The following is a 72,089-nucleotide window of genomic DNA, read 5'->3' on the forward strand; positions in this document are numbered from 1 at the left end:
AGAGACTATTTGCTCAAGCTATGAAGTTTAACCTCTGCCGTGCTTCTGTGCAGCAGACAGCAGCGGCATTTGTGCTCACAACAGAAAACGAGCTCTAAGCAGTGATGGTTTTTTTCTGGATGCTGCTCAGATACCCCCGAGATAGGCGCAAACCAGAATTTCTTCACAGCCCGACAGTTTATGCCGAGATGTTGAATGTCTCCACGAAGTCTTCGGCGTTGTTATTCCAGTTTCTCATTAATTGTGTAGACCAAATGCTGTCTGCTCACAGAAAGTTACGAGCAGTGTAGGGCTTTGCAGCAAGAACCAACAGACTTCAGCCCAGTGGATTAAGCGAAAGCAATTGGAAGCTGAGCCAGTGTTACCTGTTTCTTAAAGATCTCTCATTTTCTAGGGTTTCTCACTAAGTCCTGGTCAGCAAGCGCCTGGCATGCCAGGAGCGCACACCAAATGCAATACGAAAGACCCTGAGCCCTGTCCCCGTGCCAGCTGGTGACTCAATGGATGTGCAAAGCACAGGACCACAGCCCCGCTCATGTGCTGGGCACCCCGAGTGCTGGTGTGACTCACAGCACACGCAGTGAGAGACATGCAACTACTCTGCAACCTGCCAGTTTGCCAATCCAAGAATGAAAGGGGACGAATTAAATATATATCCCACCCAAGCTGCTACCAGTTCTATTTTGCCAGGCTGTTATTCATAAAAACAATCTCTGGTGCCAGCTCTGGTTCCCAGCCAGGGCTGCAAACTAATGAAATTGCCTTTTATACCGAGCATGCGAACAAGCCTCCTCCTCTGACGGCAGGAGTGGGCCAGACTCCTCACTGTCATCCTTCTGGGGGTGGTGGTAGCCGGGTCCTTATGGACTTGACAGCAAATGGGACGCTGAATTGAGGGCAGAGCTAAAATTGCTGGAGCAGCTCTGAATCCTTTCCAAAGAGGAGACTGCAACAATGAGGTTCGCGAGGGAGCCAGCATCTCCCCCAATGCCCTGCAGCCATTCAGCTGGCCTGGAGGGATGGAAGAACAGGGGAGAAGCAGGGAATTAGCTAAGTGTTTAGAAAAGGAGTTCTTAGGAAAAAGGCAACCATCGCCATCCTTGGAGAATAACAACCTCTGCCACTGCTCAAAGGCATTCAGGTCTGTTTTATTCTCAGTGGGTTTTCTCCAGCTCTCAGCCCCACTGCCTTCTCAGCAGCACCACCCGGTGCATCGAGCAATATGCCTTATGTTAACATGAGTGTTAACAAGTGAATGAGTGCAGGGTGAAGGCTCTACTACCCCCCGTGATATCCCTTCATATTAGCATGTACAGGGAAGTAGAGAGTGCTCCAGAAGGCATGAGGAATCAGAGTAACAAACCCAATAGTTCACACCAGTCACTCCCTATATCCAGTAACCTCCCTCCCTGCTAGCAGCAGGCAGAGATTTAAAGAGAAGAGAGGAGAGGGTTGCTGGGCCACCTGGGGCTGGTGCTCTCCCAGTGCATTACTGATGTTCCCGGTTACATGGTGTAGAAGTGGCTGCACAGCTGCCTGCCCGCAGGGTGGCTGCAGCTGGCCCTGCTTCCAGAGCCCATCTGCCACCTACGCAGCCTGCCGAACCCCCTCCTACATCTTAGCCATAACCCTAATACATCACAGCTGTCCCAAGCCCAGAGACCAGGCAGGTACCTACAAAAAGCAGAGATTTTCCTGGAACAGAGAGGAAAATCCTCCCACGGCATGATCGTGAGAGCTGAGGCACTTCAGTCCTATTGCAGATTACTATCCGCAAGTCAGCTGCTTAAAAATGATGTGCTAAGGCTAATTTTGAAGGACTGTGTCCTTTACTGGATCAAAACTGCAACCTGCCTGTGCTTCAGTTTCCCACTGTAGAGAAAGGAAATTACAGCCCTTAGTGCTGGGAGGATAAGTACGTTAAACCTGAGAGGTGTTCATCTACCACAGCGATGGGACTAACAGAGGGGCGAAACAGCAGAAGGGAAGCAGGGACCGATGCTGATGTGACTGAGATGCAGCCAATCATCAGAGTCAGGCACTGCATCCTCCCCCCAGCCCGACGATCTCGGAGCCACACGCAATTAAACTCGATGCAGAGCTGCGCAGCACACCCAGCTTGCTTCTTCCACTCAGCCTCCTTCTTTTCCCTTTACAAAGATGCTGTCAGCCTTTTTTTCCACCAAACATGGCCCTCTTGTGTTCACAAGAGAAATCTAGAGAAACCAGTCACAATTGCTCTTGAATATGAGAGGGTTATTAGAAAAGTGGCTTTTCCACACCCTAAACTCCATTCACATGGCTCTGAGAGCCACAAGCAGCATCCTACAGGCATCTGCCCCAAATCCTACAAGAGCGGCCTGAACATCAACTGGAGCATCATAAAGATTTCTGCCTTCCCTCCCACGCCCACCTCCCTCCGGTTTGGAGACAAAGACTCCTCAGAGGTTCGCAGATCTAAACATGCAGTGCTTGGAAGAAATAAAACCCAAGCGCTATTATCTGAAGGGTGGAGAGGAAGACCAGCAATAAAGAATACAGATCAGTCTGGTGTCACTCTGTGTGTATATACATGTGTATGTGTGGCCACACGCACACGCAGAGGGAGTCTGCAACACGGCTCAGATGTACAGAAATGAAACCAGCAGTCGTTTATATTAGGGCTTCCACAGAGACCAAGGTTTGAAAGAATTAAGGTGGAATGATTATGTACGTTCTGAAAGGCTGGAGATAAAAATAACCTTGCTAAGCACTGCATGGACTAATTAGACGATGATGCTTGACTTCAAGCTCTCCTTGGTGATACAGTCAACCTGGGCTTGCCTGCATGTTACCGGTCCCTGCTAACGTGCAACGGAGAACGAAGCACCTGAAACAACAGCAGTGATCCAGAGCCCCGATGCCCATTTCCCTGGAAGGCTGTTATGCTTTTCAAAGGATTGCCACCCGCTACCACTCTGCTAGCTCAAGCAGAAGCGATGTGTGCTCCGGCCCTTCCGCTGTCGGACCTGCTGTCACCAACATCCAGGCAAAACCCTCTGGGTCACAACAGTGGGCTTTTGCTGGGGTTTTGGAAAAGTAAAAAAGAAATAGAAAGGTAAGGAGGAGCCCAATGATGAGCACTGGTGGATTTCCACCAGCCATGGCAAGGAAAGACTGCCCCAGAGGTAGCAAAATTCACCAAAACCAGCCCCAAAAATGTCTCCCCGATTGCAGCACATGCTCTCCAGCCTCAAACAAGGCTGGCTGACCTCCCACCGTCTTCAGGAGCTCCAGGGGGTACCAGGGAATGTCACACGCAGGGCAGGGAGAGGGACGGGGTGGACATGGTTAATTTGCTCCTTACTAGCCGCTAATGAGAAATGCCCTGACATTGATCGGGCACTGCTTTCATACCCAGGTACAAACAAGAAAACCAAATACAACGAAAGGGAATACCTAAGCCAAAGAAAGAATGGGAGGATCTCTGACAGCATCTCCCACCCTGTGTTATGATAGAACAATTGCTCAGTCTTGGCCAAACATTTAATCCCTTAGAGACTGGGTGGGTTTTTTCCTACTTATTGTAAAAAAATGCAGTTTGTGTGGCAGGTCAGCAAAAACTGCTCATGCACTTGGGTCAAAATGGCGGTATGGGAAAATTCCTCTTTTGAAGAAGCCAGAACAAAATCTTTGCAATACTTCACTTTAAAAAAAAAGGCATTTTGTTTAGAACAGCAATAACAGGGTAAATGCATCCAAGAAAGCACAGAAAGTTTTGCTTTCGTGTGGAACAAATACAACTCTTTGAGGCCAATTACTTCTATTTTGGCAAGGGATAATGGAAAAAACTTTGTTTCAGGTGGCCTCCCCCCAAATACATCACACTCCAGTTTTCTTCAGTTAAAGCCATGAAACAAATTAGAAATTTCTCACTCAGCTGTAGTCCTTAGCCAGAAGAGCAATTTCCGTGCTGCCCTCAGCCCAGCTGTCTCACAGTCTGGCTATCTAACAAGCCACAGTGACTCCCAATATATTTTTCCTAAAGCAAGTTCCTAATGATGATTATGAAAACCTCCTTATGGTTTCCCAGCTGATGCAAAAGTAACATACAGTAACAGGCCACGATTCACACACGAACATTTCTAAAAGCAGCCTCTGATTTTTGGGGCTGTGTGTGGGTCCCTTCTGAATGACTCCCCATCGGCTTCAGGGACTAGGAACGCAATTCACCACCAAATCCCCTGCTTCACACCTGACCACCGCTTCAACGCGCTCACCAAGCAAGCGCTGACACCTTCTGTGTCACCAACTCTGCCTCGTTTACTTTCTGATGGCTCTCACCCAAGGACGAAGCCGAAAAAAAAAAAAATCCCCTTTTCTCTTCAGCTTCTGAAGCCTGACAGACAGTGGCAAGTGATAGTAATGATGAAGGGCTGCAGATCCACTGTAGTTTCAGAAAGGGGGAAAACAACTAAAGAACAGTTCTGATTCACAAGACGGCTCCTCCAGGAGCTCTTCAGGCATGATGGAGATTTCTGCCTCTGCATCCCACCGTAAGAGCTCAGGAAGTAAATTATTAGAGGAACATTTCCCCCCTTGCACAGAATAATTCCCTGCAACCTCACCTCTCTGTCTGAAAAACTGCAGCGTCTCCTTCACAAGTGTCTTTAATACGGAGGCCAGCTACTCTTCTTGGCAATGGTAATGTAAGTCTGGTGTACCACCATTGATTTCTGAGTGTGACTCGTGCTTTCCTTGGGTGCAAATGATAAGAGACTCAAGCATCTATTTCTGCTTCCCACGGTACCCCCCTACAAAAGATCAATCCTGCCTGAGTAAAACAGAGAGCTGCAAGGGCTTGAATTTAATTCAGGCAGACAGCGTGCTCCTCTCTGCAAGCCGTGCCAGGGCTCTGGCATCTGCAAAGGTTCCATGTGACGCAGTAAACCTGAGTCAGGCCCACAAAGACACGATCGATGAGGGCAGGAATTGGGAGGCAGGACATGTCTGGCAGACAACACGGGCCTAGAGTGTCCTGTGCTGCTCTCGTGTCAGCACGAGGTGGAGGGGACGTGATGTGGTTTGACGTGAGCAGCAACAATACAGCTTTCCTCCTTCCAAAACAGCAAGTTTCCAACTCATCATCTGTTCTCAAAACAGCCAATGAATTGCCAAATAGATTTATTTTTAGCCTGGTCTCCTATCAAACCAGGTTTAGGTGATCAGCGTATGTGCACACTCACGTGTGTGCATCTATATCCTTTCCCTTCTTCCTTATCCCCCTGCAATTTTGAACTCACTGGCCAATCCAAGTCTAATCTGACAGAGGCAGAGGTCTCAAAGAGGCTAAACCCGAAGAGATATGGCAAAAATACATATCTGATCAGGGTTGGCAGACATTACAATGGAGAGAAAATCTGAAGTGTCAGCTCAACCCTTACTACACACCCAGATGCTACCCCAGAGGAGACTGAGCCAGAGAGTGCCTTGCAAGCAGGCTCTCCCTGAGGCGCACGCGGGCAAGACACTTCAAGCTCTGCTTCGGATTTCCCTCCCGAGTTGCCTCCCCCCAGCACCCTGCTGTCTTCAGAGCTGCCTTCAGCTCCCCCAGAGCTGCCAGGGTAAACTGCTCATCAGGTGAGCCAATTATGGCCCCGCTGGTCTCAAAAAGGCATCTTTAACCTTGGGAGAACTACGCCACGTGCCGGTGTCTCTTTCGAAGATCCAGCGACACCTAACATGAACATGCCCGTTTATTGATGTACCTGAGTTTGGCTTGACTTGTACCAACACATGAGCCTTAGGTCAGAAGTCTGCAGTAGAATTAGGACTGAGTTTCCAGCCGCTCTCTCCTAAATCCAGGCCTCAGCCTCACCTTGTCATCATCTTTTCACCCCCAACGGTGCCTCCGATCTATGGGCAGAGGCAGCCCCCCCGTGCCAGGCGCTGTACAAACACAACCATCGCAGGCTGCCCCGACTTGCTCACCATCGACTCAGACTTCAGCAGGTATTTGCCTGACCCTCCCCACTATGCCAGGACTTGGCCTTTTCTCAGCAATTATCTCCTGCAAGGGGAAAAGCAGCTCGGTGTTCAGCTGTCAGTACACGTGAAGGAGTCCTGACCCCCCCTCCTTCCTTCCCACTCCGGGAAGATCAGCACCAGCTGCTGCAGGTGTTGCCAGGGCTCCTGGGGAAAGAGTACAACAAAAATCCTCTGTTGAAGGTCACCAGACACAAAGCACCATGCGGAAGAGCGGGCAGAGCACACCAAAGATTAATGGCACTTCAAGGTTTAGATCTGTCTGTGCTGGGAGGGTCTGTGGAGAGAGCCAATAAAGGCTAATATGATTTTACATACAAATGAATTATTTCAAGGAACGAAATGCCCCGAACAAGCCTGTACGTGGCCATGCTCCTGTCCTGAGGAGCAGGGGGAGGTATTCCCCACTGATTTGCAGAGAGTGTAATTAAAGAAGAGAAATCACATTTTTCGCAGGCTGAGCCTGTGGGGTTTTGCAGTCCTTTGCTCAGGCAATAATGCCAATGTCAAGAGCGTGACTGGGGCAGCGCGGCCCCTGGGTGCAGAGCAGGGCTGGGTGGCGCAGGCTCTCACCCTTGCTCTGACACTGGAGGCTGTGTGGCCTTGGAGAATTTATGCCTCCTCTCAGTGCCCCTTTTAAAACAAGGATACCGACACTGTCTTCCTTTGTAAAATGCCCTCAGAGCTAGCGAAGAGGAATGCTGCATCACAGAGAGTTATTGCTCCATCTAATTCCTTCCCCTGCCCTCCTCAAGGTAATATCTGAGCATCTTCTAGACCTGCACAAAGCGACATGACTCATCTCTGTCATATGCGACTCCTCTATGATCCCCAAAGGGAAAATTAGATATGTGGTGGCATGTTTTGTTTTGGCAGGGCTGTTTCATGTCTGGGCTCTGTTTCTGGACGAAGGGCTCCCTGTGCGTGTTGCTTTTTTTAGCCAGCTACAGCGCTCTGTGTCTACGAGAGAGAAGTGAGGGTGATAAGCTGCTTGGAAACCAGGCAACAGGCAGCCGTTTCACAGTTTGGGGTCATTCAGACCTGACATTTAGAGGCAAAATATGCTTGGAGGAGGCAGTTTCACCGACCCCAGTGGCACCTGGCTAGGGAAGGCTGGGTTAGGGCTGGGCCTCAGTCCTCTGAAATGCTCCTGGACTCTTTATTTCCACCTAATGTCTTAACTCCTGGCCCCCTCCTGAGATCCAGGAGAGGGAAGAAATAGGCGTTGAAAGCTCTCCTTTCCTTTGCTCCCACTCCCAACTGAGGCACTGACCTCTCTCCCTCGCAGATGGGCACGTGCCCATGCCACCAGCCACACAGTTCCTCCAGCCACCCAAAGGACAGTGGTCCTGGCAGTGCTGCCCTGTGGTCCTCTGCTAGATGAGGGCAGGTAGGGCAAGCCAGGAAACCACCTCCTGCTGAAGGCTTCATCGTTAACGCACCGGGCTTGAGAACACACGTGATTCCTCCTGGTCACGCAGCAGGAGCATTGCTGAGCAGCAGAACTTTGATCTCTTTAAGCCTCCAAGGCAGGAGAAGGTGGGCATGGTCCTCCCCCCGCATCACCGCATGCAGCTGCTTTCCTCCAGAACCAGCTGTGGAAGGAAGCTCAGACGTGGATTCACAAGCCATAGCTGGTGTCTGGAGCACGGTCAGCCCCGTGCCTCCTGTGCTTGCTGTTAGCAGAGCTGCAGGAGAAACGGGGAACACAGGGTATTTTCTGCAAAAAATGCTTGGGACTTTTAAATTGTTTTTCCAAAGAAATAAATTTTTTCTTTTCTTTTTCAAAAGCACTTTTGCAAAAAGTACCATGAAAGGAGAAGTTTTTCATTTCAGGAACATTTGATTTTAGGACCTTTCTGAAATCCCCAAACAAAAGCTGAGTGCTCTGGACACAACTTTTCAATACTTTGAAATGAGAATTCCCCCCAACCTTCATTCTCACTGTCATAAAAGATCTATTTCATGGCCCATTTGGAAAATTCCTTCAGATTCCAAACAAAACCCACATTTCTACCACCTCGCTATTCCCTCTCCTCAGCACAGGCTGTGCTGAGACCTCCTTGTTTTCCTCCTAGGCACCTACTTGGCCAGCATCAGGCATGGATGGAGCCTGCAGTGCAACAGTTAACGTGGTAATACTCGAAGGATTTTGTTTAGAGTTTTATAGCATTACATACCAGGCTTATTGGATTTAAATAGCTTAAATTAACTGGGTTATTTAATGGATTGTCCAGATTAGGGAGGAATCTGCAAAGGCTGTTACTTCAAGAAGAGCAGCTGCATTGGAAGAAAAGATCTCCAAGTAACATTAATATCCTGGAGGCTCACAAGTCCTGACAGGCCACTCCTGTCCTTTATTGACATTCTCTCATACGCATTTAGCCAGGTTTGTGTTTAGTTTAATAATCTCCTGAAAGTTTAATTGTTGCTTTATTCATCCATGACCTTTCCTTCTCATCTGGAGACATATTATTGCTAATCTACAAATTTCAAGAACCAGATTTATTTGCAAAACCAATTATTCTGCTATGCAAATCTCCTCTCTTCCTGCAGCCTGCTTGAACAGGGCTTTTTTACAGCCGCCATAAGATATAGACACTATTCAAATATTTAAATGTAAAATTTATCTATATTTCTTTTCAAGCATGCCCAGGTTCTACATGGTGCAAAGTTAATTAAAATCTTTAGAATCAAAAGCAGGTTTCCTGACCTTGATCCAGACCTGACAGACTTTAACCTCCGAAGTCCTCACTTAACCACAGGGGAACTGGAACTACCAGCAAAGCGGAAATCACTTCACTATCGGTAAACTTCTAATGGAGAAACACGTCCTCTCCATTAGTGTCAGACATGACAACACCAGTTCAGTCCCAGAGACACAGACACAGGTTTCCTGAGCTGTCTGCAGACGCCTGACCTGAAGGAGGTGCAGAAAAATGCTCTGAACGAGAGTCTTTGCTAGAAATCTTTACCCCAAAACATTCTCGATGGCACTTTCCCCATGCGTCCCCAGAGCGATGCCTCCCCTCAGCTTCAGGATTTATAATCCTGCTGGCACGGGGTGGGAGACAGAACACTTAATTTCAATGTGGGGCTGCTCTGAGCCTCTGCAGGCCCAGGGCCTCAAGCCCTCTTCCCAAATAATCAGAGACCACAGCACTTAACGTTAACTTTAGCTGTCCCCTGCCTAATTTCCCCACCTCTGGCAATGGCAGGATCAGCACCTGTTTGTGTTAACTCCGGTTTCAAAGCAGTGAAGTGCCTCCTGCCCAAAAGCACAGCCAGTGTCCTATGACTATGGAGCATCATTACCACAATTACAGGCAACCAAGAAATCAACATTTTATACTAAGCCTCATGTCAGCGAACAGCATTATCAGGGAAGCTTGCACAATTAAACCATAATTCAGTGGATGGATGTTAAGTACTTTACAGATGAGCAAATTAAGAAAGCATTAGCCATAGGATTCGAGGGAGAGGCAATGTGGGTGCCCGCCAGGGAACACAGACGTTCTGCTTGTGCTCCCAGCACTTACCCTGGCACTGTGCCTGCTCGCCCAGCAGCCCCTGGCTCCTCTGCAGCCCACCTCCTGGCTACAGGGGGCTCTGGACCCCCCCAGCACCGGGGGCCCCAGGGCAGCCAGAGCCCATGGCTCAGCTGTCACCAGGTGGCTGCAGAGAAGCCAGGATCCACTGGTCCTCTCCTGGATAATTTTAAAGATGTGGAGAAGGAAGCAGAAACTAAGACGGGGAGATTTTGAGTCAGAGGCACTGTAGATAATGCAGGACTGTGTTTGCTGAGAAAGAGAGTCTTTATTCTTGCCCCAACATGTGAAATGCTTGCAGTCCTAGGCCTGGAAAAAAACCCAACCAAAGCAGTACAAGCTACAGATGCATCCCATGGGGACAGAAAAGTACCCCAGACTGCCAGGAGATGCCATGGTTCACTCAGCCACATACCCACTTGGACCTGACTGAGAAACAACCACTCCTGAATGTTTTGCTTCAAGTTGGTAAGACAGAAACAGTTCCATATCTCGCCAATAAATCACCACCATCAGACTGATAGACAGGGAACAACTCCAGTAGTCTTTCATTGAAATGGAATCACTTGCACACATTAAAAAAAGACTGGACATATGTGTTGTTGGAACAGCCATCTCCTGCTCCACGTACTGAAGCAGAGGAAGGAAGGAGGATGAGGATGGTTCGTTTCCTTGAGATGTAATGGAGCGAGAGCTCTGCTTTAGGCATGCAACTGCAAATAAGTCTTGCGCGCTTGTGTCCCCTTTTCCCTGGATACCTGAAGAGCTCAGAGGTGGGAACTGGTCATCTCCCAGCCCACAATGCCAGTGAAGTCAAGCACACCACTGGCTTCAGTAAGCTCTGGCTCAAGCTTTATATATTTCAGATATGGGTGGCTTTAAGCTGTTTTCCACAGTCTGCAGATTGTTTCTCTTGCTCAAATAATTTAGCTTTAACCTGAGGCTGTGGGCTCAATCCTTGCTGTCAAAACCCAGTGTGTAGCTTTGCATGCAGCTCCTGAGGGTATGGGGGAATACAGCATGAATCTCTCTGACTCCTTCAAAGTCTAGCAGAGCTGCTTTATGTGTGTAGAAATTGACATAAATAAAAATAAATCTGACAGGCTTTAGTCTATGTGTCTCCAGTATATCCTTTTCTGCACTGGATTTACCTGAGTTGGTTTATATCTACCAGCTTCAATAGGGATGTGTTTACAGTGAGACAGACCCCAATAAATACGAGCAGGGATAAGGGTTCACTCTCACAAATACATCCAAGCAAAGCAACCTCTAACATGCAGCCTGTGGGCACGGGTGGAAGTAGTGACCCATCAGAAATCCCCGGCTGGGTCTCCCGGTGGCCCCCAGCCCCTTTCTGTGGCTGCGCCGCCAGGGTGCACACATGATCTAGCTGGGGTACTTCAACCCCAGGCGCACAGCAAACCAGGCTGCTTTAATTACCGCTGCAAATGTAAGTTACAATGCAAATTGCTTTGTTTTCACTGCTATTTTAGCTTGAGTTAAGAACTACTTTTTGTTCTTCTTAGTAGAGGCAAACAAGACTCATAAAACACTGTAATAGTGTCCAATTACACTTGGAGCTGGAAACCTTAAAGGTTCCAGCGAGAAAAGAGGCCACGTTCCCCTGCTGCTGCATGTACCGTGTCGTGGGCATAAATGAAATGTGAATTACACCACTTTTACCAGCGTAAATGATTACAGAGGAGCTGCAATCCAAGGTGAAGCTGAGCCTTTAGTCGGTTTATTTTAAGCTCAGACACCATTAAATATGACAGAAACATGAAAGAAACTTCCCCTCAGTGACATCTGGATGAAAATGTGACTGATTTTCTGCTGCCCTGCAGCTGGACTCTGGCACCTGGACTGGGCTGGCCACAGGCTCTCAGTGCTGGGATAAATGTCTCCACAAAGGGCACGACAGCGTTTGCAATAACGGGCCGCCGTCAGTTTGCCAGAGTTGTTTGATATTTTTAGCTTTTCATCACAAACGGACTCTCATCTTGTCTTACAAAGCTGCTAGTGAGGCAGAACTCCACTGAAACCCAACTTCTAATCTAAGTGCATGTCTAATCCATTAACACCGAACCCACTGAAAAGCAGTGGGTAGCATCACGCTGGTCTAATGCATATTCAGCCAAGCTCAAGGCAATAAGAGAACCGGGGTGTGGTTACACTCGATGAAACCTTCAGTGGCAATTTCAGCCGATTGCGTCACCGTTCTCCTCTTCATTCCTGCCCTCGTGCTATCCTGCACGGCCCCTGCACCGTGCTGACACAACCAGGTATGTGGACAGGCTCAGAGACAGGCTGGGAAAGTGGATCAGCTTAAAGGAAAAGTGAACTTCTTTTTGCTGGGTTGACGTTCAGCCAGGTCGGTTCCACAATCCGCTTTACACGCAGCCACGTCAGCGCAGCGCACAATGTGTGCCCTTGGGGATGAGATGGATCGGTAAGAAGCAGGGACACCCTAAGTCTGTTCCTGTCATCACGGACTTTGTTGCATGATGCCACGTGCTCCAGACCCGTCTTTCCAAAATAGGTGTCAGCCTCATTGCTTCCCAAAGCCGCAATGAGCAACAGCAGCCTTTTAACTGACATCAGCGCTCAGCTCCTCTGCCAAAATCTTGGGACACAAGATCCTTTGTCTCCAGATTACACTCATCTTTTCCACTTCTCCTTCAAATAAGATGAATCTTATAATTTGTCACATAAGTGGTGGTTTCCAAACATCATTTACCCAATGGAGGCTGGGAGGGGGATGCTATTCTTCAGGTCAATTTGTGAGTCATTTGGCTTGCCAGTCAACCAAGTTTCACTCACTTGGAGACAATATATCTGAGCTATAAACCTTAACCTCGAAACATAACTCACCAAATTTAGTGAGTAGCCTGTCATCACTGAGAGCAATGATCCTTAACCCCTTATCTAGCTCTGGGGAATCATTATCTGCAGTTGTTAATTTAAGCTTGTTTTAAGTAATAAAAAAGTCTTTCTTTCTGCTAAAAATGTGTCACTAATTCTACTACTGCTTCATTATTCAGTTTCATACTAAGAATTATTATTTTTATTGATTTCTCATCAAATTGACGTTCAAATAAATACCAAACATACTAGCCAATTAGCATAGTTACTGGCCAACTTTCCAAGCGTTTTCACTAGCGAGGCAAGGGCTGCAGAAGCCTCTGAAAACAAAGAAGCAGAGTTTAATCCACCCCGTTGAGCTGTGCACATATGAGCTGTCATCCCGGCCAGCGCAGAGGGTACCAGGCAGGGAATGCCAGGCCACATGGGACACAGGTACGACCCTGGGATGGAGCGTGGCATTGCCCTCACCTCCTCTGTAGTCATCTTCCTCCTTTTGGCACAGTCTCTCAAGCTTCATCCTTCAAAGCCACTTTGTTTTGCGCTGATCTATGTACATTTATGTACAAAATAAAAACTATCAGATGCAACGGTGCAGGGCCTAGCAGGTTTTAAACTCCTATTCAGGCATCCATTTCTCACTGACACGCAGTGAAGGCTGGGGGCAGGTCCTCACACTAAGCAATATCAGCCAGGAAGGGGCTCCAAAAGTGCAACAACTCGTAGGTAACAGTAATATTCCCTCGCAGCTGTGGGCTCCAGTAGGATGAGAACAGTCAGGCTGAGGGCTGGAGATCAGTCACTAATATTTAGAGTAGAAAAAGAAAAGTCCCAGAAAACAACAAAAGCAAGCCGACCAGGTGGAGAATACAATCATCCACAAACTTCTAAGCCTAGCACAATGACCACAAAACCCTCAAGCAATCCATCTGTCAGCTGGGAAGATGTAATTCAGACAGTGAATGGAGTCACACTAGTGGACAGCTCTATGGGAACCAATTTACTTGAAGAAGGAAGAGAGTTTAATCAGTCAGGGTTCAAAAGGCATGTAACTCATGTCAGAGGAGAGCAAAACTGATTGTACACTCATCACAGGTGAACAAAAGATCAGGGAAGACAAAACAATTACAAGCAGATAATGAAATGGATAGTCAGTAGCACAGACAGAGCCTCTAAAGGAGTAAATCCAAGCTAACCATGTTTGTAACAGCAAGGAGAGCAGGAGGAAGGAGAACCAGGGGCTGCTAAGTGGGCAGCAGGACTGGCCTCCATCTCCCCACATGCTGGAGTCCTCGGTCCCCTCTGAGAGAGGGGATGGCCCAGATCCAACACTCCCCTGAAGATGGTGTGGTTTGGGAGCCAGTGCCTCTCCAACACCTCCTTTGTGGCTTGTGCCACAACCACCAAAATGTGGAGGAAATGAACCCATTTCCAATTCCTCAGTTCAAAATCACCAGCACCAGCAGTTTTAGGATGGCTGCTCCTGCCCTTCCTGCTCTGCTGGAGACCTGAGACTTGCTTTGCGGGGATATGAACTACTGTTCACTAAAACATCAGCTCTTAAGAAATAATTGCCCCAGGGAGCCCTGAGACACAGTCATGGGGAGAGGCGGATTAGAGGAATCAGTCTCATTTTCCAGTGGAACAGCTGGGAATGTGCAGCTCACTGTGGGCGACTATGTCTCAGCTGAGACAGGTTACGAGCGGCTGATGGAAAGGAATGTCTCAAACTGCTCCATTGCCTGCAACTGCCCAGCTACTCCACGGGCTGAGACACAGACATCCAGCAGGATGTTTGCTCTGCTCTTCCAGCACTTCGTGGAGCAGGGAAAAAGAGAGATGGCTTTTCTGTCCTCCCTTTTACCAGTGGGGCTGACGATGCCAACACAAGGAGGGTGGTCTCCAACCCCACATGGTACTTGGGATCCCGGAGCCAGCGGCTGCAGGGGCTGTGCAAAGCCCCGAGCGGCCCAGGCTGAGCAGGAGGGCATCAGCTGCACGCTCTCACATGAAGTGCGAGACTCTGCAGCTCTCCGCGGGGTTGCGGAGAACCAGGCACTAACTCCCCTGCTGCTGCTTTGCTGTGCCCCATCGCAAGCGGGAGGACGTCAGCGGCAGCTCGAGGGGCCTCTGGGATGGGGGCCTGTGTGAGCAAAGTGCTTGCGGAGAGCAGGAGATAATTATCTCCTTGGAAGCAACCGGGCTCGTTTCTTAGAGAACAATGCTTATCTTTCCATCTCGCCTGATGATCCCTTATCATTACCCAATCCTCCTGGGCTTTGCAGACATTAGCTAATCTTGTGATAAGAGATTAAGAGAAAAGCCAAGACACGTTCCCAGCCATTAATGGCAATTCCCCCAAAGCCTGGGTGTGTGACGCAGAGGCCTGAAGATGCCTTACAGGCCTTGCTCTGTTTGAAAGATGCAGGCAGAAACCTGATTATTCCCGACTGACCTGCTGGGTACTTAGTCATGGTCGTTCAAGTTGTCTTAAGATGAGAAAAATATTATCATTAGGAGGAGCTGTGCTAGAGCGGTATAGCAATGTTATCTAGTGCTTTGATAATGCCTGTAGAGAGGTAAGCGTGCCAGAGGGTAAAGCAGCATTCTGGTAACGTTTCTTGCATGCAAAGCGGAGCCATCTCTAACGGGAAGGTCAGACTCTTACTATAGGTTGGGATAAACCACACGGCAACTGGTACGTTTTTAACTGCTACTCCTCAATAAAATAGCAGCAGTTAAGTGCATGCATCACTGAAAACAGAAAGGAAATGCAAAGCTGCCCCAAGTGTGAATGCTTTGAGAAGGGGAAGGGAGGAGGGGGATTTCTGGTTTAATTTGCAGAGGGTGTGAAAAAAGGGGTAGAGAGGGAAAGTCAAACACAACCATGTGTGTCTTGTGGGGAGGCAGAGACACAGACCAAGCTTCTGAGTTGTGTTTATGTACAAAAGGTTTGGAGCTGTTGTTTTAGGCTGTGGCATTTCTCCCCTGCTCTACAAACCTTACATCCATGTAAGGAAAACTGCCTCAAGGATTCTTGACTTCAGCACCAGTTTTCCTCCCAACAAGAGCAGTCTACAGTATCTCCTACTGTGGTCAAGAAGCCAGAGCATCGAGCTGCAAAATGTAGAACTCCGCACCCCAGGAGGTCACCCGACTCTTTTGGGGGAGGATGGGGACCAAGTTTCACGGCATCGCTGCCTGTCTTGGGAACCACCTTTGGGAAACTGCTCTACGTCCAGAGCTTGTTGTGCTACATCAGCATAAATACAGGACCCTAACACCAGCTGCAGTTTCCAATACTTTCAGTGCCACGCACTCTTTTCTGCACACAAACAGCGTGTTCCATTAGCCCAAATTACTTTTGTTTTCAAAGGAAGACATACCAGAGAAGAAAGAACAAAAATAACATCTCTTGCCCAGGACAACACAACGTATGCGTTTTCTAGCTCACTTTCCGCAATGCCAACAGTTTCTGAAGACAAAAATATCCCAGAAATGGTCTATGGTGCACAGAGCAACATTCGATACGAGGACCACAAACCAGATGACGCCTTTGCTGCAGAATCAGAGGGCATTAGGGAGAGCGCCTTTCTGAGACACATCCTGCTCCACTGACTGCAAAAATAGCAAAGAAAACCTCTCTCCTAGAACACATTTCATTCTGCATTAAACGTTATGGTTTCTGAGAGCTGCTCCTGTGCAAAACCAACACTGTTACTTATGAAACAATGCATCAAACCCACAGATGGGAATTGGCTCTCCTGGCAGCGCAGCAAAAAAAAAAAAAACCCAACCCCAAACCCACATCTCTCTCTCTTTTTTCCCCTCCTGTAACAAATGGCCTCTTTCCCCAGTCATCTGCGTAACATTTAAAGATTAATGTCTTATGTGGCACGACACAGAGTCGTTTGCTCCCTTTTAAGAAAGCTTAAAGCTCTTTAGAGACCGGGTTCTACTTTCCGAGTTATCTGTCTACAGAGCAAACACACTTCAGATGTTCAGCCAGTTTCTTTAAAGAACAGGTTAGCTAAATGAAGGGTTACTGACTGTGATCTTAATGGACTTTGCCTAGTTTCTGATTGGCTTTCATCTATTTTATTGTCTGTTCTTTAAATTTGCAAATGACTTGGACTGTGAACAGAGCCTTGGATTGAAAGAGAATTTGCAGGCAGCGAGGAGAGCTGTGCTGTTTAATGGACAAGGAACTGGCCTGGGACTCGGGAAGCCTGATGTGCACCGTAGCTCTGCCACTCCCCAATCCACCGCCTGTCACTTCTCTAGCTGTATGGCATCTATAAAATGAGGGTAAAAATATAGTTCCCAGGAACCCCACATACCAAATTGCTCTTGATAGGTGGCATCAACCTTTTGCAGTAACCAACTCCAAGCATCCACTTGCTCCCTGGTCTCCAAAACACTATTCACCCCCCATGACACAGGACATCTGTACTCTGGGAGTTTGTAGCTCTCACCTTTGTTGACAAGGAAAGCCTAAACAAGTAGTTCAGGTTAACATTTTTAACTTTCAGCTCACTTCTGATTACCTTCAGCACCTGACGTTCTTTGGTCTCCCTTGTCTTGCTGAGATGGTGTGCAGCTGCCAATAACATTGGTAGAACACCTGTAGGAGTCCTAAATATTTCCCAGAAGTAACTTTTGTTAAGTATTATCCTGATTATTCTATCAGAATGACAGGATGGGCAGAACAACAAAGTGTCAGGCCACACGTTGCCTGTTACAGTCACTCTCTGGAGACCTGTGGTGAAGCAGAGCAAATGTACCAGGAAATTCCTTGGAGACTTTTAGATGTTAAACAAGAAAGAAAAATAATGGAGGAGGCTGCCAGACTCCAGTTGGTTTTAAATGGAACAGTCTGATTGCTTCAAAACCTTTTTCTGGTTGGAGCTGGTATTTTCCCTTCCACAGGATGTTTTGAAATTTATACCTTTGTTTTGAAAGAGACCACAGCTCTCCCCCTTGGGATTCCCCACAGAGCAGAGGCTCCTGCGGCAGACTGAGGCCTTCTGCCAGCCCTGCCTGAGCCGGGGAGCTCTCCTGAGCAAGGGAAGCTGGCAGGGGACGTTTTCCAATCCTTTCAAGACCTTTGTAGGCTGCCAGAGTGAAGCAGAGGGGCCTTGGTGTAATGGAAACCCTGTCCCTAGAGAGGAAGTGTGAACAGAATCCTGCCCTGTCTTGAGGCCCTGGACTTTTTTGCGGGAAAAGGTAACTTACTCTGTTTGTACAGTTACAGAAATGGCTTAGCAAAAGAATAAAATGAAAGCAAAGGCACTTCCCCTCACAGCTCCCTCTTTGTCTTGCGAGTCTTATTTGCTGACACAGACAAGTTTTGCTGATGTTAGCACTACAAACCGTGCTGCAGCTCCTGGAGGGGGAGAAGGGGTCTGTCTGTGTTTTATGGGGACAGGGACACGCTGGGGATGAGCCCAGCAGAGCCCCTGGCCCACACAGCAGACCAGAACCTCCCTGGTTTGATTCTCACTTACCCAACGTCGTGCCTCAATCTAATTCCACTGATTTCAGAGGGGTCTCTCCCGATTAACATCAACAGAGCCTAACAGCCTGGCCCTTCTCCTACCACAGCTTTGACACTTACTACAGCAGAGGCAGGATCAGGCCCTGAAAAAAAGAGCAGAATTAGGCTGAGGCTCTGTCTAGATGAAGGCTGCAGGATTTGGCCTTTTTGACAGCACTTGGGCCAGTGGTGTAGCTGCCTTTTTTTTTTTTTTTACTGCCTCTTTCCAGCTGGGAGAGTAACACTTTGGCGAGTCAATGATAAAATGGTTTAATGTAATAAACATGAATCTGTCAGACTCAAGTGCCCTAAAATATTCCAGGCTGCAAATGCAGGACCAACAGTGAGCTTGTTGATACAGCCTCAAGCCAGAACTAATCAGACATAGACACCATTTGCTTTCAATAGAAATTATATTCAAGAGGGCTGCTTCCTGCTTGCAGGGAAAGATGGGAGGCAAAATAGAGTGATGTGGCACGCTGAAAGCAAAGAGTTCTCTCCCGTCAGGCTAAACATCAAGGGGTTTCAATGTCTTGCAGGGAAAGAGGCTCGCCATTTGACTAGAGACCCTGCTGACTCAGCTCACAGCTGAAGATCTTCCCGGGAAGCAAAAACATACAAATAAATAAAATAGACCTTTTTGTGCGCAGGGTAACAGGGAACGAAAACAGAATCAGCAGCCAACAGGCTGGGGCTGTAAAACTGCACATGTTGGTGCTGCATCAGGACAAGAAAACAGTCCTTTACCTCCTTGATCTGGCACAGAGATAACATTAATTAGCCTTTCAAGTGGCCCTTTGATGCCTAGGAAAGCCAATGTCACTCGCTTCTGGAGTCTCTGCAGGCAGACTCAGAAAAGAACTGGCAGGAATTCAGTGCAGATGCTTTCCAACCTCTGTTATGCTGGGTGTAAATCCAGCCCAGCTCTGCTGACAGGAGAGGAGCTGTGATTTACATCAGTGAAAATGAGAGCAAAATTCATTGGAATTAGCCCTCTGAGATAATTTGATCTGATCATTAGGGATGGGTAATTAGAAGCACTTGAGCCTGTAGCCACACATATACACACACAAAGAACCATCCCCCAGTTAAGCAGAAGTCTGTCTAACTTTAGCTCACTGTTTTCACAGTTTTTCACAGTATTTTCCAGTTCTACTTTGCTGGGCTCGTTCCAGGACTGCCCCCCCCCCCCCCCAGCAACGCACACATTACGGCACATTTCCTTTGAGACTTGTAGGTCCTGGGAGTATTAAACCCCAAGACCTGTTCTTCTGAGATCAGCAGCTCTGCTTTGCAAATTCAAGGACTTCAGAAAACTTGGAGCGGATCCAGGTTCAAGGGAACTTAACATAGATGTGACAAGGGCTCCCTGGTGCTACAGTAATAAATAATAATTAATAATAATTAATCACTTAATGACGAGGTTCCCTGATCAGTCATGATCACAATTTCATGGCTGATATCACCATGCTTTGAGACAGATATGGCAGGCTTGACCTTTCCTCCTCACCAGCTTTATGCTGTTATAATTTTGTTAAGCCAAACCCTCAGGTTGTGTAAATCAGCACAGCTAGAGTGACTTCTGATTTATGCCACTACAGGAAGGGAATCACATCCTCTACATATTTTACCAGCCTAACAACCTAACACATAGCAAGGCAGAGAGTTAAATACAGAATAGGACTCTCTTTTCCTTAAACTGCTGTCTCTCCCGTGCAGAAAGGAAAATAAAATCAGCTTCCAGGCTTCTAGGTACGATTGCTTCAGGGTCAGGAAGGGGAAGCTCATTCTGTCCCCCCTCCCATGCAGTTGGTATTCTCCTCCTTCGACATATCACATGGCAGCTGAATTAGTACTATGCTGCCTAATTACATTTGATCACCTCTGAAACATCAGATTTCACCCAGTAAAAGAAGGACTACGTATTTGTAGCTGCAACCCAAATCCTACCCGACTTTCTGGAGGAAAAAGAATAGGAGAGAAACACTCCTCCCACCCCCAATAGATCTTTTAATATTCCTTTCTTCCTCCTCCTGTGGATCTTTTCACTTTTCCAGAGGCTGCAGAAGACTGCCTCCCTGATTGAAGCGAACTCCCTCTTAAGGCTTTATCTCTTCAACAGACTTGCGATGTTCCGGCCCAGTGCTCTGCTGTGTGGGCACCCTCCCCACTCCTGATGTTCTTATTATCCTCATTGTCATCGGCCTGAGTCATTTTGTGCCCCTTTTGTTATGCTCCCTAGGACGGCCTGTGATAAAGACACTTCTAGCATTGTCATTGCTTTTGCAAAGTTCTTTTTATATTTTCTACAGCCAAACAATAATCTAAGGAGCCATACTGGAGGTAACGTATCAGAAAATGCCTGCTTTATTATCAGTACAATATGGGCCTGTAATCTGATAATGATATAAATCTGCCCCTTTGCTTTGGCTCTTATCATTTAGTGGGAGCGAAGGAGCACATTCGTTTGTTAATAATTTTATAATTGGTGCTATCTGCCGAGACCCATCAAAGGAATCGTGCGCAACAACCGCTTTCAGTACAAACCATCTCCCTGATAAAATGGGCTTTATGGCATTTAAATGTTCCTGTTATTGTCTGCAGTGCAAGGGTGCCTTCAGGGCGCACAGCCCACCTATAGCACCTGCAGCTCAGCGCTAACCCCCACCTTGGCGTGCTCCCCCAGCTCCCAGCCTACACACGGGCCCCTGTGCTGTTACCAGGGGAGCTGGTGGCTTTTGCAGTCCCTTCTGTTCTGGTGTAACTAGACATCCCAATATTTTGACAACGCAAGGATATGTCTCTTCACACTTGTGTCTCCATGCAGCTCCCAGCCCGACTCACCTGAGGCATCTCCTCTCTCGCTCCGCCATCTGCTTGTGAGCAGAGAGAAAGCAGAGACAGCTGGATCCGCACAGGGTGTGAAGGGAAGCACACGCCAAAGGGTTTGTTTCCCTCAGCAATGAAAACACTAAGGATGTGTCTACACTGACAGTCAAGTAGGAGCCAAGTCTGTTCTTAATCCAGGCCCACACTGTTCACACCGGGGCTTAGCCCCATCGCTGAGCTCTGTGGAGGTGGGATGCAGCTGAGTTCATCACCCCGGTGCCAATGCAAATGCAGTGGATTAGCCCTGAGCCGCTACAGCCCAGTCCACCAAGTACTGGCCTACGCTTGGCAGCTCTTCCCCACAGCATGGGCACTTTGGCTGTGGCTATAAACATAGGAAAGCAAAACAAACAGGCCACAGATTGGTCTTTCGCCTGAGGGTAAATAGCATGGTTTGGCTAGTTGCCATATAGCTGAACTCTTCCTCTTTCTCCCCAAAAGCCCTCATCATGGCCGCAGCCAGAGCGCCTATTGGGATGAGTCCCTATACCCTGCCAATGTGTGATCTGGGACGGTGATATTTGGACTAGCCAAAACTATGCCAGTGAGTGAGCTAGCAATGGAAATACTCTGGGCAAGCGAAGACACGGGGCACCCTGCACTGGCCACAGCCAGGCCGCTCACCAAGTCCCCAGGTCTCTGGAGCCATCTCAGCTGCAGGGTGGACACTCTCCTATTAGCACGCTCCAGCAGCATGACACATGGTGGCAAACCTGCTGCAAATATCCCTAATGCAAACAAGTTCTAATAAGCTGTTGCTCTTGTAGTGCTGTTTGCATTAAGGCACAGAGAGCAGGCATTTTAACAATTAGGTGTTTGTTTAAAATATCAGCTAACATAACAGTAACCAGAGCCTAATGAGAGCTGCTCCTGTCTTGGGCTGCCCTTGGCGAGGCAGGGGCCATCCTGCCTCCCTCCTCCAGGTCTTGCACCCAGTGCAGCACACCTCTGCAAACCATTCCCTGCCCCGATGGAAGCAATGGGAACGGCCAGTAAAGCAAAAACTAGGAAAAGAACAAGCATAATAAAAGAGAAAGCCGAGGCTGATGCATTCACTTGACTCCAGACATAAGCACTGAAGAAAAACAGCCAAACTCATCAAATAAATGAGAAGTATAAACCCTGCATCAGCCACGCAACCGTAGCACCCGAATAGCAGCACACGGCACAGTTCTGCAGCAGAGCTTGCTTTGCTTAAGGGTAGGAAATGGTGGCAGAGAGAGATGTGTTTTGGAGCATCGTACTGCTATTTAAGACATTATCATTTCACCTAAAGTCTGACTGCAAGTCCTGCCCACCCCACTGTTTCACTGACATTTATGAACCCAGAAGTTGTCACTGTGACCAAATGACTAAGCAGCACTTAAAAAACCCATCATCCTCCCACGCTATGACTTCTCTTTACCAAGCAGAAGAACTGAGGCAAGCAGAAATCAGGGATAATCCTTTTAAAAGGGGTTACCAACATCAGGCACCTGGATTTCTGCAAGGTCCCTTCTCAAAACGACTCCCCTTCACCTCCCAAAAGAGGAATGGCACAAGGCAGCTGCAGAGCTGAGGGCAGGATGCACCAATCTTTGACAACATGTGCTTTTTCAGACCTATTTTAGGGCAAGATCTGATGATGTGCTGTGGAAGATTTGCAGGAATTTTCTGGTGCTTTCCAAGAATTCCTGGTCTAGCAGCTCTCAAGGATTTCCCAGCTGGGAATCTTCCTAGCACCTTCTCTGAATTTTCTAGCGTTTTATATGAATTTCTTGATCAAGAAAGGTTCCATGCCCAGGATTTCCTGGAAAGCTCTGGAACCCCACAGTTCAGCAGCCTGTCATTAAAATGATTTGGACAGAAGCTGAGAGAAAAAGTTATCACAGGCTCCCCCACTGCCGCTACCTTCCCAACACTCCGGTGTGTTTATGCATCCATCACCCAGGAATTTAAAAAAAAAAAATAACAAAACTGATTAAATTTAAATTTGACCTTATCACATCTGGATGGGTCTATTAAGGCATCAATCAAAGGGAGAGAAAAAAAATTCAATCTTTAATAACCCTTAACAACAGCTCTGTATCTACCACCTGTGCTTGCATGGATGGCAGCATGAAGGGAAAGGAGCAAAAAAAACCCACAAGCTTCGCCTGCCAGATGCGAAGTGGCTGCCAGTGTCTGGAGGGGCCGTGAGGCCACCTCGTGCTGTCCTCGGTTGGGGCTGGCTTGGGACCTGCCACACAGTGCATGGCTCCAGGCCAGGTCTGCCCCAGGCACAGAGATGCCCCCGACCCTGCTCTGCTCCTTGGGAATGTGCATGAGGCTGGGATATCTGAGGGTGCCAGTCCTTCCCTGGAGTTCTCTGCCCTGTCCCCACCACCCCTAGGTGAAATAGGGAGGGAAACTCTGGTCCATCTGTACTAGAAAGCCCCAAGCAAGCCTTGTGCCACAGAAACCAGAGCCCGGGAGCCATTTGGGCCCGTATGGCTCTTCATCTCCCTCCTCCACCTTTACATCCCTCAGCCCTGTCAGGGGACTCAGGTTTTTTATTTTTATATCCCAGAATAAGCACTGGTTTGACATGAGCAATGATGATCGTTTGATCTAGCAAGGGTGAGAGACTAATTAAAACCCAGAGCTTTATGATTTCATTCGGCTCCTGCAAGATCTGGCTGTCTAGGTTTATTTATGTGAGTTTTTAGTGTCTTATGCAAATTCTAGCGCTTGTGAAAGGCCCTGGCTTCCCCAGCACGGAGAGGAAAGTACTCTCTTTATTCACAGGGCTGTCACAAGCAGCAGAGGGTCTGGCCCAAGCTCTGGAGGGATTCCTGAGGATTCAACAGCGCTGTTTAAGGTGCTGTTGTTTTGACATCAATTTCCATCCACATCAATGCACTGGGGCTACACAGAGAGACCAAACGAGGGCCCTGGAACTTGCTTGTATTTAGCCAAAGCAGCTGAAAAAGCTATTGCTCCCACCTGCAGGGTCTCGAAGCTGTTTGCCAGGAACCCTCAAAGCCCTCATCACAACGTGATGCCCTGCATGGGAGTCACAGAGCTGTGCCTGCACCAGAGGTTTCCACTGGCTTTACTGCATCAATCAAAAGCCTGATTGAAATTAAAACTAAGGCCCAGATTTTGTAATTTCATCTGCTTTCTCAGTGATGTGACAAAAATGGGAGATAACAACAATACCTGGAAAGAAGCAGAGAGGCTGCGCACAAGGGAGCAGCCTTTGGAGCAGAGAGGGTCCTTTCAGCCTGTGTCAGTAATGCACCAGGCTCTCCCAAGGGTGCAGACCAAACTGAGCTGGATTCCCTCACCTTCAAACCATTGTACTTGGCTTTGGTGTCTGAAGGGACAGCCCCAACTCCCGGCCTTAGCTACCCTGGTGTTGCAGAGAGCTTGGTCATGTATTAGGAGCCTTCTTGCGTCTGTGTGGCCCTGAATGCACCCGCCGTGCCCTGCCATGCTTGTTGGCCAGAACAAAGCACCTGCAGGGGACAGGCAGCCTCTTGCCAGGGACATCTCCCCTTTCTGAATGCAGACCCAAGAGCAGGGAATTCCTTAACAATTAAATAGGGACTTGCCATGAATCAGTCATTCTGCACCTCCTGGAGCGGAGCCCAAATGTGCGGACAACGGCTCCCCTCCCAGCGCTGGAGTCAAAAGCTGGGCCCTGCCCACCAAACCTCCCTATAAATGTCCAAGACAAATGGAGAAGCAGAAATAACCCACAAGCTCCAAGCACCACCTAATCAATTACTCCCAACTGTTTCCTTTCTTTAAAAATAGACACAATATTTCCTCTCCTCCCTACTTCCCAGGGCAGTTCAGAGGATTAATTAATATTGGATACACGTTTGGGTCTGACACACTTTATAAACAGTTAGTATTAATCAGATTGGAATTGATCAGCTCTGGCGTAGCACAGCCCTTGTCAGACACTCTCACATCTCAGTGCTGATTGCCGATGCTGTGATACATGACTGCACTGCGTCTCAGCCCAGGACCGACCATCAGGACAGCCTACCGCTGCCTCTTAGCCCACTATAGCATTTCCCTACCCCTCCACGCCATGGGGTATGCACAAACCCGTGAGAAGTGCATCCCTGAGATTGTCCAACCTAAGCAGAAAAAAGGGAGGGCAGAGGATTTTCATGAAATATCCCGTGTGAGGCAGCAGTGAATGTCTGTGCCACCAGCCTTGTGTCCTCCATGCCAATCTTTGTCCAGCTTTGCCTTCTCACTATTGTCTGCTTCCCATCTGTATCAGAGTCTGCAGCCTGCCCTTTGCCTTTCTTTTTCTGCACTATGCTTAAACCCTGGGATCAAGAAACAGGAATACTGGATGGATCACAAATAAATCTGGAGATTGCAGTCAAGCGCTGGCCAGAGCAGACCCCTCTCTCAGCTGAGAGAAGTGTTGTCCTGTTGCTCACCTCCTGCATTTTGCTGTTTGACACATGGTGTCACTCAGCCTTCAACTCAGATGTCGATAAAAGCTGCTTTTCTGACTGCGAAGTCTCTGCTAAACATAGTTTTAGGGATTAGAGAAGCTGTTCACCAGGGCCTGCGTGTCTTGTTTACCCCTTGGGTGATGTAACACAACAGGCTCCTCTGAGCGGCAGCTCTACAACAGTTTCGCATTTTGAGGATACGCTGAAGAATCCCCCATCTGGGACGCGGGAGCACGATGATCTCCTGTGCCACACGTGTGAGCAGTGAGCACTCCAAGGCACAGCTCATCTGTCATCACATCAAGCAGTTCACAACAGGGCTCTGAATCATGGCTCCCTCCGCAATCAAGGGGGGCAGGATCAGCCCCTGTGAGGGCAAATGAACGCGCCCTAAGGTCAGTGTTCAGTGTGGAAGGACACTCACTGACTGCTCTCCACCAGCGCTGGAGGGACCTCGATGGGATGCCTTGCTTGCAGAGGACTGATGCCATTTTGCCCTGTGTGCTGACAAGGGTCAGGTAAAAATGTCTTTGCCAGGCAGTTCTGTTGTGCAGTTCATCTCGCAACAAGCTAGTAACAGGAAAAAGTAAAACCGTGTGAGGTGCCAGACTGGTGAGGTAGGAACTGGGACCTATTTACCCCACTTTCCCCTGCAATAAGACAGAACAAGCTGACTTTCCCCAGCTATAGATAGACCAAGGCATGTCCTATATCCTGCCTGCAGAGCCAAGTGATGCTGGCTCAGCATTAGCCTGGCCATCCTCCAAAATTGGATTTCCAATTAATAGCATCGACTCATCACGAAGAAGAGGCAGCTCAGGTCTTAGTTGAAGGTCAAGGAACTTCAGGCAGCACAGGGCAGATTTACACACCACCTAAGTTCCCAAATCACCTGCGGCACACAAGGGAGAGGCCAGGCCCAATGCGTGAGCCTCTTGTCCAGCAAGGGTGACCGGAGGCTTTAGATGAGCTCAAGGTGGCTGATCCTAAACCCAGCAGCACTGCAGAAACTGGGAGAGGGAGAAAGAGACAGAGAGCTTTTCCCCCACGCTGGCAGCCACTGGGATGGAAGGGCGTTGTCCCCCTCAGCCAACAAAAGCACATACCACTTGGATTGTAGGTGAAAAGAGCCCTGGTAGCATTTGGATAAGCTTAAGGAGACTCAGCTCACACCAAACCTTCCCTCCCTCCACGCTGAAGGGCTAAGACCACCCAGATGTCCTCCAGCCATTCCCCATATGGGATGGGGCCCTTGGAAACAGCACCTTATAGCCACCGTTTGCCTTTTGAAGCATTTCCCATTCTCCTGCTTGGGCAAAGGTTCAAGATTTGAGGTTGGAGGGGGAAAGGGGGAGGAGAAAATATTTTATTTATAACTGCACATTCATTTGATTAAGAACTCTTTCTGAAAGATTTGCCTGAAACAATATGAAGGGAAGGGGTGGGGCAGCGGGGGAGAGAAATCATGCACTACCGTTTAATCCAAGCAGCACTGCAGAGGGTTGGGAAATGGCTGGCACTCTCCACCCAGCCCCTTCTGAAGCAGCTGAGCAGAGCTCGCTTCTGACTAGAAGAGACAGCAGTTCCTGGAAGATGCTTGCTTTCCACACAACCTTGGAGTAAGTAGTCTCTGTTCTGGACAGATGGGATCCCTTAAATACCAGTTTCATTCCAGGGATGGAGGAAGGTTAAATTCCCAATGAAAGGAGCAAAAATACATCTACTGAGACTCACCGGACCACCTCCTCCTCTCCCCAAGGGTGCTCCAGCGTGGCAGGACAGTATAATCACCTTATCACTATTTTCCCATCATATAAATTCACACATAAAAAAAAATCAATTAACTATCAGTGTTTTTGATTATAAATCAACTATTTACATAATTAATTACTATATCTTTAATAAATGGTATGCAGGAGAGGAAGCTGGCAAAATATAGCCATTCTTTTGGCATCATCAATTATTTGGAAGGGAAGGCAATTACACTAAATCTTTCTTCCACCTAGCTCTCTTGTCAAGGGAAATATCTCCCCCCTCCTTCATCCGATTCAGAGCCTGGAACTGGGCCTCCAACATCACATTACTAAACTGCTTAAGCAGCATTTTAAATAACAAAAAGGGATATCATTTAATTTTTTTTGAAACATGAAAATCAATAAGCTGTCCTTCAGCTTCCCTGAGTGATTGGCCAGTGCTGCCTCTCTCAGAGCTAATTTAATTTTCAACCTTATTCAGAGCAACCAAGGCTTCAAAAAATAATCAGGCTGATCTTATGGGCCCATCTGGGACTGCATCGAGGAATTCCTTTCATTGGATTACGTATCCTGTCCTTTTTGAAAGGAGATGCATTCCTGTCATTATTTGGAGACAGACCCTGATCAATAATCCTTGCTGATAGTTATGGCTGCACTATGGGTTACAGTTCCTTGCATGTACGTGTACAGTGACATGGAAACCAGCTACTGGATGGGGCGTCCATTGACTTGGACTGCATGGGTGAGGATCTCTCCAAGGGTGGATGTCCAAAAAGTGCCAACAGATGCTTTCTACCTGGAAACTCCTGACCCCCAGGTGCATGGGAGGGGAGACTTCACAATGCTGAGCACCTTTTATCAAGGGCAAGAGTCCAGCCTAGGAGCCTCGCTGAGTAAACATCTTGCAAGCAAGGAAGGTTGGCCCTGGGTGGGAAAGAAAGAAGGGCAGCTGGGAGGTAGGACTGCGTCCTACTCTGTTGAAGGCTCTGTAGGCAATTTCCAGGCTGGAAAATGCCTTCTCCTTAATGTAGCTGTGTAGCTGAACTCACCAACTGCTGCCCATCTGCAAAGAGATTCAGCTGCGTGACTCCACCAGCAGAGGGGACTGCCTGAGTGCTCCCTAACACCAGAAAGCTCACGTCACCTCGCTCAGCATGGCAGCAAAGGCACGGACAGACACCCGGGCCAGCCTCCTTTGCTTTTGAGGGCAGTCCTGCCACAGCCGATAGTCTCTTCCCTATAAAACTAGTCTAGGTCATCTTTCCTCTATAGACTGCTCTCACGTTTTCTGAGCTGGTAATTGCATCTCCTCCCTATGTCTGTAAAGCACCTAGCACAGCTCTAAATGCCACTGTATTATCAAAGATTAATCCTCCCTCATGAAAAACCCAATGAACAAGGGAAAACACAAAAATCCTCCACTCTCCACAGCCACTAGATTTTAAGAGCAAAACAGGAATTCAGAGCAAGTGTCCCCCCAGCCAAGCAGCCTATCTCCAAGAGCGGCCAGCAGAGGATGCTTAGAGGAAGAATAAGAAACAAGCACAGCATAAATTTATACCTTCCCAGCTCCCAGCAATCAGTGAAATGAAGGCTTTCTGAGCCAGCCCTTGCATCTGGACAATCTTTTCTAATAGTTACACTCCAGGAATTTTTCCGATGCAGGACTAGCACCTGCATGTCCTTCCTTCTGTTTGAGGAGGACTGCATCTCCCTACCCCAGGACTGATGTGACACTAATGGGGGCTACACCAGTTATCAGAGCAGGGTAGGCAGAAAACAGGTCATTTCTTCACAGCAGCTTATAAGATACAGTGGGAAATGATCACTCATTAGAGGTTTCACAGGAAAATGAAACGAGTATAAATCTGCTCTGGAAATCTTGACGTCAGCTACAACATTAGGTCATACAGCACAGAGGGAGATCCCTATTCAATTCACTGAGATTAGAGACTCATTCATCAGAATCCTACTAGTTTCATCTCATTACAGTCATCCACCCCAGAGCATAAAAGATGCTGTAGCCATTAACTGGATGACTAGCACTGCCCCATTTTACAGATAAACTGGGATAGAAGAGGAAGTTACGGTGACCTCCCCAAGGGCAGATGCTGAGAACAGAAAAGCGGTGGCCCACTTCCTAGTTGCTTTATCCACACGAGAGATTTCTCCCTCGATACACATGCCTGTGTGTTTTCAAAAGAGTGTGCGTTTACACGGAGCCCAGTCATAACAGAGCAAATTTGAACATCCACTGAACCACCATAAACAACACTCGGTTTGAAACATTTTCTCCATCTTTCAAGATTATTGCAGCATCTGTTGATCACATTAAGTTGTAAGTGTGCTGTCTCCATGGAGACTGCAGAGTCTCCCTGGGTTTCCAGTTACTGTATGTGGTTTCAACTGAAAGCAGAGTCACCCAATGAGTCAATCTCTATTCCGTGTAATGAAAGGAAAGGATGTCACTGGGCTGATTGTCAGATATGTTGGATAATGAAGCTAGATTTATCATTACGCTTTCTTAAAGAGACATTGGTATGGAAGCGACACCTCAAATGGGGATTTGTGTAAGGTTTTGTTAAAAGACAGTCCTTAAAAGCAGTAGGCATCCTTCTTCCTTGAAGAGATCTCCATTCATCCATAGGGGAAACTCTCCCCATGAATTAGCACAATAACCATGAAATAACCAGAAGCTATCTTGTGAAACAAGCAGCCACAGATAAAAGCCATTCTTCAAGGGGAAAGACCACAGTTAAAACTGCTTTTGCTTTTAATCAGCTTGGGGGCCCCTTACAAGAAAGGTAAGGAAAATATTTTTTGTAATGGATCAGGGCTGAATTCAAGAGCATTCAGCCAGCATGCAAAGTGACAACAGTAATGAGGAAGCTCAGTTAATTTGGCTTGCAGACTTCATTCTGTCAAATGATTGGAAGCCCTGGAATTCTGTGTTTTAACTGTGCATTTGCTTTTAGTTCTTGTAAAGGGAAAAAAACATCATAACATCCGAATTCGAATCCTACAGGAGGCAAATTAAACACCAAAGCAAGTAATGACGAGAAATGAACCACCTCTTATTGCAGATGCATTATAAATGAAAAAAAAAAAAAAAACCAAAAAATCTCTTTTTCCTGTTCTCCCAAGCTAAGAAGGCAACAGAAAGCTGACCAGTCTTCACATCCTTTACACAGAGAGACTTGATTCAAGAGGCTTTCCTGCAGGGACAGGGTAATCTGAACTGATGAAAGAGGAATACTGTGTGCAGGATTCTGGTTCCTCCCTGTAATCATGTTTCCAGCCAGCTCATCATCATTTTTCCCTCCTTCTCTCCATTCTGTACACCCCTTTCTCTGCACCCTCCACCTGCAGCTGCTGCATGAACTGGCCAGTTCTCCTCTTGGAGTCACCTCTCCCTGAGTAGTAGCACAGCCGAGAAACCCACGCTCCAAGAGCACTCCCACTCCTTCCACGTGACGGCTGCAGCACTGTCATGCTTGGTGGTGTTGCACAGAGAGGTTGCAGAGGGCAGGAGCTGCTTGGGAGCAACAGCGAGGGCACCTGCTCACTCACAATACCACCTAGGAAAAATTCACCTCTGTACCCTAATGCTTGTGGAGAAAGCAAGCAAGCTCTGTATCCTCATCTGAAGCCACACAACGCACCATTCTCGTTTCCATCCCTCCATATGGTTGCAGCAGGCCACCTGGCTTGATCTTCCCCTTTCCAGAGACTGGGCTGCTCCTCACTCCACCAGTTTTCAAGGCAGGGAAACTGAGGCACAGAGGTGCTGCATAACCTTGATCAGTGCAAACAGATGTGACACTACTCTGCATCTTTTATTCTCATTTACAACAGAACACAGCAGCTGCGCGATTCATCAGGCTGAGACACCCTGCCCTTGAACTGGTGTGAATGACTGACAAGGGCTAATCTGGAGCCACGCTCTCAGCCATACCAGTATTCCATGCCTTCCCTCTTAATTACACCCATCTCTTTCCAAAACAAAACCACAGCAAAACACTCAACAGCATCGCTTGCCGGAGGATGAGGGGCCCTTTAAGGGGTACTGAGCTTCACTGTGGTTACAGGCTCTGCACAGGCAGACCAAACCCCTGAGATGATTGAGTGTGGCATCCCAAAAGGAGGGGAGGGAACACAAATAAACAAACTGCTCTGCTCTAAATGAAAGAGTTGCTGGATTTAATGTGACAGGGCCTGGGATGCTTCATTTGACACAGACTGGCAGCAGTCTGGTGATTGGCAAGCACTCGGAATAATGGCTCTCTGGACTGTCATAACATCGCAAGATCATCTGCAGAGCAGCCTAGCCAGCCTCAAGCAAAGTGTGGGACCTGCTGGGTTGTGGTTAAAAATGAAATAAGCTCAGTGGCTCAGGACTCTCCATTGTCAGAACCTGGAAGGAGGCAACCTGCAGGGTCCACATCACACATACCTGGCTGAGCTCTTGAACGCTGTCTGAGTATTCGTATCTCTGGAAAGAGCAGCTCCCAGGCCATTCAGAACTGCAGACTTGTTACTTCTTGTGTTTATCCATGAATGGAAAACCTTGAAGGGGGCAAGAAGGAGAAAAGTTTAACTGAACTGCCCTCAGCAGTATGCTGCAGAGAACTGACGCCTTTTGCCCTTTCGGCCTGCAGCCATGTATTCGCAGCCCTGCAATGCAGCATCATTCTTACTCCAGGACCAGGTACCACCAGCTGAGCTAATCTCCAGCCTGGTGCCCAGCTGCACAGGAGGGTCCTGGAGGAAGGTGGAGGCTACAATACTGTGCACAGAGCCAGTTCCAGGCTTCTCAATGCCAGAGGAAGGATTTGACCTTATTTTTAGGACAGGAGCAAGAGAAAGGAGCTGAGGGAGTTCCCAAACATGGGCTTGCTTGGGCACTACTGCCACTGGCAAAAGCCTCAAACCCACCATCAGCTGCGTGTTTCCTTTCCACAAGAGGAGAGCAGGAGCACGGCAAAGACAAATCTTCCCCCAAATCCCACTATAGCATCCCTATTCAAACCTAGTGACACCCCAATGATCTTATAAGACTTGGAGGCAGGCCAGTGATCTTCCCTGGGAATAGCAGACTTGCCTTCTTCTAAAGCACTCCACTATCAGAGGGCTCCAAATAGCTGTAGTTACTATAAAAAAATGCCACCCTTACAAAGTTATGCAGTATAGCGCAATACTGAAGCTGTTATGGCTAGGCTGCTAGGCTTCAAATGGGGTGTGCAAACACACGTTCAGATAGCTGTGTCCATTGCTGAAGCTAACACGTAGCTAACACTCTTCACTGCCTGTGTGCAAAACACCATGCCTTCCCCCCCTGAATTACACTGCATTTGCTGAGCTCAGTTCAGGGTGGGGAGGATGATGTTGGCACTGTTTTGAGCCTGGGTACAGCCCCTGCTACGGTCCCAGAGCTGCAGCTCCTCTGGGGCATTACTTTCCCCCTTGCTCTTGGCTGTGACAGCAGAGCAGCTGTTTGGGTAGGAAAGCACTTGTGTCTGAGCAGTGGTGTGGTTCAGTTGTTGCCCAAGCTGTATTTATGGTTTTCAAGGCTCTAAGCTGGCAGTGCCTGCCTGAACAGGCTGGTTTAGAAAGCTGTGTCTCGTTCCAGAACCATATTCAGTTTGCAGTGGTGGAAGAGGATATTTCAAAACAAGCCAGGCACTGGCTTCCTTCTAGGTTAATCCATGCGGCTCCTGCCTTGTGTGTTTTGGAATATTAACAATCCCCACAGCAGCAATGCAGTGCAGCAGCTGCGAATCCTTCCTGCTAACCACTATCTAACAAGAAAGAAAATAATCAGGCCCTTTTGCATTCTGGTAACCTATGGCTACACCAGCCCCGCACCTTGCTGAAATTAAAAGGAAAAAAAAAAAAAAAGGTGCTGAGGGCCAACGTATCCAGAAGATGACCCAATGGGCTGTTTCCTTTCTCTGCAAGATGCCATCATGTCCTCTGACCAAAGTCTTCCAAGTCAATGGGTGTTAAGGGTACTAGGAAAAACAGTGGCTCCCCTTACTTAAAGATAAATAATTTTTTTTTTTTTTTAAAGGGCAGCTGGTGAAACCTACAACCCCAGTTGCTAAAATCAGCATCATCTGTTATTTCCCATACCGGCGCAAAATGTTCCATTTTATCTGAGCTAAAAACAGCTTTTCTCTGCTGGAAACATGCAAATATCATTCCTTCATAAAGAAGCCACCAGATGGGAACTTAATAACTGTAGACTCTAATTCGCATTGCCTGGAGTTGCAAAAAACACCAAACTTTGAAAATTCTTGTTTATACCCTGCTTATTCAATGGTTTAAATATGTTTCCATGCACAGGCATCTGGCCCACAGCCAAGCCGTGTTAACACTAAGGCTGTTTCTCCATGCAGGACACAAGCTGAAATGATGGGTGCTGCTTTTGGCTCTCCTTGGTTCTTTCTGCAAAAGGGAGATTTACATGGCATAATTGCTCTGAAGGTGAGCTGGTGGGAGTACATCAGCTCTGCGAAAGCTGCCCTTTTTCTGTGCTTGTTATTTTACTCACTGTTCACTTTTTTAATATAAAGTCCGTTCCCCCCACATCAAAATGTCTGTGAAGTGAAGCAGACATTTTTCTGCTCTTGCAAAAGTATGTGGGAGAGAAAATTTTATTGGAGTTTTATGGATGCCTAAATGGCTCTGCTGTAGGAGGAAAAGAAAAAGAGCGCAGGAAGGAGATGGACAGCAAAACACAAAGCAAGAGTGATATCCCTCTGTGCTCTAAAACTCAACCAGGGAAATACAGAACCCAGAAACAGCAAAAGAAATAAATTCTTCATGGATCCATTTATAACCAGAACAAGTGTTTGCAGTGCAGGGAATAAAAGCAGGCACTGACAGGCCAGCTTTCACATGTTAACTCTAACCATCCTCCGGCACTCTTACAGAGCATTTTGGTGCAGGCTGGGCCTGGCTTTCTGTGCAAGCAGCTTTCAACAGCTTCCTGCAAGGCCTGACTTAACTTCCTCCCCGGTGCTTCCCAACTGAAGCCTCCTCTTTGCCCCACTGCGTCCTTTGGGCAGGGACAATCTCCTGCATGCTCATACACGATTCAGTGCAGACCCCCACAGAGGGGCATGATGGACTTTGGCTGTGAAGAACATAGGTCACCGTGTTTAACCGAGGCAAGAAGTTTCCTCCCGCCAGGACTCCCCTGCTTTCACAGAGCGTGCGCTAATGTCCATACTGCTGCCAGCACCTATACTACACCGGCAAGTCCATGTCAGGATCTCGGCCTGGCACCGCCATCTCCTGTTTAGGTATCTGCTGTCTCCTAGCTCCCGGGGGGTCCTGATTTGTACCTCCAGGAGCAAATTCAATCATTATAATTTGTAACAGTAGCTTTTGCTAGGTGAAAGTGAGCGAAGATGTGGAATGTTTGAGATCCACCTTACAGGAATAGTATCTACATTTAGCTGAAACACTTATTTCTCCTCCTTGTTGCCTTTGCAGGGTTCCATCACAGCCAGAAGGGCTGAACATGTTCTTGTTCACACATTCACTTCTGCTCACCACACTGTTTACACTGACAACTAGGACAACCCCCAGTTGTCACTTATTCAGCTCATTACATCAGGGTGACCCCAGTATCCACACTAACAGCACAAAGTCTACTGTCTTTGCATTCTGCATTACATGTCTGTGACCAGATCAAGTTCCTGTAATGGACAGGATTGGTTTAACATGTGCAGGAACCTCTTGGATTCAGTCAACACCCAGGTTATAGCCTCCCTGTTTTAAGTATGAATTATAGTCTTTATCTAAAAGGCTCTCATGGTATGGGTGTATCCGTTAATTGAGTACATTAATATGAAAGGCTGTTGTTGAAGACTGCCCACTAGCAAGAGCTGGGAAAGTACAGAAGAGCCTTCCAGTTCATATCCAGATCCAGCCCAGGCTGGTAATAATCAAGAGGTAAACAAGACTCTGATCTCATCCCATTTCCTAAGGGGAAGCTGGCCACGCAGCAGAGCTGCCACCATTGCTACTTGCTGTCCACACAGAAAGACCAGCTGGGCAGGGCAGTGAGCTCCCCTCCCGCCCAGGAAAGCAGGGGGCTCCGGGGGCAATGCAACATGCCAACACTGGTACTGGCATTAACTGCCCGTTGCACCGTTAAACAGGGATGCCGAGCTTTTCAGGAGCACAGGGGCAAAAGGTCAGTGGTGAAATGGAGCCCTTGCTATAGCTGGAAGCATCTGCACAGGAGAAAATGCTTTCTGCAATTGCAAACACTGGGCTGAAAGCTATCTGAGGGCTCAGAGTGCATGGCTCCTCTTTCCTCCCACCAGCAACGCTCCTGCTGCACTACCATTATTGTACTGTTGCATTCCCACCTGGGAACCCTCCAATCTCTACAGCTATTTTACACTCTTGAAAGATAAGCACAGAGGAAGGAGCACATAAATCCAGATTCTCAATCCATAACCAAAGCAGGAATGAAGACAAATCCAGCTATTAAAAGGAGGCTCATCATCCCTCTGACACTGAACTGGAAACTCAAGAGGCATGAGAGAGAACCACAACTTTTGTTGGAAAATATGTGCCTTGACCACCCACTCACCTCAAAGCAGGTAATGAGAAGTTAAGACCCATCCTCTGGAGATTAATCCAGAAAGAGAGACCTGAGACTTCACCTAGGCAGTAAATGATAATTAAAACCTGCTAAATCTACCATCAGCTTTTTCTCTCTGGGTGTATAGAAAGGAAAGAAGGGGGAAGCAGGGAGGGAGGGAGGCATTTCATACTTGCATCTAACCTGTTTTCCAGATAAGTTTTTCAATGATCAGATTCAATCTACTGTAAAAACTTCCCAGGGAGAGAAACCCTCAGCGCATGAACCAAAAATGTAATGATCTGAGAAATGTATTCCTCTTTAGGGGGAAGAAAACTGGTTTCACCTTTGTGGTCCCACTTTTATTGTTCACAAACTATGCAGGTTTCTTTGCTACAGAGGGGAGATGCAGAGTAACAGAGCTGTGACACTGAGCCAGCTAAAGGCGTGAGGATCAGGTCCTCGTCAAACACACTGCCCCTTGGAGGGGCTGCCAAACTGCATCAGATCCGATGTCTGTCTGCTCATTCTCCTCCTCACATTAAATACCATCCTGGACTCTACCAGGAAGGGACTGGCTTAAATGCATGGTTTAATAAACCTGCAGCAAAATTTATCATCATTAGCTAACATATTTTTACATATTTTTGCCATCTGTAGCAGTGTCCACCCCTTTGGTGACTCCTGTTAAGTGCCTGGCCTCAACGGCTTCCTGTGGCAATGAGTTTCACAGTAATTATGTAGTATGTTAAGAAGCACTTTTTTTTATCAGTTAATGCAGGTCTGGCTACATCTGTGCTTCCAACTTCTGCTAAAAGGTCTGGTCTCTAATCGATGCTGCTGTGCCACCAAGAATCCCCTTGTGACCATGCCAACCCCTGGAAGTCTCTGCTTCCATTAGCAGAGCACTTCACCAGGGGTAGCAGGGCTCAGCTATCAGCACAGAGGGAAATGTTGCCACTGTAGGTCCATGTCTGTGCAAAGCCCCAGGGAATGAGATCTTCCGCTGGGTAACTGCTGTAGCTGCGGTGACTCGCGGGTCGGAGGTCCTGATTTCACAGGAGCACTGAAAGCAATGGCTGTTCGTACTCCGTGCCCTGCACCTTGGGTCTCTGCTATGGCAAAACAGACAGAGTATGAAATCCTACCAGCTCGAAACAAGAGGATTTTACATGCACATGAGCAGCCATGCAAGTTGAAGAGTAACAGAGAAGGAGACCTGATAGTCCAGCCAGTCCCCAGAATAAGTGTTGGTGCCCGAGAGCAAACCACATGATCATGTTTGTCAGTTTTCAACATCACTCAAAAAATGACACCTTCAGAACTTCGCAACTGGATAGTAGCAAGCACCTTTATAATCATGGATACAACACGATTTAGCATGCGAGAAAAATTTATCAGACTATCTGAGATCACCACCAGAACCAGGCAGAACAGGCAGCTAAGGAGAACTGTCACACTCATTGCATCAAATGTTTTCTGTAGAACAGCACAGGGCAACAGGGAGAAACCTTCAGTTTCCACCCTGAACTCTTGAAAATGCCCAGGGCATAGGCAGGTAGGGAGGTGAAGGGTTTCTACATTATTCCTAGTAAAACCTTAATCTGATTCTGTGCCTGCTGATACACAGTCCCTATTGCTCTTTGATTACCTGCTCCCAAAGGTTTGTGTTAGTCTAATCTCACACAGCACTTGACATCAGAGCCAAGAGGACTGCAGGCTGCAGCCCAGCCCAGGACTACATAAACACAGCCAGGATTTAAGGAGATCCTCTGCCGTCCTGAGAGGGCAGCGTGCTGAGAACTGGGGCTTCAGAGCTGAATCCCACTTAGTCTCAGTCCTCTCCCCAGGACAGAGCTGACCCACTTCATAAATGATGCTCTCCTCCTTCAGCATCCAAATGCCGCTGTATCATTTAGCACTACCCGTGGGCTAATTTTCTCCCTCAGGGATGGTAGATTAGATCCCACAATTTCTCTCTCCCCCTGAGTTTTCAAAAGGTCTTTCAAGTGTAATAAACCCAGGTATTTATATATCAATCTGCGTTACCTGAGGCACATATTATAGAGGCCTGGGTCATAGCAACATCATTACAGTGAGTTTTAAAGAGAGCAATGGGAATAGATAGATAAATAATTCTCTCTCCGTGGTGCCCTTTCTATTTGTATGCTGAAGCTTAGAGCAGCTCTCTGCCTTGGACACACCTTCAGAAATACAGTATTTCATACCAGAGCTGAAAACGTCAAGGTAAGCAGCAACCGATCCTCCAGAGCTAAACAAACAGCCTTTCCCCTTTAAATTACAGGCACTTGCACATCACCTTGGCTCCTGTCTTCTGCTGCTTCCTCCCACTTCTTAATCCCTTGAAGGTGTTGCACACCTACAGTCACTGCTTTTCAGAGCATTTGTGCTGCGTTTTTACACCACCAGGGACATTACAATGTGAGAAAAAGAGGTCATGGCTTGGCTGCCTTGGGGAGCAGCATCAGCCCCTCTCCATATTCTGCGTGGCACTGTGGCAGCTCAGCTTCAAGCACAAGGCCCTACGGCAGATTCTTCTATTTAAGCACTGGAGGCTTAAACTGGGCCAAAAAAGGCCTCCAAACACCTGCAGAACTCCTTGGTATAACATTTCTCTGATATCAATTTACCCAGTTCCTAAAGAACATAGTACACATTTCTGACTGAAGAAAAAACCAAATCACATAAAAGGACTTCAGAAGGATCGTAAGCACTCTTGCTTACTCACTAGCCGACACAAGCAGGTCAGATCACTCACTCCCATAACAGCATTTTATCGTTGTGTTCACAGGCCAAACAAAAATCAGGTTCCTCTGGCACCAGGCGATGTACAAAAACGCTGCAAAAGGTTTATGATAGCTAGAGGATATGAAGAGGCATACAAACGTCTGGAGTCATCCAGCACACACCACTGAGTAGGTGGCCTGACACCTAGTCCAGGGCTCTGGCCACGCTTTCCCACGTGTACCACAGACCAGCTGTGGACTGACCAGCTTTCACCCTTGAATTCCTGCTCACCATAGGTTTCATTCTGGTTTATAAAGTCATTTTAATGCATTGACTTGCCTCTGAGGAAGAAAGTGCCTGGCGTTTGTTTAAGTGTCTTTATTAGACCTGAAACAAATACTGCATCATTTAACTTTGAGGCTTTTGTTGCTGGTATCAGTCGTGTTCTGCAAATCACAGACTCAAGACTGCATCTAACCCCTAATAAGCAAGCAAACTGCTATTCATCCACCTCCCTGCTTTCCCCCAGCTGCTGTTATCTCTGTGTGAGACTGGGAATTGGAGGAAAGAATGACCCAGTGATTGTCTAAATCAGCCCAGCTCTAATTTACTGGAATATGGTTTGAGCAGCTAATGTAACACCTACTGTGAGCAAGATGGAGCTATCTCCAGGACTTCTGTAGGCTAGGAACATTCACTTAAATGGCATTGTCTGGCTGCACTCACTGGAGGGCCTGCCGTACCACAGAGAGCAGTTAACCCTTGGAGTGGGAAATTAGGTCAAAAGAACCAAGCTTTCAACTGCAATTGGAAAAGTTAACTTTCCACAGAAAACTGGGTGTCCTGTTTGCCTGTGTCACTTTCTCAACTCCTCGCGTAGCAAATAGCTTGAGCAATTACAGTGCTCAGGTAAACAGGCACTAGCAAGGTGTCCTCAGGATGCCCTCGGTCTGGCAGGAGCTTTTCCCAGCTTCCCCAGCCCTCACTGAAACAGTTACATGTCACGTTTCCCATGGCTGGATTAAGCAGCTGGTCTCTCCCTAGATAGAAAGGATGTTGGTTTTTTTTTCTTTAAAATACTGGACTGAGTCACACAGAAGTCAGTGCCTTCCCTGGCCCTGATACAGAAGCTGAGCTCCCTGGAAAATTACCTTTGCCTCCGTCCTTCAGCTCCTCCTGATGAGGTGAGAAGAATAATTCCTCCTTTCCCTATCATCTGTAAGCATTTCAAGACACACTCTGGTTCTTGGCCTGAGCATGTAAAGCACCCCGGACCCCATGATAGCAGTACCTGAGGGGGCAGGAAGATGCTCATCATATAAACAGCATCAGTTTCAACAGCAAGGTCATTGCAAGCTGTTATTGAGTCAACACTCTCAGAGGATTCTGCAAGTATGAGACAGAAATCCTGTTTTAACAGGTTTTGGTAAAAAATGTATTTAATTTAACCTTCTTTTCAAATGGAAGGATAGGTTTTCAAGAAGCAGTGCTTTCCCACCAGATGCTATGGCATTTTACATAAGAGTACATGTGTATCAATCTAATTATCCCCATTTTACAGATGGGGAAACTGAGGCACAGAAGAGTGGAGCGGTGGATGAGACGGGACCAGCTGTGGATCCATCTGTTTCCTGAGCACCCAAACCACAAGTGTCAGTCTACTGAGTCCCCCTGAGACACAGGACCAACAGTTCAGCAGCTAATAAGGGGGTTATCCCAGCACCCTGGAGCAGCCCTTCTCCCAGGGACCCTCAACAGGTTCTCTTCGGCAGTAGTTCTGTCAAAAGATGACTTTGTCATCTTCCCACGCAGCAAATTTCCACTGAGGCTTCAGCTGCAGGTAACACTCATGTTCCTTTTCATTGACAAAAGGCAAAATGGCAACACGAGGAATGCAACGCTTTCAGCCCAAACTTTCATCGTTGTGGAATTACTGGAGTTTAATTGCTCACAGAGCCAGAGTTCCAGATTAAGCTGCATGTAATCCCTTTACCTTGCAATTTGCTGCGTTGTGTGCAGGTAGCGTGTAACCTTCTAGTTTAAAACCTGCCTTCTAGCAAGCACAAGCACAATTCCCATTAGCCTCTGCATTTCAGGAGCAGATGAGCTCCCCTAACCTGAAAAGCTGAATCAGTAGAGAGCACCCTTGTGCTGCTCCACTTCCCCTCATGGGAGATGCCTCCAGTCCCTCTATAACTCACATAGCCTTTGCGCAGAGGAGGCCAGTTCCAGGAGCTGACTCGCTTGCCTCCCACAGAGGAGCCCGCAAGTGCACCAGGCTCGGGTACTGTCGCAGCTGCAAGGGAACACATCCCCGTGTTATCGCACAGCCAGGCAGTGCATAGACTGGGCACAGGATGAGGAAAAACAGTCTGGATGCAGATAATATCCTGCTTATGGCTCCTCCGTCTTTCTACAAATCTACTTTCCCAGAGGAATGATACACTGGCTCATACTGAACCACTAAAATTAGCAGAGGATCCCCTGGCCAGCCTCAGATGAAGGCCTCTCTGTACTCCTCTAATTCTCCCAGGAAATAATGACTTTCTGTTATTAAATAATGTAAAATGATTGAGGTGAGTCATAAAGCATTTGTATTAACACTAATGGATCCATGATTAATTTTTTCTTTATTTTATTATTATAAAACTTGTCTGTATCTCACCCCCCTTCCTCTGTCCTCCCCATCACATTTTGTTCTCAGGGGAGGTAATCAAGACTTCACTTGAATTTCTCATTACTTGAAAGGCTCCGCATCACAATATGATAATGGGACAGTTTCATAATTACAATTAAAAAAAAAAATCAGAGCAAGAGAAAACTGGAGAGGTTTTCAGATGCTTTTGTCTTTCAGTCACCCAGAAATTAAATAATTGCTTTAAAAACATATTTAAACAAGAGGAGGGCAGTTTTGACTTACTGTTATGCAAAAAACTATTGTGCCTGAGCTTCACTTTGGAAAGCCCATCCTCCCTCCTTACTTCCTTACATCACCTCCTCCCTCATTTTTTAAAATTTTTTTCCTTTTGATAAAGTACTAGGCAACATTAACTTCCAATAAGATGCAAAACTAGACTGGTAACTCTTGCATTTTACCACTAATTTCCTTAAAGCCAAATTACTCACTTCGTGCCTCGGTTTCCCATTTGCAGTGGAAGACACTATAGGAGCTAAGGCTATTTTTACCCAAAGGAGATCTACAGGCTTATACAGCATATTTTAAACCCTGCCTTTAGGAGCAGGATGCAGGTTGCAGAGATGAGCAGAATTAGCCCTGTTCTCTGCTAACAAGCTTTCAGATCCCACAGGATATAAGGCTGGATTAGATCTGACAAATAATAATGATTATTCTTATTATTCCTCCCAGAACTGGCCTAAGACATCATCAGCTAGAGATATGGCAAAGTGGCAAGAGATTATGCTTTCTGTGGGACTCTGAAAAAGCTGGAATTTCTGTCTGAAAATACAAGTCCTTTGCTGGACTGAAAAAACACGTTTTCTGCTGGGAGTGTTGCCCTCTCAGGCCCCAAGTGCATTCCCTGCACAGCAGGAGCCAGTCATCCTGATTCCTGGGGACCCTTCCCATGACTCCCTTGTGTGACCAGAGGCACCCTGCAGCAACCACACCGTGCCTCAGTTTACCTACTGCTTTCTCCACAAAGCCCTTCACTGCCCCGAGGGTGAAGCTGCACAGCGAGACTCGCAGCAGCACATACAGTGCTCAGAAAGGCTGGAAGGAGGTGACCACCCCCCAAACAGCCTGCTGCTCCCTCACAGCACAGCCTGTGCCGGCCACACCGGGGACTGAGATCACTGCAGGTCCCTCTCCTCTGCTTCATCCTCATGACAAGGCCAAGCATCTTGCTGGCCTCAGGTAGAGACCCTGGCTCTGCAGGAAGGCGATTCCCCGCTAGCCCTGATGCTGCCCAGGGAACACAGCCCATAAAGGCGCCGAGGCCCAGCCACGCCCCCAGCGGTCTCACCTCTGTGACTAGCAGAAGAGCACAGGAATTGAGGCAGGGAAAAGGAGGCTGTAAGAGCCTTTGCCCACTTTCAGCTGACAAAACCAGATTAACTCAGACTAAGCCTTTACATCTTACCTGCCCAAAATCAACACGGCTGCTGCCAGCAACCAACACCCCAGCACCACTGTGAGGGGCTGCCCGCCCAGCCAGCATTTATAGCCTCGCCATGAGGTAGGGCTGGATGGGATTGGTTGGGGTGAACAGGTGACAGCAGCTGATTGGCCAGTGAGGGAGCTGCCCGCCCACGCCCGGGGAGCAGCCATTTTGCCCTCAGAGGCGCTGGGGGTTGTTGGGGCTGGCGTCCCGGCGTGGGTGTGTTGCTGCTCGCCTCCTCTCTGAGGTGTTGCATGGGTCCAGCTGCTTCCGTTTTGTGCTTGGTGTTAGGCGGGTGCCCGGGCATCTCTCTTTTTTGCCCTGGTTCCAGCTGTGAAAGGCAGCCTGGCTGCTCGGGCTGTAGCCCTTGGAGGCAGGACTGGCTCCCTGAGTGTCGGCACAGGGCCCTGGCCTCTGGCAGGGCCCGATTAGACGCTGCTGTAAAGCAAATAATGCCAAAATGCAAATAACAGCAGCAGCAAATTCTTGATTAAATATGAACAAGCGCAGAGAATTGCTTGTGTCACTCACCCCGCTCTTCTCTGTCCTCCATCTGTCTGCTTCCCTCCTCTTTCACCATCTCTTCCCCCAGCCATCTGTTTCGCGCTCTCCCTCCTCTTCCCTCCTTGTCCCCGCACCCCCTTTGCAGCTGTTTCATTTTGAGTGGGTCCCAGTTAGCTGCTCCTCTCCCTGCTCCCAGGCTGGGCCGAGCCCAGCATTGCGCATTGGTGGTTCAAGCTGCCTGGCGTTGGTTTGGGCGGTCAGTGGGGATGTTACGGCAGTGCAGGAAAGCTGAAGACGGAGGGTTCCCGCTCCTCCGCGTGCCCCGGGAGCATCTCCCTGGCATCCTGCTCTGCAGAGCTGCTGCCGGGGAGTGAAGTGGAAGAGGGCTTTTAAACCAGGTTAGCAACACCAGTCGCCCTCCTTATGCAGGGAGATATTTCATAATTTTGAAAAGCAGCCACTTTGAAGTGGGTCCTGAGGCAAGAAAGTTTCATAGCACTTCCCTGTTAACCTGTGGGAAGCCTGGTCTCAGAATCCCATTTGGACCCAGGGCAAAGCAAAACTAAAAGAATTAATGTTTGGCCATACATGTAGGTAGTTAAAATATTCAGTGGTCACAATGGGAAAGATCAAACCCACCCTCTCACGAGCCTGTTGGCTGTCTTGCAACATCATTTACACCAGTGCAATGTTTGCGCAAACTGCTCCTGAATCAGAATAGCGGCCTTTTAGGGCACCTTGCAGGGTTTTATTTGCTTTTCTCTGGAGTAAACAATAGCATGAGGCAAAGGCACCGGAAAAAATGGGCATTAATATCTCTGGAAAGGACATACACCTCATTGCTCGAGCACATCACCTACATCTTCCCGGAGGGCGGGAAGGATGCCCGCTGCCTGGCTGGGTTACCACCAGTGCTCCTGCTGCAGGGGATTTGCGTGCTACCATGGAAGCCAACAAAACTGGCTGCTGTCGGAGACAGAGATTGGGTTTGATCCAGACTGGCAAATCCAGGGTTCCTATGAAAGAGCTGAATCAGGGCCCTATGTCTGACAAGAAGGAAATAAAACTCTTGGATTGTTGGCTTTGATAAATCCTTTCCTTGACACATTCCTCAGACTTTGTCTCAGCAAAGGGTAATGGTATAGAGAGAGATGGTGTCCTTTTTTTCTGGTGATTTAAATACAGTGAAACAACGACATGGTATCAACATAAAGCTGTTAGAAGAATAACCTGACTGCACACCTTCTTTCTAAAGTCTCCAGGGTGGAATCAGTTTAGATTGATGCATGATAAAGGAACGAACCCGTTGCCTGAATAGGGTGGCTCTTGGTGCAATAGGCAGAGCTGTTATCAGACCTGTTAAACAAATAAAGCTGTGAAGTGCAGACATATTGTCTGAAGCGCACACGCAGCTTTCCAGGCAGCTGAGATCTTCTTAAGGAATCCTTGATAAAGGAACAAGCCTGTTCAAGTTAATGGATATCCTCGGGTGGTGCTTGGAGAGGCTGCGTGAAGCGAATGGGGATCTTTGCTGCGGCTGCTGGTGCACTCCCCTCCCTGCACAAACACGCCCTCGTTCACGGGAGCGCTGCCTTCTCTGGACGAAGAAGGGGACATTACTGCACACGCGGGGCAGAAGGTGGTGAGGGATGAGCCAAGCTGGTGGGAGTAGCCCCAGCCCTGCTCGGTGGTGGTAGCAAGGGAGCATTTGGGTTGTCAGGGGTGTTGGACCTACAGCTGGGCTGCTGGACAAGGCCTGCTTTTCTGAAGGCGCTCGCAGAGCAAGGAGGAATACGGGGGGGTCATGGCTCAGGGCTGCTTTGCCCAGTGTCCCACCTCCGGTGACCAAGTTGCTTGGAGAAGGGAAAAGAGGAGTGACACAGGATTTCTCCCCAGCACATGTCCTCCAGGCGAGCATCTTTCAGGAACCTCTTCAGTCAGAGGCTATCCACGCTGTCCCACTCCACAGCTCCATCCTTAGCCCATGCTGCAGTATCCACAAAGCAGGGCCCTGACCTTGAGATCTTCCATCTGGTAACAAGAATCAGATGCCAAAGTTACCTTTCAAACCAGCTTCACGCCTCCTTCGTGTCACAAGCATCTTTAGACTTTGTCCTGATTTGCCCCAGCTTGAGTGAGAAGAAAGCCAGGCTCCCTTCAACTGGGTTTCTAGCAACAACAAGAGAACAGTAATTTCACTGCAATGTTTTTCCTAAGGAAAAAAACCCCACAATTTGTTTATCTGCCTGTGACAGGGAAAATTTTTCATGTTATCATCAGCCCTGGAGTTCATTCACCTATTGGAAAGATGTCCAGCTTCGAAGGATGTTTAATCTTATTTGAAAAGAGATAATTAAGAAAACACACACAAACACATGTGCCACACACAATCTCATTAGAGACTGCTTTCTCCTTCAGCTGAGGAAAAGGTTTTATTTTGATGGTGGGGGGTGAATATGTTTTCGTGCTTGGTTAAGGGGTGCGTGTGCATATGTGTGTATCCATGTGCATAAGTAGATGCATATTTATGTCTGAAAAGGAGAGGTTTTTAACTTGTTGAAACCTGTGAAATTCCTCATCCTGGTTCCATTTTTGGAAGCAGATTTTGATGACATCTCTCCCGTCACTGTGCAGAGAGCATCTAATCACACTGTACAAAGACAGCCGCAACTGACAATGCGTCTTCCTCTTCCAGCAGAAAGGAAGAGGGGGACAAAATGAATAATTCAAATGATAATTAGCAGTGTAATTATTCCTGTTTTTAGAGTAACCTACAGGACAGAACATCAACGTATGAGTCACTGGCAAAGTATAAACAGAAATAATTTGGAAGATGCTGTCCTGATGCTTTAGAAAGGGACTTGTCAGAGACTTTCTCTTCTGATCTCACGTTGGCATCAGGAGCCCCCTCCAGCTGCTCCCTGTAAGGTCAAAACTGGCATCAGTTATCTGGAGCTCAACTAAGAGAGAAGGGGAGCTTCAAAAGCAGTGACAGGCAGCGAGGGCGCGCAGGGAGGACACAGGCTGGGAGAGCTCTCAGAGCAGGGAGCAGAGCTGAGGCCCGTCACCCGAACACCCATAACACCAGGCAGTGGTTTGGGCCTGATTCAGGCCAAGGAACAGTCTCTCGCTACGTGTCTATGCAGCCTGGTGTAGCAGCTCCCAGTTGCAGGTCTGGCTTTGATGCACTCCAGTCCTGCAGGTAACGATGCCCAGAGCTCAGATCTCATGCGTGCACCGGGGGTTGAGATCTGCAGGTGCTGAACCATGGAGAAGGGAGGTGCCAAGGGGGTTATCCCTGCATTTTAGGCTGAATCAGGAGGGAAGAAGGTAAAAACTCAATCTCAAGGTGTCCACACTGTGCTTGGGAAGAGCCAAACCTTCTGTACAGGACAGAGTTGTCACATGGCTGATGCTGCTCTAATCCTTTCTGATAGGGTCTCTGAATCTGAATTCTCTCGGTGCCAGGAGGCACACAAGGCGCGAACATCGTTCTTCCACTTCGATCGGTCTGCGGCTGCGTGCCATGCCGCTTCCCAAGAGTTCCAGCCTGCACCATTCCTCTCAACCTCCACCATCCGACGCCAGGTCGTTTTTGGGCGACCCCGCTTTCTTCCTCCCTCTGGAGTCCACCCAAGGGCCACAGCGCAGTCTTCTATCGTTTTTTTCCTCAGGACATGACCGATCCAGTTCCATCTCCTCCTCCTCACTTCGTTACTGATTTTCTCCATCCCCGCCATTTCTGATGCTCATCGTTTCTGCAACTTTTTATTTTTTTTCCGGGAGGAGGTAGTTGGCCTCCTGCCCAACCCCCATGACTTGGAGGGCCAGTGGTTTTTCTGTCAGGGTGGCCTTCCCTTAGGCTGTGTTGGTTCGTGGCACCTTCTTCAATTTTATCCGGTGCACCCTCCAGAGAGGGATCCCCTATCCACCACCCAGGGGACGCGCCTTCTAGCCGTGCAGCCCCAGCCGAAGGTTTCTGATAGGGACACATGCAATAAGTCTGGACTTCAGCTACAACTCAGACCTCTGCTTAACCAACAGCCTTAACAATCTTCCAAACTTGAAATCACTTTTGCTTTTTTAAAACCTGGAGCATCTCTCTTTAACAGGAAACACGAAACCTCCATGGCTGGAGCAGCTCCCATCCGAGGAGACACTGAGGCAGCAGCAGCAGCCTGTAAAAGCGAACAGCGGGATGCCTCTTGGCACTGTAACACAAGAAGAAGAGAAGAAAGATGTCTTTAATTTGCCTGGTAATGATCAATATAGAATCAAATCCGACCTTGAATTTTAATGGCTCTGTGCTAATAGAAAGCCACTTGCAGATGGATGGAGGAGGATCAGAATAGCCTGGGGGAGGGAGGGCTGGGTGGTCCAGTGCACAGCAGGCTCAGCACCCTGTGTGGCCACCCCCTGCCACCACGGATGTGCTTTTCTGGGGCTGGCAGAGGAAAAATCGCTCTGGGGCAGCAGTGGCTGGGGATAGGCCATTGTGGGCGCGGGAGGCAGCATGACCCAAGGCTTCCTGGGTTGCCCCAAGCACCGTTTCAGCCAGCAATTTCAAAGCACTGTTTTAAAAGCAAAGGCATTTACAGACAGGAAAACTGAGTCAAGAAACAGGTAAGTCCTTGGCCCAGGGCCACGTGGCAGCACCCAGAGCAGAAGCAGGTCTCCCAGGCCCCCGTGGCACCCTCCCCATGACACTGGGGCCTCTTCGTTGCTCCTTGTCTTTGGCATGTATCAGATGCTGTACAGACAAGATGACTCAACTCCTGACCCAAGGCACCGACAGCGTTTGCAATTGGCAGAGACTCCTTAAAAAGAGAGGAAAAAAAAGTGCATATATACATTTTTATATATATAAATAAATAGAGATGAGATTGACCAGTTGAAATTATATAGCAGCTGTTAACATTGGCATCTTTATTTGCTGCATCAATTGTATTTGGTTTAATCTTGTTCCCACAACGCTGAAAACATTTGACTCATCTTCTGGTTTTTTTGTTGATATAGAGTCATTTTGACAGTTATCCTGTTGCCTGTTAATAAATATCTGCACTTTCTATAATCAATCATAAAACAAATCCAATCGCCTTTTCGCTTTTTATTTGACCTTAATCCTAACAAATCTCCCACTGTTTTATTGAATTTACTCATGAGCCAGCAGAAGAAGAAAGAAAAAGAGAGGGCATCCATTGATGCCTGTCCATCTGTCTAAGGCAGAGATAGGCTAGCGGAGCTGAGATGGAAACCAGGAGAATTTCGTCTCTAGTCTGACACTGTCTGTTGAATCACCCCAGCCAGATCCCTTTGCCTTTCCTGTCTTGCTTCCCCTCCCAGAGGACAGAGTAAAACTGCAGGGAGCTGAGCACCACATGTTTCTCTCCCCTCAGCCAAGGATTCACAGGACCAGCTGCCTTCTGTCGACCACACAAGAAAAGGGAGTTATCTTGCTTCTCCAGGAGCTGTGGGAAGGACTTCTCCTCCTTAGTGGTCTCATCTGGACTTTTAATGTTCACCAGTCTGCAGGTTTCCCCCTTCCTTTGCCCCTCACGTTCAGGGGGAGCAGAGTGGTACAGCTGTGGTGTGGGAGATCTGGTTCTTGTAATGCGGCTGAAGGGAAGCGGAGGGAGCTGGAGGGCCCAGGATGCTCCATCCGGCGCCTTCCCCGCCACGTGGCCGTTCTGGCTTGTCTGACGTCTGTGTTTTCTTCCCTCGCTCCCCTCCCAGACTTCTCCCTGCAAAAACAGTCCACTGAGCACTTCAAAACTGCCGGTGAGATGAGGCTTATCTCTTGGCACAAATCCTGTATCACGTGGTGGGGAGGAAGGATGCAACAGCACTTTTCTGCTCTTAAATCAGGCCTGGATCTGCCCTTGCTTACCGCCGCCCCAGGAGGCATGAGGATGCTTTCTGAGCAGTTCTGGTATGGTTTCTGCTTTGCAAACATTTCCCTTTCTTCAGCCCTAACAGAACAGGATTCAAAGTTTATATGTAAAAATAAATAAATAAAATTCATCCGGCAGTTAAAGGAGAGAGGGGGAAAAAAAGGATAAAAGCAGGAGAAGCAACTTTGTCCTTTGGTGCCAGCAGCGCCAGGCTCCTGCGGTTGGAACCCCAATGAGAACCAAAGTAGCTTCATCATTATCTAGCTGCAAATGGCAGCTGCTTTGCCAGCCGCTGCTCGGGCGGGACGGTCTCTTTTACGAGAGCAGGAAGGGAACAGTGGGGCAGGGAATTAAAATATGGGCTACAAATTGGAAACGGCAGGGGGTGGAGGGGGATTCAGCTTAGCCGGCGGACGCCCAGTGTGCTCCCTATTTATGCTATGCCAATGACTTTGCTCTCAAGCAGCTTGCAGGAGAGAAAGAGAGTGAAATATATACGTCTTGCAGCTTGCCTTGGCCCCGGCAATTCCTGCACAAGCCAATGGCAGGAGAGACTGCAGTGCCGTAGGTCAGAGTGATGCAACAGCCCATCTGCAGCCATGAATTACCTGCCCTTGTGCAGGTTGCTCTGTCTAGAGAATAACCTTATGGATGGGGAATTGGCTGGGGAGGAAGGGTAGATGCAGCAGTGGCTGCGTCCCATTATGGTATTGCAAGCCCCATATGAGGTTGAGCACAGGCTGAAGACGGGATTTAACCTTTCAAAGCTCATCCCCAGCCTTATCTCGCACTCAGGGGAACCTGAACTTAAATTTATGCTCCTCTGTGACCCTGACGCCTCTGTGTCTCAGTTTTCCTGCCTTTAAAATGGGAATCGGTGCCCAGCACTCAGAGCACCAAGAGGATGGACCTGTGGAGAGGTGCACAGTGCTCAGACAGGCCCTCCCTGGAGCTGCGGCCCCTCTGCATCTGGATGTCCCCTTCCAGCAGGACTCTGTCCTTGTCTCTGTTTCTGTGGCCCCATATCACCCCAAACCCGCCCAACAAGCCTGCACTTGGCACGCACTGCTGGGAGAGAAGCACGCAAAGAAGGAAAATAGTGCCTGAGAGGTGCCTCTCTAGCACAGCGAGGCCTGAGAACAACCAGAAATAGAAGCACGGGGCCATGAATTAAACACGCTGCAATCTCTCATCTGTCTTCAGCGGGGAGTTCAGCTCAGGGCAGATCGCTCCTCCGCTTGGATGGATGCAGGGGTGCTTCCCTGGGAAGGCAGGGCATGGATCAGCAAGTGCCCTACCCCACCGGTTTCAACAGAAGCCCTTCCCACAAGTGTCACCTTCCTGGCACTGCAGGGCTTTTTGGGACAATGCTGACCAGTCCCGGGGACTTCCCAGCTCCTCAATCTGCTGAAGCATCCCCCAAAGAGATCTGCTGCTCAAGGGCCAGAGCCACTGGTTTCCTCTACCTGTCCCAACTGGGAGACCACCATGCCTGACCGTGCAGAAGTGGGTGTGCTGCAAAGCGGGACGGGGGAGGCACAAAATGCTTGCGGCTCCTCTAGGCACAGTCCCCAAGGCTGCAGCAAGGGGAGGCTGTCCCTGGGGAACACCCTGCGCGGCGAAACCGATGTGTAATAATGTGGCAGGCGGCTCTTTGCTGAGGCTGTTGGATATGAAATAGCCAGGACTTCAATCTACAGGTTTCTCCTATGGCAGGGGACAGTATCGCCCTGTTATTTATGGTGCTTCCAGCCTCGGAGGGGAGCACAGGGCTGCGCCTAACATCTTAAACTGACATTGATTGCGGTTATTGCTCCTGTGGACATGAATCTCTGCTGGCCTCTGTGCCTGGGCACGATACACGGGCAGGGGCTCACCCCACCGGCAAATACCCCAGTTCCTGGAGGCACAGCAGTGGTGAGCCCTGGTCCTGCCAACTGCCACTTGGGTGGGAGGGTGGCAGAGGCAGGAGGAAGGGCTCAGCCCTGGGGCTGGGGCAGGCCACCCGGCTCCGCTCCTCCTGCCAGGCCCCCTCTGCTCTCAGCAATTGTCCCGATTCCCTTTGGTGGCACTGAGGAAGGACCAGCCCTTCCCAGAGGCAGGCAGATGTCAGGAGAACATCACTTGGGCGGCGGATGATTAGCTTTGCTGACAGCTGTCTCAAGTGGATGTGATGGATGGTGCCTCAGTCTGCCCGAGCGCCGGAGTCTATCGCGTGTCTCTGAAGTCCACCAGACAGCAGAGCTCACGAAGGATTAGAGCCCCGCGCATGCCTGCAGCCCCGGGGCTTGAGACAACTCCAGGAGTGACGGGGAAAATGAAGGAAGTAATTTAGAGTCTAACGAGGGGAAATCCACAAAGCCCTGGCTCAGCCTGAAAGCTGGTTGCTTGAGAAGGGGCTTGATTTTCATCTGGTTTTGCAGATGCTCTGAGCAAGTTTTCCTACTTCACGAATGGAAACGCGTGGGGATTCGGCATCGGGATGGCTTCTCCCTCCCATCTCTAGCATCGCTTCATTAAGTGACCTCGCAGAAGACGCACAGCATTTTCAGTTCACAGATAAAACGCATTTGCTACATGGCTCACACATGCGCCTGCCAGATGGCATGTGGGGACACAGGCAGTCGTGTAGATTGGCCACACGCAATTAGGCTACAAATGCAGCTTGCACACAGACCAGCTGCAATGAGCTTACGTATCGCAGTTAGTCCGCTCAGCCCTGCGTGCCCTAGAGCGCTTACCTTCCTCCTCGGGGATGACCACGCTCCCATTCCCTGCTCCTCTTCTCCTTTTGCTGCTTGCAGGCAGCGTGCGTCCCCCTCTACACGTACCCGGGTCAGCTACGATGCTCGTGGAGTTGACTGCCACATCCATCACATGCAACTACGTGCAAAGTGTGAGCACAGACACTGATATAATACCAATCCCCCCATACACAGGGATGTTTTTACGTGGATCAAACAGCCGCAGGGTCCCTGGTCTGGAAATCACAGCTGGGATACGCGCATATATATCTTGGGGAGGGAACAGTGCTTGGATAACCACGAATAGGAAACCCAAGGACAGGAATATCGCGTACTGCTCTCCGTAGGGATGTCTGGGGAAAGGGACCCTACAAACAACCAGTACAGACAAAGCAGGGGTTTGGGGTCCCCCAAATTCTCTGCTCCTCTCTGCCTGTTCCTCTCCCTCGCTTGAAAAGGCCTTGCCTGCCCCTGCAGAAGCCCCTACTACTCTGTCTCCCTCCTTTTCATCAGCTTAATTGGCCGCTGCCTTAGTGGGGGAAATCTCACCCTGGCTGTCAGCCCCGAGCCGCGCTTAGCAGGCTCCAAAAGCTACCGGGAAGGCACTGACGCGGGGAAGGGTTTTTAACCTGTCACAGAGGCAGCTGGGGAAAGGAGCAGGACTCGGCTGCCTCTAATTGCTCTTTGCGCAGAGGTGCCTTGTTTATTCGATTAATTTGGAGCCATCAAATGCCAGAGCTCAACAAGCAGCTGCTGAGAGGGGGGATTTTTTCCTCTCCAGAAGGGTGGGGTATGCAAAACCCCTTCTTTCCTTTAAACGATCTCAGCTCTTGGTCTTTATAGACATTAACGCTCGTTGTGCCCTTAGTGGGAACTGTCTTGAAATGTCTCTGTAATGTTTTTTTCCCCCCAAAGTCACCCAGAAGGTTAGTGTCAGAGCAGGATGGAAAATGCTAGTCCAGACCCAGGAGGTAAATCCTCGAGGCTGTGCTATTTGGCCAAAGGAAATGCTTATTTCCATTGATAAATGAACAGATATTTACAAAGTTACAGATATTCTCTCTTCCCCAAGGCTGCAAATCCCAGACCCAAATCGTCCTCCTTGTTAGCAAGCAAAATCCCCTCCACTCCCGATCTCTAAATGTCATGCACCAGCCCTAGGAAACACGGAGCAACCACCGCAGCCTGGAAGGGGGAGAAGCACTCCTTGCTCTGAGATATAAAACCGTAAATCAGAGCAGAATGTATTTCCTCTGCCTGGATTTCACAGCTCTCTGTATGTTAATTTGGCCGGTTGCACTTTCCGCATGCATCGTGCTGGGAGCCCTTTTCAGCAAGGTCCAGGATTTGGCTTTTTAGAGCGAAATAAAATAAAATAATACAAAAACCCTTGTTTCAGCTTGCCTGTTCACAATCAAATTTTCCCCAAGCATGGGCAGCAGCCTTACGAGCCGTTTCTGTTTGATAGCTCTGGTTTTATTCACGTAGATAATGAGTTTGGCAGGAGGTTAATAAGTGTCAACTGAAAGATAATTTAAGAGTTGTAAAGATAAATTTGTTGTGCGCTCTTTTTCTGTGCGTGTGGCTAATATCTCAGTGCCCATACACGAGCACGCACACGCAGTGCACAGGCTGGTTTCTAAGTCCGTAATCTATATGGTTTTCTTTATTCCTTGAGGTATTGTAAATATCTAAAAGTCCCAGTGAAAATCCTGCTGCATGTAAATTCCCATCTGCCCCTTTTTTTTTCCTTTCCTGAGCAAAGCAATTAGATTAACACAAGGGGGGAAAGAGGAGAAAAAGGAAAAGAAAAGGAATAGAGCTTTAGAAAAGTGGCTTTTCCTCCCCAGTACAATGCTCAAGCTGAGAATTTCCTTGCTGGCTGCACAGAGATGTGGCCCTTATGAAGAGTTTTGAGATACAAAGGGGGTCTTTGAAAAGGCTCATCTGTGTTTAGGCAGGTGTTTTTTCTACTTTTTTTTTTTTTAACTTTAAAATGGGTTTTTCCTTAAAATTACCCTGAGTGCTGCCCTGCTGTAGCCAAACTAACGCATGCTTCCAGCGTAGATGGTGCTTGGCTGGAGCTTGTGCAAACCAGGGCTCAGGACGCTTGTGCCCAGGGACAACGGGAGCCAAAAACTGCCGTGGGGACGTGGCCCAGGATCCTACCCGAGAACCCCACAAAGCAGCACGAAGGTCTGGCATGCCCCTTCTAACCCAGCTCAGGCTGCTTGGAAGTGATTTTCCCTGCTACCTGATGCTCTCTGCCCCTCTGAAAGCTCTCGTAGAGCTTGAGCCTCCATGTTTTCAACATCAGGATCAATGCAATACTTAGCAAAAGATATAACGCTCCCTGCACCTCAGACGGGTACAAAACACCCAGGAGAAAACAGGCCCTCAGTGCTCAAGGGAACTTCGCCTGCCTGAGCCATCGCCGGGGCGAAGGGCCCTGCCCGGCTCAGCAGGCGTTTTGGCTGCACCCCACGAGCAGCTAATCCGCGCCAAAATGCTACGCTGGGCCTTGCCTTCCTCCTCTGCTCCGCTCCATCCCACCCCCTTCCTAATCCCTTTAAAGCAGAATGGTTTAAGAAGGATTCGGTGGTGGATGCTGTGCGGCAGGGGCGAGAGAGAGGACAGCAGGGCTTTATCACAAGTATCAATACGATACTGTTCCATAAAACAAACCCCCCGAAGTTAAAGATTATTTACATTTTAGATACGGGTAACAACCATAATCTATTTGATTAGGCGAGGCTTGAATTAAGTACCAAATTTATCTCTTTACATTGTCAAACTTAATAGTAGTTTCAAGATAAACCTCATTGAAACTCTGCCTTCCCTGCTGGGCTAATTAACACCCATTTAGGCTCTTAAACCTTTGATGGGTGTTTCTGTTCCAGTGCTTTGGTAATAGGGGAAGCTGCTTTAATAAATCAGAGAAAAATCTCGGCCGAGCAGCGCGAACCAAAAGGCTCTCTGACCAGGTGTGATGGGTTTCCAATGCGGAAAGGGAGATAAAAGCACTTTCTTGATTAAATACTGCCACCAGGTTGAACTCTGAGTTTTCAGGGGCTGCTACTGCTACCGCTGCTAATGTGTGCTGAGGGTTTTACTTCGAGGTTGGTCCTGTAAAACGGGCCAGAGCGATGGAGAACCTCAGCCAGGGCGTGCTGAACTCCATGGGTGGCTGCGTGTGCATTTTGTGGCTCTGGATTTGGGTAAATGGACATAGTCCACAGAAGATTGTGAGGACTTCAGACTCTCCTCGATGGGGAGATATTCTGGTAAAGCACTGCCTAAGTAAGGGAAAGTGGAAATTTAACATGCTGAGGCAAAGAAGTCCCGAGTGAGCTGGGACTGCTGGAGTCATGTTGGGCACTGCAATAGGATCAAGCCCAATTTTGCCCTACCGGAACCAGGACTGGTGGATCCAGCTGGGCGTTACAGCCGTGAGCTTCTCCGACACCCCTCGGATACTGCTTGTGGTCTGTATTTGGCTTTTTGAGGAAATGCCCAGTTATTCTTTTGAAGTGGCTCAGTCTGGATTCCTTTTGAGACAGGAACGAAACCTGCTCCTGGCTCCTCCACCCCCATGTGAGCTTAACCCTGTGCAATTCCTGGTGCCCCAACCCCTCCTCAAGCAGCAAGCGTCAGAGCATCCGTGGGGGCATTTGCCCTGGGCTGCAGCCACAACCGTTGCAAACTGGAGACGGAGCCAGAGAAAAAGGGCAGGGAGCTGTCTGAACCCCAAATACCCCAAAACACTTTGGCAACTCCTGCTGCAACACCAAAGTTGTGGGGGGCTGAAGCTCCCTCTGCGGCCCGGGGCAGCAGGCAGGGGCCGGGGGGGCTCCTCGCTGTTGCCCAGGGAGAGCAGCTCCCGGAGTCCCAGTCTGCTTTGAGGAGCGAGAGCAGGGCAAGGAGAGATGGTGCCACATTTAATTAGCTCTCAGCAAAACCAGATTATTCTTAACATTAAACTAATCTTCAGAAAGAGAACCCTTTAAATGAAAAGAGAAAGTGCAAGGCTAGGAAACCATTAATTGATTCCTTATTCATTAACCTTTGCAAACCACTCAAAAGAGCTGAAAAACGACTTCCTTTGGAGCAAGGGCTTATGCAAGGGCTTGAAGGAGCCTCTCATAACCTACAACGCACAGGGCAAGAGAAAGGACGGTCCCAAACCGCTCCTTGTTTTGCTAATCAGAGAGCAATTCCTCACACCGAGTCCCCGCTGTAAACACCGCTGATCTTGAAGACGCTCATCTGAAACCACCCTGGAGCCACGACAGCTTCGCTGATATTTAATCTGTAAACCTCAAACTTCTCACGCCCATCACTGAGCCTAGCAGATCAAGTCTCATGATAGTTAGTTTTACTTTTTCAACCTAGAGCTTCTGGAGTCAAGGGATTTGCGTTAAAAAAAAGTCCTCGCTAGACAAGATAGTGGAAAGCAGTTTGCAAAGGGCTTTTGGGTTTAAAAAAACCCCAACCACCCAGCGTCAAATGAGGCTGACAACAGTGTACTGAAATCCAGATATAAAATCTCCAGTTTAGTCACTAAAACGAATCAAACGGGGAAGGGAGATGCTGCCCGGGGGGCAGTGGCACTGCGGGCACTCGGCTGGGAGCACCTTTTCGTGGTCACCCAGAGTCAGCAGGAAGACGGAGCGGTGCCCCTCCGCCCGTTGGCCCCGAGCATCGTCACACGTGGCTGTAGGTCTCGGTCCTGCTCCCCTGCCCGGCCACCTCGCAGCTCCCGGTCCTGCAGCCCCTCGCGGCCCTGAAGGCAAAGGTCCAGCGTTGGCTTATTTTGCTTTGCAAAGGCTTTTCCCCGGGGAGCTCCGCACGCCCGCTGTGCCCACCTTCCTCGGGAAGGCGGACAAACGGCAGTTTCCATAGCCACCGGGGAAGAGAAGAAAGAAAAAGCCTGCCCAGTCAACGGCTGCCAAGTTGCCTTTTGTTTGTGCCTAGCAGCACTTGGATTTTCCCTGATCTGAAATGACAGTTTTCTCCCTTTCTGGGGTCTTGTTTTCTGGGTGTTTGATTCTTATGCCAGGGCTTGGACAGAAACCAATGGCTAAAAACTTCCTCCTGTAAACTCTGGTATTAACAACCCTGTTTCCCTGACCACATCGGCATGGCGGGGCAAAAACCTAGAAGCATTTTCTCTCTTCACACAGTTTAGACAGAAGGGAACCGAAACCGTCATGGGAACGCCTGATCCAACCTCTCCTGGAGGGCTGGATCCAAACCTGGAGATGTGGTACCTGCAAAGCTCAGGTGATGTTTGGATGTTCCCATCTGGGGTAACTGTGGACTCACCTGAAACACCGTGAACGCAGCACTTTGGGGACGCGTCAGACCAACAAAAGGCTGCACCAACTGAATTGCTTCTGTTTGCAGGAGGTGCTGGGTTTGCTGCGGGACTGGAGGAACCTGCGTCCCCAGAGCCCCGGACCGTGCTGCCCCGTGGGCTGGGCACACGCGTCTCTGTAGCTGGAAGCATTAAAAGATTTGTGCACTCCACGAACATGGGACATGCAGCGCACACTCGTCAGCATATCCGTACTGCACCGGCCTCTCGGCATCGGGATGAATTACAGCCTTAGCACGTGTTCAGCAAAAAATTCATCTTTCCCAACTGTCCCCCCGGCAGAGATCAGGCGCTTGCAAAGTCACAGGTCCTGGTCTTAAACAAAACCGCCACAAACCACCTTCCCCTCCTGCACATCCCCCGTGTAGCGCAAGGGCCGTTTCCCCACCGCTGCTCAGCAGCCTCCCTCCGCTCCTGGCTCTGTCCTCGCTCCCCTGATTCCTCCTGCTTCGCTCAGCGTTTGAAGCCGGGTGCTCTTTAAAGCAGTCTCTAATGATACTCCATTGATCTCAATTATCCAGAGACAACTCTCAGTTATCCTGAGGCCGATTAAGCAGGTTGCAGATTAATCATAGCCTGCTAAGTGCCCCCTTCATCCCCCTCGCTGGTTCCTTACATCTTGATTTTGTTCTTTGAAAGAAAACACACAAGACACCGCGCACTCCTGTTTCCCATAACGCAAATCATAACGGTGTCTTTGCTGTATCTGGCCTCTTCAACCTGATTATTTACCTGGACGTGTGAGACTCAGCTAGTATTTTTGTTGCTTTTTTTTATTTCTGTCACTGAGAGCTGTGCACCCAGGAAAGCACAAAAAAAAAAAAAAAAGCCCTCAAAGAAGTTACTTTCTCCAAATTCGGCAATTTTTTCTCTGTTGAAATGGAAACCCCTCATCAAAGAGCCCCGTTTCACCTGAGTTTCAATGTTCAGATCTGGCTCATCCCAAACTTGCAGGGTTGGTGGTGCCCAGGAGGAAGCCTCGGTACTTGACTAAAGGACTGAGATGCTTTGGGATGCTCCCGTAGGGAGGAGCTTGGAAGGGACGGGAGCTTTCTGAACACCTGGAAAGCACAAAGTGTGAGGGACTCCCCTCCACACCGGGCAATCCCCAGCTTAGAGGCCGCTCAGATCAACCCCAGGCTGCGTGCGGGCAGGCCAGGCTGAGGGCACAGCCCTGGCCGTGAACCCGCACCCCAGGGGACACCCGCGTCCCATCGGTGCCAGGCAGGGCTGCTCGGGGACGAGGACAGGGCTGGGTGGCCTCTGCGTCTCCATCCCACCACCCTCCTACTGCCGACCTGCGACGCTCCCAGGGCATGGCTGCCCAAGGGGACTGCTGTTCCCTCTCCCTCTCAGTTATTTTGGTTTTCTCCTAGAGTTTACAGCTTTGCAAGATGCTTCTATCACAAGGGAGAACGGGTGGAAGGAGGAAGGTTATGCCATGTCTGGGAATTAGGAATATTAGAGCAAAATACACTGAAAGAAAGGAGGAAAAAAATTTACCAGTAGCACACTGCCCTTCAAAATCTTGCTGTTTTTCTAAATTTCTTTTTTTTCCCTCTTTAAGCTCTTGGCTCCAGTTTAGCCAAAAGGAAGAAGAAAAAACAAAAGCAAAAGCAAAGCAGCGAGAGCAGCAAGCCCCACACCGCTGCCCTGCTCGGGCGGGCTGGGAGGCGCAGCCCAGGCGAGGCAGTGCTAATGTCCCTGCGCCTTCCAGATTAAGCACAAGTGCTTTGTGCAGATAAATTGAAAACCCTCAGCCCTGGAATACAGACTCATGTAGCGGCGCTGTCAGGTTAGAGAGGTAGCAGCTGCCTATGGAAAAAGAGATAAAAAGCCGAGAGAGAGAGAGAGTGGTGTGCCTTTATGTCTTGAGCTGTAAGCCGGAGACGGCTTTCAGATGGGAAAACGCAGAACTTCGAAACATATGTATTTATTTATATATTATACACCCACACGTACAGCTCCACGTATACTAAACACAATTATATAGGCATGCACACAAATATATATACACACATACACAAATGCTAGGAATATCCTACAACCTCAGATGCTTGTGCCTCCCTGCGGCACGTGTGCGGGCGCCGGCCCCAGCAGTGCGGCGCCGAGGTCGGCCCACACGGACACAGCAGCCGCAGCAGGACCGTGGCCACGGCTGCTCCTGCAAACTCGGGGGCAGCAGCAGAAAGCCGAGGAGGAGACGGGGCTCAGGGCAGGCTGGCGGCAGCGCCCGGGAGCAGCCGGATGGCAGCGAGCCATGCGCGGGGGCGAGCACGCTCCAGTACCCCCGGCTGGCCCAGCTGCCTGCAGCGGGCACACTCTGCTCCTCCACTGACTGCCATTTAATTAATTATCCTTTTCAATTAACTCCTTTACTTCCCTCTTTTCACAGATAGCATGTGCTGGTCCCCAAGCCCTCTTTAGCATCCCTTGGCAGAGAGCGGAGGCGAGGGTGGTGGGGATGGGGACAAGAGGACCAGCTTCTGGGGGACAGCCACATCTGCTGGATGGGTTGGGAGGAAGGGAAGGAGGAGGACTGCTGCCTGTTTCTGCTTTGAGAGTTGAATCACGACGGGGAAAGGCTAACAGCAGCAGTGAAATTATTTCCCATCTTCCCCAAGCCTGGCTCCCTCTCTCACACACACCCACAATCTAGCCCGTGATCTTTAAGTGAAACTGGCTTTTATCATTACTTATTCAATCTAGTCAATCAACATTTCAATTAATAGAAGGGAATTATCATTCCATTCAGCACAGAAAGAATTTTTTTTTTTTTTTCCTTAAAAAAAACAACCCAAGAGGTGGCTGTCACGTTGCTGATTCAAGCACTGGGCAGCCTCCGCCAGCACCCCTCTATCAGCCGAGCAGCGACGCTGGGGGCTTCCCGGCCTCCCCGGCGCCGCAGGTTAAACCCACCGCTGCTTTTTATAGCCAGAAAGCACCAACCCTGCTGATAAGTTGTTTTTTTTTTTTTCCCTCCTTCCCTAATTTCCCTGCATGGGATTGCTCTGTGCTTGCCCAGGACGAAGGGCAGCCGCTCACCCTGTGACGACGAGGGAGGGGAGGGCGAGCGCAGGAGGGAAGGACGGAGGGAGAGGGGGTTAGAAGAGGAATCCATTTGTAATTACTGAAATAAACACAAGTCGGGGAGAAATGCAAATGCCTCGTGTTGTGAATTACTTGACAGAAGAAGTGACAGCTTTTTATTAGGGTGATAACAGCGAGGAGTTTTAAAATAGAATAATCGGTGCAACAAAAGCAATTTTCATTCTGAATTTTCATTTTAAATGGATGATCTCGTTTTAATCAAGCGAGTCATCACAAAATGCTTTTAATTACCAAAAGTCAAGAGCTATATTGTAATTTTAATGTCTGCTTTCAGGCTGATGATTAGATTTATATAAAATGTGTGTGTATGGGGGGAGTTGTTGCCCCATTCCCGCTTTCTGTCATTTCCCCCTCAAGCGAGCACAAGATCTGAATTTACCATTCAAAAAAACCTAAAAGGCTTTTTGGAAAGTGCACTCACCTTGCCAACAAATACAGAATGGGCTTGAAGCAGAAGATATTTGTTAAAATCTGGGTTTGTTTATTTTCTTCCCCTATCTCCTTCTGTGTTATTCGAAGCAGCTGAGCTGCTAACACGAAGTTTGACTTTTTGTGCTTTTAAAGTCATTCTGGGATGCTGCCGTAAGCCGAGAGATTGGACCACTTCCCGCAGACTCAGAGAAGGATCTGCATCCACCATCTACCATCATGCCAGTGAAAAGGCTAATTTCAGGCTTAATTCCAAGCACAAAACCCACCTCTTCAGAAGAAAAATGGCTGAGGCTGTGTGATTAGAGCTGAGCCTACACAGCCAGGTCCTCCCTGGCTCTGCGAGGGACGACTCCGACACCTACCTGAGGTTCAACAGAGCCATTTGTACCATGCAAAATGGGCACAAATCAGGAAGGGGAGAAGCTGGCCTTTTTTTTTTTTCCTGGTGCAGCCTGCTAAAGTACCTTCTTCCTCATGTTTAAATATGGAAGGTTTTAAGATTGAAGATGGTTCATTTGAATGAGCATGGCTGCAAAAAATAGAAGTGGTGCTGGGCAGCCCCCGGGGGATCTCCCCCGAAGCGGCCGTGCTCAGCGGGGCTCGCCCAGTGCGTGGGTGGCCTTGGTGGTTCCTGGGGAGTTCAGCTCACATCTCCTGGACCCACTGGACAAATCTCTTGCGCTGTTTAAATAACCCTGACTTGGCCCGCAGCAACGTCCAAGCGGTGGGAACGGCTCCAGACCCACGAGCAAGGGGAAGGCACAGCGTCGTGGCCAGCGTGTCCTACCCAGCGCAGGGCTCCGGGCTTGCCTGCCCCGGCCAAAGTGGGGAGAAGGAGGGATGAGCCCAAGCCGCAGCTGGGATGTGCGTGGCCATGGGATGTTGCTTTTCAGTTCACAGTGAGAAGGAAACTCAGTAGCTTTCAGCTGTTGGAGGCTCATCTGTCCCAGCTCAGCAAGAGCAAAGGGTGTTTTTGCTGAATTCATGCTTTGTAACCTTCCCCCATCAAGACTTACCCTAACGTCAGAGGGAAATGGTGTTGGCTCCCGTAGCAGGAACGGCTCACGCACCCCAAGATCCCACGGGAGAACATCTCAGCTCAGAAGATGGCTTGAACTTCATGAGCAGCCCAGGGTCTGGAGAGCATCCCCACCTCTGCCCCCGACTTCCCATGCCTCCCCTTCAAGTCCTTTCAAACTCTGAGCATACTGCACCAGCCCCAAGACAAGGAAAACTACTAAGAACACTTAATTTTTTTTTTTTTTTTTTTTTAAGTCTGTAAGAGTTGGAGGCACTGGCTTTCAAAAGTCAGTTTAACAAGGCTCCCTCACATCCTTTGGCTTTATGCGTCTTTTCCTCCCATGCTGCACACTCTGCTCCTTTCATGCTGCTGTTCAGACCCCGCGTGGCGAGAGGGGATGAAAGCCATTTGCAAATAGGTTCTCAGAAGAAAAATCTGCTTTTCCCTCCCGTTTAAAAAGTGATTCCTGTTGCTGTGCATTGTTTGCATGCAGGGATTAAAAACGCTTGAAAGCCCGAACCGGAAAGGAGATGTCTCATTTCTAAATTCTCCATGAAGGCGTGAATGAAGACACAATACGGAGCCAGTGCTGACATGCACAAAACAGCTCATTATATGGGAGAAAAACCAGCACCTTTCACCTCCAACAAGCTGGAAAAGAGAAAATCCCCACCAGATAACCTGACCGAAAGCCTCACGGGAGAGATGTGAGCGTGCCAGAGTGCTGGGAGCTAATTGGGAGAGCTTCCACCATCTCAGAGCAGCAGCAGGCGAGAAAAACCCATCCTTTTGCAGTTCGATAAATAAAATATGGCAGCAAGAGACTCCTTCCCTGGTCCCCTTTAATTCCTGCGGCCCCAACCTGAGCTGAAACTGTGCTCTCCGTTGGCATCGCACTGCACAGCTGAGCAGACCTTGCTTTTAGCAGAGCTATCAGGCTCCTGCCCACGCCGTCTCTTTGGAAATTTCGGACAAGGGCGTTGGTGAGGTTGGTTTGAAGCAGTATAAGCAACGTTCACACCGTGGGGCTTGGAAGAGACAAACTTCAGGGCTGTTTTAATCAATCCTGCTCAGGATCCACCAGCCCCAACTGGGCACGTTGTCAAGGGCTTCCTTGGCCAACAGGTCACTTCGGCAGCCATCTCCAAACCCCTCAAATTAAAATTACTTGTGTTTTTAAACAGGTCCTCTGCCATATTTGAATGGCTGGTTTATTTTCCCAGGCAGGACTGGCCCAGAAGAGATCCCCTTCCCCTCGTCCTGCCACCTCCTGCGTTTTTTGACTGAGAGCTAAGACCATCTTGATGCCTCTATTTATTTTTTAAGAATTTAATAAAGATCCTCAAATATTCAAACAATGCAAGCATCAGACATGGAAATTAGCTGAGCCTTCAGAGGCCAGCTTTCTCCCTTCATTAATATCAATAACAACTGTAGAGCTTAATTGAGCCACTTTGGAAGCTGCCTTTGGACAAGCACACGGCAGCAGGAGAAAAGCGGGCTCGCCATCACGCCTGCCTCCCCGCTGTGCCTCCTCCTGCAAGCTCATACCCGAAATCTGTCGGCTGCAGATCTGCAGACTTGTACCTGGGGAAGACGGGGAAAGCTTCCCACCTCGTGCGATGCAGAAGGCCGGGTGAGATGCGAGTGAAATGGCTCCTTTGCAAATCTTTGCATCATTTCCACCGTGAGAGCCAGATTTGCTCGTCCTGGGGATGAACGCTCAGGGAGCGGCAGGGTGGGAGGTGGGTGCTGCTGTGCACGGCAGCGTGCGTATCCCTGCCTGTACCTGTGTCCTAGCGTCTGCCTTACCTAGATCTATTCCAGCTCCGCTACTCACTGCTTTCCCCATTTCATGCCTGGAATTTAAAAGATCTGTGTATTTATCTGCTGCTCTGTTCAAATTACCAACTGGGCTGTGCTCTCCATGCTCTCTCTGGGAACAGGCAAGATGCTACATGGCTTTTTGATCGAAGCAATCTTTCTGTCAAGGTGTTTTTTTTCTTTGCACAGGGAAAAAAAAAAACACAGATTTCTTTTTTTAAATATTTTTTTTTCCTTTCTTATTTTTGCCGAAGAGCATCAACTTGAGGTGAAATATTTCCCAGTGCTGACAAAAGCTTTGATATTGTAATGCCAAATCTGTCAAGCCAAAGCTTTTAACTCTGCATTGTTCTTTTTTTAAAATATTGACGTTTGTCCTCCTTCCTCTTGCCCACGATTGATCCACCTGTCCTATTTATCTCCTCCATCTCGCTGGGCCGTGGCCTCGAGCCCACTGGAGACTTTGCATCAGTTGCCTGGGATTTTGGATGAAGCCAGCCAGTTATTTCCCTTCCCCTCTTCACCTCCGTTACCTCTTGTTTATCCTCTAGCCAGGGTGAGGTTTTTTTTCAGAATCCAATTAACCAGAAAATGCACATCCCAGCTTCACGAACCAGGGTCAAGTTTGGTTAAAAAAATAATTTTAATATTTGAAAAGTTCTTTCATGAGTTAAAATTCTTCCTCAGCATTTCCAAAGCCAACCGTTTCCAATGTGAGGACATGAAAAGTTTCATCTAGAAATTAATTATATCCAGTTGTGACGTGGCTTCAAGAGATGGTGGAAATTCTTACACGTGGAGAATAAACCATTTGGTTTTTCTCCAACTCACCAAAAAAATAAATCCCAGGTCAGTTTTCAATTACGTTTCCCTCCACACCAAGGCAACCTGTGCATCGGTTAGGGAACGTCCACGTCTGTTTTGTGGTTCGACTCTGATCCGAAGGCTCAGCCTGTCCCCCCAGACCTGCCACCACCAGCCCTCTCCCCAGGCATTCCTCTCAATCTCTCCCAGCACCGACTCGTTGGTGTTTCTAAATGAACTACTTATTTTCACTACTTTTCCTTTCAGTCAACAGAAAGAGACTATCTTCTCCGGAAAGCAATTGCAAACACCGAAGCTAAACTTGCTGTGACAGATTAAAACAGGCTCCGTTTGGAGAAAGAAGGAACAACACTGCTGCGAAGGTGGTGGCTGCAGCTTTGGCTCAAAGCAAATCCCATGAAGCAGGCAGGACGTCAGCTCTGTAACTCCAACTGGGCGCCGGGGTTACTGGGAGACTGGCAACATCACGGATGTAAAGAGTTAGTGTAGAGGATTAAACTTTAATGAGGGCTTTTAGCATTGAAGGTATTGAAAACAGAGCGAGAAAGAAAAGAAAAAGCTTTCAGGGTCCTTTCCGCCATTCACACACACACACACGGCATCTCTCATTGAGGCGTTTGCACCCGTCAGCTATTGAGAGTCATTTTGAGATGGAGAATTACGTACTGGAAACGTTGTTTTCCAGCCTCGAGTCCCGGAACGTGCTTCCATGCTGCCGCAGGGCAGATGTCCCCTTACGAGAGCATTTTGCCCTCTCCCACCGGTACCAGATAAGGCGCTCAAACAGCTCTGGCTGCACTAACTCACAAGTTTTTGCCCTCCAACGCTCCTCCAGGATTTAATAAAAAACCCAACCCCCCAGAACAAACAGGAAAACCCCCATTCAATTATTTAAAATGGGGAGAAACAGCAATAAAGTTCCCCCGAACCAGCCATTATAGATTACACAGGCTAGGGAGGAGCAACTCCAAACTCCAGGATCATTAAACAAATCTGCTCCTTACAAAACGCTGCAAAACCTTCCCGTGAAAATGCTTTGAAGGTGGGAAGCAAAGTACTCGCAACGCTGGCCGAGGAACCTGTGATATAAGTCTCCCTTAGCTCGTTTCTGCCTACTTTAAGACTTAATTAGCATTAAAGGCCCTAGGAAGTCTGAAGATTATTTATGAAGAAAGTAGTGGTAGGAATGGCCTAAGGAAAAAAGGAGGTAAGGCTGAATTACGGAGCCTGTCCAGGTGACTAAATCTACATTTTTATTACTTCATTGCTTAAGGGAAAATCTAGGTGCAAATTTGGTTTTTTTTTTTTTCCCCCTTCTCCTGCCCAAAATGTCAAGGTATTGCAGAGCTTTTCAAGCCTGGAATTGGGACAAAGAAAAAAGGTCAAAGCCCTCAAAACAATTTGGAGAAATGTTGGCCAAGATGTTTCATTTTTACTCCGACAGGTTTTTTTATTAACTTGCACAACCATTTAAAGCAAAAATTGATCTGGTGAAAGGCACCGAGGAGCCGTTAGCCCAACGCGGGAGCGGCCTTGCAGGCGTTGCGGTGAGAGGCGTTGGTCTCCCCGGCTCCGAAGGCCTTCTGTGACCTCTGCCTTTGCTCAGGATTTCTTAGTAATTAACAAAGAATAATAATTAATTCTTAGCAATTTTTAATAATTAATACTAAGAATTTTCTTAGTAATTAACTCAATTTCTAGAAATTCCTAGTAATACAAAGTCACTGAATCCCAACCCTTTCCAGGTACAAAGATGCCTGTGGGGGGGCTTTCTGTTAATCTGCCTAAAGTAAAAGCTGGGACACAGCTGGCTATTTACAGAAACAAGAAAATAAATAAAAGTATTCCCCTCTGGTCCCTGCTCGGCTGGAACACGCCCGTTCCCATCTCCAAAGCCACCCCGGGCTCAGCACATCCCCAAGGGTTGAGGCGGTTCGTCGTTGCTCGGGGCTGGACCGTGCTCCCTCCCTGTGGGCAGGATGCGGCCCTGGGCAGGGCCGTCCCTCGTTCACAGCTCTGCAGCCGACGTCCCAGATTCTGCCTTCAGTGATCCCTTCTAAAATATACCTCTGGGGTTTGCATTATAATTTTTGTTTGACCTTTAAAGAAAAGCTCTAATCGACAACCAATTTCTGTCTCATTTTGTGACAGCTTGCTTTGTACTGTCAATCACAGGTGAGTTGTTAAGGAGAAAATCAGGTGGGCAGCCTGCTCCTACGAGAGCCTCGACAAAGAAAAGCCTATAATAACACCAGGAATTCCTCTAATCGCTCTTTTCCAGCTGCTGAAAACGCCACAAAGGGTTTTCATCGAGATGAAACTTTTCTAAGGATCCATAGACACTGTCTCATCGGGAGGCAGGAGAAAAGCCCGTGGCAAGCTGCTGCTTTGGCACGGCGCTGCCTGACGTACCGTTAGTGATCGATTCTGCCTGGAGTCCCCCGAATCGCAGCCGGGATGGACCCTGTGGATGGGACGGATGCAGCAACAGGAGGCGGTTGAATGTGGAGGCTTTTGCCCCAGGGAAACGGTACAAAATATGGGAAAAGAGGAAAGAGGTGGAGAGGTGCAGGTGGGAGAGCACAGAGCTTTGAGGAATCACGTTGGGATGCTTTGAGAGGTGGGAGAGAGGCAAAATCCCATTTTGATCCCCATTTTGGCTTGCAGAGCCGCAGTCCTTGCGCAGGCATCTTCCCCAGCCCAAGCATGCTGGTGCATCACTCGCGTTTGGACACCACACCGCCACCACGAAGCCTTTGCCTGTCCCGTGAAAAGGGAATTCCATCCGTGGAAGGGAGGGACGTACACCGATCGCCCCTCTGCTGGGGACTGGCTCAGCTCCGCACAGACACCGAGGCACTAATAACGCAGCACCCTTCTGCTTTCGAGTCTCTTTTCACCCCAAAGTGAAGCTGTTCAATGTGTTTTGTGCCAAAAACAAGATGACCTTCGGTCCCCAACTCCGCTCCCTGACAGCTGCTCCGCGCTCGCTCCGGCAGCCTTATTTCACAATTAGTACCGACTCTATGGTTGGCTCTGATTATCTCCTTATCACCTCCAAAAAGTGCAAGTGCGGGAGCCACAGGGCCCTGTGTCCAGGCAGGGGGACGAGCAGAGGCTGTTGGAGAAGCAGCCTCGTCGGCTGCCGCAGCGACTGTGCTGTCACCGTCCTACCAAACTCCTCGCTGCTCTGGGGTTTAAGCGCTGCTCCGGGCAGGGATTGCTGTTCGAAAGCGAGCGCTGCCCCTCCGACGCGTGAACGTGGCTCCCATTTGTGCCGATGGAAGTGGGCGAGACAAGCCTGAACGCCAACGGCACGCAGCAATTGCGACAGCTCCTGCTACGACGCCTTGAGTGAAATGGGGAGGGCTGCGGGCTCGAGGCGGTCACGAGAGGCCAGGGGAGCTCCCATCCCCACAGCGCCGTGGGATTTCCCAGCACCCTGCAGCAGCTGGTTTTTTGGGCAATAGCAGCTCCATGACCCTTCCCCGCAAGTGTAGGCTGGTGTTTCACTTGCAGTCACTCAGTGAAGATTAACCACCATGAAAACAGCATTGGTTTTGATCTGATAAAGCCTCGGAAAGCCTGAAACAGGCACCTAATTAGCTGGAGATTACAGGTATTAAGCAGGTATCGGATCCTGCTGAACAGGGGCTGCGCCCTGCCTCTGTGCTGGGCCACCCTGGTCCCCACATCCCTCCGGCACTGACTGCCACGCCGTGCTGCAGGAGGGCTGCCCAGGCCTCAGCCACCAGCAGACTTAATTGCTTACAGTATTGTACAGACAGCTGAAGACATGAGATCTGCTTCAGCCAAAACTCAGGCAACCGATGGCAAAGGCATTTGTCACTCTTCCCCCCTCCGAAAACGGGAAGCTTAAACAGCATGCATCATTTATGCACCTTGAGAAGCAGAGAAAATCAGAATTGAAAACAGACTGGTGCCTCTGTCTGCATGTGTCTGCATGAAATATTCAGCACAAACTCCAAGTCCTGCTGCGTGTCAGGGCTCGGGAGCGGTGCATCTCCTCGCTCTGCAATCAGAAACCATGACAGCTCACAGAAAAAATAACAGCTGCGCGATGCAACAGATAGATACCATTTCAGGTCAACTGCTAGGATGAAGAGGTGTTTCGAAGCCTCTTCAATATTTAAACTGAGAATGAGACACATCGAGACCCGATCGCTAATGGCTTCTTGCCTTGCACTGCCACAGTAACACCAGGAAATTGGATGACTTGCTGGGATCGCTGGAGATAGTCGGGAAGGGCGAGGAAAGAAGTGCTGTCTGTTGTAATTGCTAGATGTCCAAGTCTGCTCTGCCTGGGATTGCAGCCAGGCGTGAACAAGGAGGAAGATGTAGGCTGACTCCTGAGAAACCCAGGCAGCAAACGAGCCCTACCTGGGTGGACTAGATCCTGCTTTAGGAACTGCTTGCAAAGTCTTGTCTCTCTGGATAACAGTGAGCAAGATCTAGTCTTTCAAACAGAGGGATGACAAGCCAAATCCTCAAACTCTCCCTGGCTGCTTAAGAAAGCTTCGAGGCTTCCCCTCGGTGCCTCGCCGGGGATCTGCCGCTGGCACAAAGGCATCACGGGCAGCTTTGCAAAATCTCCTCCTGCAACGCCACGGACCAGGGTGCTCCCACTTGGCAGTGCTTAGCGTGGCCCCCTTCAAGGGCAGCAGCGGTGGATGAAACGTCAAGCATCCCCCAACATTTTTGCATTATTGAGAGGAAGATTTAGCTGCTAACTCACCCCAGGAAAAACCGGACTAGTGCCTTCTTATTTCCAGTTTCCAGCAGCAGATGGACACTGAGATGGATAGAAAAATCACCAACCCACAGGGCTCCTGTTGAATTCCGATGAGCTGAGTAGGGATCAGACATCTGCCCTCCAGCACTGGCGTAGCCTCCGCTAGCTACAGATCGCAAAATAGCTGGGAGCGGCGAGCTAGCGCAAGGCACCGCTGGCGCAAGCCATCGCCGGCACAAGCCATCGCCACCGGCACGTGGTGCTGGGGAGCCCCTGCTACGACCGTGGTTGCAACCTCTCATTCAAATCGGCAGCCGTCGGGCATCCCCTGCCTGCGAGCTGCCTCCCACCCCACCAGTGCTCCCAGTCAAAGCCAAACAAGGGCCAGACCTCCTCCAGTGCAAGGAAAGGGAGCTGGTTTCCCAAAGTCAGCTCAGATTGGGTTTTGGGTTGAAATTTGTGTCCATCTCCTTTTAATCCCCCCCTGGGGCTCTGAGCACAGTTTTTATTGCCCTTGTCTCCTCTCTGTGTTTGGAGTCCTTCAGAGCGGACAGGAGCACTAAAAATAAAATCACCTGTCAGGTTTCCCAGTTATTACAAACAAAATGTCCTTTACAAAAATGTAACAAGTAAAACCTTCATATTGCGTGTGCTTATTCACATAAAATATTTAGAAAGCTCCTAATGTTTTTATGGCTGTAATTAATCTTGTGTCGTGTTGGGGGAGAACGGAACATAAAAAATTACCCTGGCATCAGGCAGGAGCTCGGGCTTCCCAAGGCAAACCTGCGGCACATCCCCGCTCCCGAGGCTGGAGGGGACCCACGCCTGTGCTTTGTGGGGTCCCCATTCAACCAGGACAGCGTGGTGGGGACGCGGAGGGGCTGAACCGTGTATCCGTGTCACACTGCCCATGCTTCACGGGTGCTCGTGCCGTGTCCAGCAGCTTCATGGCTGCGTATGCACTGAGCAAGGGGCAACACCGGGATTTACACCAGCTCCGCTCCACGGGGCTGTGCCTCACCCGCCCGTGCTGTTGCTATAGCCCGGCTGGGACTGGGGCTCCATGCGTGTCTCCCTCTGGGGAAAGCTGACCCCACACAAGATACAGGCTCTTTTCAATGTCTAGAATAATGGGGATTTTAAGAAAAAGCTCCCTGCATGTTCACTGCAATCGTCTGGAGGACTCCGACTGTCACAGGAGCCTGAACACATATAAATTGTTACCGATCGGAGACTTCTGGCCCAGCTTACCTTGCCAATAAGTTATTTGATGGGAATATTCCCAGAAATATGATGCTTTAAAATCAAGTCCAGCCCTTGCTATCTAGAGCTTCTCACCAAAGACGAAATTTTGGCCAAAAGAGATAACGGATTCCTGCAGCTCCCTGTGCCACAGGCGGAGAATAACCAGCCCTGGGGGGAAACCAGAGGGCTGCTGGTCGGGCACCGCTTGCTGCGGGAGGACAGCTCAGCCTCGGCCGAGATGGGTGCAGATCCGATGTTTCTGGTAACTTAAATTGTTTTATCATAAAAGCATGGGAGAACCTGGCCCATCGCACCGGGGATGGGCGTAGAGTAGTTTGCAATCAAAGCCAGAGAGGAGAGAGAGGTTAGCCTCAGCGGAGTGAAGCATTTAACCAGTGTAACAAAGAAGAATGTATTTGACATTTTAATCTTGATCCTTACACTTCTAAATTGCCCTTTGGAGGAGGAAGATAATGTGTGAAGTGCAGGGCTGCTGCTGGGGACCCACCGGCCCGTGGAACACCGACATCCTGATGAAGCCCAGTGCCACAGACCTCGTACAGCTCAGGGATTTGGATCACCCAACGGAGACACCGGGCCGATGGAAGACCTGGCCCAGGGATGGAGCTGAGCAGAGGTAACTGGGCATCTTGGTTTTCCTCCCTGTGGGGAACAGGGTGTTTGTCCAGGCTGGGAATTAAGATTCACCAAGATCCATCTCCGGCGCTCGCTCCCCAACCCCGCTCGGCTGGTGGGGCACTGTGGAAGGGGAGAGTGGTCCCGTTAACGGCACGTTGATGAGGTGTCCTGCCAAGCACTGCTTTATGAGTTTGTGTATACCACAGGCACCACGGGGATTTATAGCCCTGTTTATTAGTCAGAGCCATCTGGGCTTTAGCCTTCCTCCTGCATGGAACAAGAAGGGTTCAGGTAACGGCGCACACTTCCCAAACGTGAAGCTGTTACGCACGTCCAGAGGCGCAGATGGACAGCAAGAACAATATAAAGGCTAAAGCAAGAAGAGGTGATGCGTAAGATGGCCCAGTGCTCGGCCGGGCTGGGACTACAGGGGAAGGGACAGGGTTCTGCATGGGCTGCGTAAACCCCAGGAGTGGGGTTCAGCTGGACCCCCAAATCCGCCAGTTCCCTTCCGCAGCCACCTCCTCAACTCCCACGTATTTCTGCACAAGCTGCCTTTTTTTTTTTTTTTTTTCAGTTTAGTTGACTTTCAAAGTAGCCGAACTGCCAAAGCTGCCCATTTTGTCTGCAGATGCTCTGCATTGGCTGCCTCTAAACCCCTTTAAATAGCCACAGCTAAATCACAGCTCTGTCAGGCGATGCTCTATTTAACAGAAGCTGCCCGTCTCGCGCAGCAGCCGCGGCCCAGGAATCTCCTCCCGAGTCCATTTTCTCAGTGAGTGGCAGCAATAAATAAAATCCAGCCAGTTGGTCCTTGAAACGCTACCACAGCCTCTCGCTTGATTACTTCTGCCCAGGATTTTGCCAACTGTGCTGCAACCTCCTGCAGATGCTGCCTCCCTCCGCCTGCCGCCTCCCCGGGCTGGATGGGGGGAAGAGGCAGCGATGGGATCACGCGTGGAATGGGATCCCAGAGTAGGTGCAGGGCCGCAAAGGGGCCCGGAGGAGGCATTTCCAGAAGGACGTGCCCCTGTCAAAGCCTCTTGAGCCGTGCAGCGAAAGCAAGGTCCTGCCTGGGGAAGCTCCCGGGTTGTTTCTCGCAGGAGTGAGGAATGCTCCCCCTGCCTTGGCTGGGCTCCAGGGTAGTTAATTGCATTCTGCCTGCCCAACATTAATTAATTTGGTGTCGTGCAG

The sequence above is a fragment of the Platalea leucorodia genome (genome assembly GCF_965183815.1).
Source record: "Platalea leucorodia genome assembly, chromosome: 21".
Classification (NCBI taxonomy): domain Eukaryota; kingdom Metazoa; phylum Chordata; class Aves; order Pelecaniformes; family Threskiornithidae; genus Platalea; species Platalea leucorodia.